The sequence below is a fragment of the Physella acuta genome, unplaced genomic scaffold (genome assembly GCF_028476545.2).
Source record: "Physella acuta isolate Inbredline_101_S28 unplaced genomic scaffold, ASM2847654v3 ptg000503l, whole genome shotgun sequence".
In the NCBI taxonomy this organism is placed as follows: domain Eukaryota; kingdom Metazoa; phylum Mollusca; class Gastropoda; family Physidae; genus Physella; species Physella acuta.
This window is the reverse complement of record NW_026732022.1, coordinates 266,772-338,860: the sequence shown is the minus strand read 5'-3', so window position 1 is coordinate 338,860 and position 72,089 is coordinate 266,772. Positions and strand designations below refer to the sequence as shown.

At 33.5% G+C, this 72,089-nt stretch overlaps 3 protein-coding genes and 1 long non-coding RNA gene across 7 annotated transcripts in view; 3 read left to right on the top strand and 1 right to left on the bottom strand.

The window, feature by feature from the left end:
* LOC131944687 (uncharacterized) overlaps window positions 1–5,337 on the bottom strand; it is a 7,751-nt gene extending 2,414 nt beyond the window's left edge. Inside the window, exons 1-6 of one of the 4 annotated variants that reach the window (XM_059305477.1) lie at window positions 5,272–5,330; window positions 4,115–4,213; window positions 3,800–3,926; window positions 3,410–3,517; window positions 1,159–1,638; window positions 122–226 (exon numbers count right to left, since the gene is read on the bottom strand). In XM_059305477.1, coding sequence (XP_059161460.1) covers window positions 122–226; window positions 1,159–1,305 — 252 coding nt within the window. In that variant the 5' untranslated portion in view covers window positions 1,306–1,638; window positions 3,410–3,517; window positions 3,800–3,926; window positions 4,115–4,213; window positions 5,272–5,330. Of the gene's footprint in view, window positions 1–121; window positions 227–1,158; window positions 1,639–2,434; window positions 2,858–3,409; window positions 3,518–3,799; window positions 3,927–4,114; window positions 4,214–5,271 lie in introns of those variants that run through there. The other 3 variants (XM_059305479.1, XM_059305480.1, XM_059305478.1) reach the window with 3 other exon arrangements.
* A 32,067-nt stretch (window positions 5,338–37,404) lies between these two features.
* On the top strand, window positions 37,405–59,107 carry LOC131944699 (uncharacterized). Its single transcript, XM_059305491.1, has 15 exons — window positions 37,405–37,467; window positions 39,167–39,265; window positions 39,573–39,699; window positions 44,239–44,364; window positions 44,524–45,017; window positions 45,245–45,349; window positions 45,603–45,657; window positions 46,567–46,946; window positions 54,785–54,883; window positions 55,046–55,172; window positions 55,747–55,872; window positions 56,321–56,499; window positions 56,686–56,790; window positions 57,035–57,089; window positions 58,716–59,107. The coding sequence occupies exons 1-15, from the start codon at window positions 37,411–37,413 to the stop codon at window positions 59,105–59,107; spliced, it is 2,526 nt and encodes an 841-aa protein (XP_059161474.1). The 5' UTR covers window positions 37,405–37,410.
* Window positions 59,108–65,351: 6,244 nt separating this feature from the next.
* LOC131944707 (uncharacterized) lies at window positions 65,352–65,695 on the top strand. Its single transcript, XR_009387067.1, has 2 exons — window positions 65,352–65,452; window positions 65,564–65,695. It is a non-coding gene; the product is annotated as an uncharacterized LOC131944707 (long non-coding RNA).
* Window positions 65,696–65,722: 27 nt separating this feature from the next.
* LOC131944698 (uncharacterized) lies at window positions 65,723–69,420 on the top strand. Its single transcript, XM_059305490.1, has 7 exons — window positions 65,723–65,756; window positions 65,993–66,130; window positions 66,274–66,564; window positions 66,619–66,800; window positions 67,008–67,112; window positions 67,357–67,411; window positions 69,029–69,420. Exons 1-7 carry the CDS (start codon window positions 65,723–65,725, stop codon window positions 69,418–69,420), a joined length of 1,197 nt encoding a protein of 398 aa, XP_059161473.1.
* The last annotated feature ends 2,669 nt before the right edge of the window (window positions 69,421–72,089 follow it).

Here is a 72,089-nt window from a genome sequence, read left to right as displayed (position 1 = left end):
GATTCAATTAAAAATCAATGAATAATACAATTACGTAAAATGTTTAATGTTTATAAAGCTGCATGTGCAAAACTAACTTCATTAAATTAATTCAAAATTTGAATGCCTAAAATATATTTACCTTCATGTTTTTGTGCCCACTAGTTGAGAATTGTCCAGTAAACTTTTGAAACACTCTATCCATTGACATTAATCTTTGTTGTAGTAGCTTACATATTACATTTTGCTAAAATAAACCGGGAGTGATCTCCCCTAAACTTTCTCGAATATTCTTATATAAAATAACAGGGGATGGGAACTCGGGCTATAGACATGATTTTTAATCCATTTTAAATACTTAAAGTTTTAAAAATAGAATAAAATCTCGTAGACAAATTAATTGCACACCAAGTGAACGCCAAATAAAAAAGCGCATAATGGTGCGCAATATTATTATTACTTTTAAAATTTACATTAGTTTTTTGAGAAATCGGAAGTAGCGTAAAGTACTACTTCCAGTCAACGGAAATGACTCAAAATTTGATAGAAGGTAGAGAATTAGATCTTTTACTTACATATGAAATTTCATTTATCTATCTGAAATAGTACTCAAGTTATAGGCTTTTGAAAAATTCAAAGTAGGAAAAGTACCACTTCCGGTTATCGGAAATCGCTCAAAAGTTGATACGGATCTACGATTTTGATAAAATACTTATATATGAAATTTCATCAACCTAGCTGTAACGGTTCTCAAGTTATCGTGTTTACACACGGACAGACAGACACACAGACACACAGACACACAGACAGACACACAGACATACGGACAAGATTGCAAAATTATGTTTTTCCGTATCAGTGAGGTGTGAAACGTCGAGATTTGTAAAAATCTCGATTTTTTTTTTTTTTTGCACGATTACAAGACTTTCTCTATACTTCGTATATACGAGAAAGTAAAAAAGTATTGCGGAAAAGTATTTTTTTTAAATTGTACATTAAATAATATAAATAGTACACTGATATCTGAACATCTTTAAACACCATAGTACATACTTAATAAATGATTTTTAAGTTTTAATAAGCTAAATTGTTTTTGTGGAAAGCGTTTTCATCACAATATTACCACATTTTTCAAAACAATATTATCCTCCCTTTAAGTAAAAGCAAAAGTTATTTTACCTTAGAAAACAAATTATCAAGCATTTGTCTTGTACTGATTAATTCTTTCTGTCCATCTTCTTGTAAAGCAGATATTAAATCAGATTGTTTGTTAACTCCTTGTGTGGCATAAACTATTTTATTTTTTTTGATCTTGAATTTCTTCATTTATTTTCTCTATGTCGTTTTCATATTTTTTCACTACTGGCGACAGTTTATCTATACTTGAGATTAAAGCAGATTGTTTTTGCTTTAACTTTTCAATTTCTTCATTCATATCACAACATTTATCATCTTGTTCATTTATTTTCATTCTTATGTTTTTAAACTTCTGCTTATGTTGCTTCGTTAGTTTTTCAATATTTTTCTCGATATCATTTTGTTCTGTTACAACGGCGTCCTTCCATTGTTTTATTTCTAATATATCTTCTTCAGTCCGTTGTTTTGTGTCTTGTAATAATGTTACAGTTTTCTCAATCAGATCTATTCTGTTAACTATGTCTAAACAAATAAAGATCAAATTTAAATGAGAAACAACTTCAATTTGGCCTTTACAACACATTTGTGAAAATAAATGATAAACGATACGTGTTTTTTAACTGTGTCATTAACTGCAATTTAAAAATAACTTATCGTCACACAAAAACAAGACCCCACATTAAAAAAGACGTCACACCTCAGACATTTTTTTTAAACACCTATTTCGGCTGAGCATGTAACTGACCACACTATCCCTTCATATGCTGAGGTCACAAAAACAGGTCAACTCTACTTTACCTGCCCAGTATTCCGCCAACTCTTATGTCTTTTAAAATAGCGATTTCGACTAAGCATGGGTCAGACCACACTATTTCTTCATATGCTGATGTCACAGGTGAACTCTACACATACCCAACTCTACTTCACCTGCCAAGTGTACCACTAAGTCTCAGGGAACATGTTTTTATCGTGTGAAAACACCCATTTCGGCTGAGAATGGGTCTGACCACATTATCTCTTCATATGTTGAGAACACAGAGACAGTGGAACTCTACTTGACCTGCCCCGTGTCCTACTAAGTCCCGATAGGCAACTTTATCATTCACATCTATAAAAAAAAAAGAAAAAAAAAGTAATTACATTTACATGATATGTCTCGAACCCGTACCACCCGCATGGGTAGCTATCTCAGCTATCTTGGAAGTTACAATCATACGCAAAATTAGTGGTACATGTAGATCTACATTAAGTAGATTAAACTTAAGTTACGCAATAGGCCCTAGATCTAGTATTATTTCAAAATAAATTTTATCCCAAATCAGCCAATTTCATAGCTAAACAAACAAGGTTTATAAAAAATAATTAAGGCCTGAAATAGTTTAGTCTAGAAACTCATTATTAACATAGATCTAGATAGAGCTAGATCTAGAACTAGATCTAGATCAGAAGTACATTACGGTTAGCTTGTAAAGGCTAATTTTTTCTAGATCTAGAATCTAGAATAGATCTAGAACCTAGAGATAGATAAATCACATGTATTCACGAATTAGATGATCCTTGAAGGTAAAAAGCAAAGATGTATATCAAATATTTAAAGACTAACATAGTTTTATAAAAAAAATTAACAGTTTAATTGTTTATAACAGATTGTATTTTTAACTAATTAATCTTTGTTTGAACTATATTCAAGATTTTAGATCTAGGATTGACTTCCACTTCGTCCGACCTCTGATCTGAAGATCTAGAGAAATTTAATGTATACTCAAATTAAAATAATTGTTGAAAATTGATAATAGTGTTGGATCCTAATAAAAATAACAAACGGACGCATCGTTAAGGCTGTAGCCCACAGAAAATTAGCTTTATAATGTTAAATTTCTGAATGGGCAAATAAATCGTCGATGGAAGCCGCCATCATTGTTATAAAAAGTAAATAAATCATGTGATATCACTATAAGTAAAGTCATGGTTCTGAACTTTTATAATTAATGTGGTTAATCTAGCGTCTTTAAATTAATTTGTGATTAACAGTTTGGTCAAAAATAACATTATTCTTTTCCTAAATACGTATTTCACAGCTCTACACATAGTGTAACCAAACGGACAAACAAAAAAGATGCAAACAGGTAAACAAACTTGAGTTTTAGTATTATATAGATAGATGTGCATGATGGTATTTGAAAACAAAATGTAAAACGTATCTAGTTATACGTATTTAATTAAGTTCGAGTCATACAAATAAATCTACATTATAAACCTTTGTAACTTTTTTTATCGCAACATTTTTTTTTACCTGTCGGAAGTTCTATTAGGGATTGTCTCGAAGCCAGATTTACAGGTGACGCCGTATATGTGACCGAGTGAACGCGTTCCGTATCATCTTGAACGTCGTTGCTTTGATCTGTTTTTAAAAGTGTTATAAAAAAGGGAAAAATATTAATATTTTTTTCAATAATATTAGCGGCATATATCACCCAATTTTGAAAGTTACATCGTTTTTATATGTCTGTGATGCAATTGCAAACCTATGGAGCACTCGTTTAAATTAAACTCTACTTAGCAACATTAACATTGGTATTGAAACTCTTAATACGTACGTCGATTGATTCAAATATATATTATTTATAAATAAAATGTATCGCAGTATACAATTTTAATTTAAATATATAATGTCTAAACAAACGTATTAATGCTGAAGATAAATCCAAGAAATCCTGGGTGGCTGTGTCCAACACTTGTTGTAACTCGAGATAGGTCAATGACCTGTCGTCTTGTGTATCTTCTAACCAGGTCTTGCTTTTTTTCATTGCCTGTTGATTTTAAATTGATACGTATTGTATTCAATTTACATGTATTTTCTAACAAAATGTAAGAACAATCTAAAGCGTTTTTACAAAAAAAGGCACCAATATAATTTCTAACCAGCCAGCTACATAATTCAAAAAACCTACATTGAATTACTGTATATTAAAAATGTACATTCGCGTATTTGTCTTACACTTTTCATAGCTTTCATGACAGGTTCCATAACTCCTATCTGTTCTTCCAAACATCGCATATGCTCTGTAACTAGCTTGGCCTGAATTCTTGGACGCATCTTGAAAAAGAAATGTATCTCGACTGTGTTAACCACTGGCATGATTTCTATGTCTCATATAATAACGGGATTAAATAATAACATATATTTACCGTTATTATTCATTGTGAGTAGGACCAACACCATTTACTGTCCTGAAAACGTAACCACCATATTCATATTTGTAACTTAAAGCATATATCTTAGATTTGTAGGTTTTTACCACTTACATTATTTCTTTGATGTCAGTAACGCAAACCCGTCGAACTCCGAAAATGTAAATTTTACAGGGGAGACAAAAAGCTAGTTATTTTATTGTTGATCGCTTCTATAAAAAAAAATAATAATGATACGTGCTAAAAAACTCTATACCAATTCCGAGTATGCTGTAGCGTTTTAAAATGAGTTGTGTTAATATTTACAGAATCATAGCAGGTTTTAAAAAATACTCGGTTTTGCTTTCTCGTATATACAGAGTATAGAAAAAGTATTGTAATCGTGCGAAAAAAAAGATGTTTACAAATCTGGACGTTTTACACCTCCCTGAGTCGGAAAAAAATAATTTTGCAATATTGTCCGTATTATGTCTTTGTGTATGTTTATATATGTGTGTGTATGTGTGTGTGTGTCTGTAAACACGATAATTTGAGTACCGTTACAGCTAGGTTTATGAAATTTCATAACATAAGTATTACATTAAAATGGTAGTTCCGTATCAACTTTTGAGCGATTTCCGATAACCGGAAGTCTATAACTTGAGTACTATTTCAGATCGATAAACTAAATTTCACATCTAATTCTCTGCCTTCTGTCAAATTTTGAGTAATTTCAGGCAGTAAAAGTACGTTTTTTTTTTTTTGAAATAATTTTGGAGAAACAACTCTATTACTCAACTATTGAAGTTGAACAACATCCATTCTGTATCAGCTGCACTGTCATGTCAAGATTGTGTTTTACACTTTATAATATAAAAATACAAGGAACTATAAACTAGCTAGCTTGCGAACCTCTTATCACGGATACTATTTTATTTTACTTTTTGTAAGAAAATCACATTCTTAAATACAATTAGGCCTTACCTTCACGTTTTTACTTAAGCCTAGAAAACGTACATAGCTACAATCTTACAACATGGCCGCGTTTTTAATTGCTAAATTCATTCCAAGAAGTGTTAGGTAATATCGGAATTTTCCGTAAATATTTTCAGTTTTCTTTTCAGAAGCAGTTAATGTTTAGTTGGAAATTGTTTTTTTTCATTTTAAACCAAATAAAAACAAACAAAAGCAACATAATTTTAAGAAATAATGGAAACGCACAGTAATTAAGGAAAAAAATCAACAAAACTATACACATTAAGCACTATTCAAAATAGCACTACAGTTGAGTCTAATATGACGATTACTATAGATACCAATAAGTATAAAGCATTCACGTTGCACAAATAGATCTATTCAATCAAAATATAACCCTTTTAACGTACAGCTCTAAAAAGTAAACTTATTGGCACACTTATCCTACATAACAATTACGTGAACAACCATATTGAGCCATTAATAATTCGACATGTATCCAAGCACTTGAAATTAAATATTTAATTATATCCTTTTAAATTTTATATCTCAAATAAAACAGTACTAACACTGTCATTTGCTTTATTAATAACTAATCTATGTTATGTGATTGCTTTGAGATGTGTATTGAGGGTTAAAGGCATATGGTGTCAAACATATAAACTGTGTCGACTTGAGATAAACATACAAAACATTACAGCGTTCTCTTTTTTAAACGGTGGTTACATTTTTTATTATTCTAAGTATTTATAGGTTTTTTGTTGTGCTTCTATACATTAATGATAGTAAAATTACTGACAATAAATAACTTTGCTTCTTCATCAGAGTAGTCTACGTAAAAGTAAATTTCTTGACAGTTCTTCATGTCAACAACCACTGACCGATCAGTGCTAGTCCAGGCTGAGTTAACTGCAATAAACGTCCGCCACTGTTTCTTTTCCCAATCATCTAGGGTGACACAGATGAGATATAAACCATCATGTGGTGACACAAAAGTTCATGTTCTCTGATTAAAATATTTACTGTTAAATTCTCAACAAATCTTTTAATTATTGAATTGATTGTGACCGTTGTCTTATCTACCAGTCGGATATAACAACAATATCTGTTACATGCACGTATCGAGTAGAAAAAATATTTTACGTTATTGGTTTCACTACATTGTTACACGAACATTAATTATTAGGTCCTCTTAAGTAATTTGACTTGAGTTTTTGGCCGGCTCTAAATCAAACCAATATACGCTTAATGGCTTTAATTACATAAACCTTTGCTAAGAGATAAAAACGAATTTTTAAAAAAATTTTAAATCCTTTCTTAATGATTTTTTTTTGTGAATTCATGTTTAATTACTTATCTATGATTCATTATGGTCTTGATATTTGGTTTTCAAGTTTAAAACCGGTTAACTCAAAGATAATTAAAATTAAACCAGAAATCATTGAATCAGCAGAATTATTGTATACTGTGGTAAGTGTATTCTGGAACTTACCAGCCTTTTCTCGCCACCACCGTTAGGTTATACACTTTTAGAACAGAACCCCTAATTGTCGTAATTATAATTGTATATCGTTTGACTAGTAAATAGATATAAACAACACAGAGTACAGCAAGACATATATCACTAAGATCAAAATGACACATATAGTCTCTATTGTCAGATTACTGGTTAACTTTTTTCTATGGTCAAAGTATATTTTAAATCAAGCCTTGATATACAAGAATCTTGATTATTTATAGGATATTTTAACACATTTCTCAACCATCCACTGAAACATATTATAATTTTAAAGGCAGCACCACAATAAAACGCCAATCTTGCAATAGATTTTATGTCTGACATTTTGTTGGACTTCATGCTGTCTGTACCTAGACCCTAATGCAATAAAAAATACACCAAATGTGTAACAAAAAAAACCACATGTGCACGATTATGTAAATATATTTAAACAGAATATACAGGTACAACAAAGATATTAAATTTAATACATAGTATGTTGTCTTTTTTAATTTTTATTGAAACTATCTTACTATTAGCAATTCATATTGTTTTAATCTATATATATAATTCTCTTCTTGGAGACGCTAGAAAACAAGCTGTAAGCGCGCTCCCCACCACCCCACTCTACATGGTCTGGTGAGCTTTGGTTAACGCTAAATGTTTACAATCGTAGAGCCGGGTTTAGTGAAGGTTACTAGGTGCAGATAATTTAGTTTGAAACGATCTTGAACTTAGGAGAGGTAACTAAGAGGAGGCTGCTTTCACGGGGGGGGGGGGGGGCGTATAGGGTAGGGGTTGGGGGAAAGGAGGGTGGGGGTAGTATCGTCCTTAACGACCTACTGATAGTGTTTGAATGCAAATATTTTCAGTCGCAGTATTGGTACTGTCGAATAAACAAATTATGAATTACTGAAAAGTTGAAAATAAAACAACTAATTAGCGGCGTATGATATGCCGCGGGTCGGCTCGTTAATTATAATTGGATAACATTTAGTTTAGGTTGTGTCCAATTTTTAAATCTTAGGTCATGACAGACTGGACAAGTTGACCTAACGACACTGACGCTCCCACGGCCTAAATTCACAGTCGTTGATTTGTTTACGGTCCACGTCAGCCCTGGCCGCCTCTACTGGAACATCTTTCTTTGATTCCTGCAACTCTCTGACCGCAGGCACGTCATCGACCTGGTCGGCCACAACAACAGCCAGGGTAAACAGCAGACAGGCAATCACGACAGCTTTCATTTTCTAGAAGAAAAACAGCTCATATTTTTAAAAAAATTCGCAAAAGTATTTTGAATCTAATAAAAAAAAATACAATGTAAAACGAAATAGCCTTCTTGTAGTACAAAAACAGCTATATTGAAATAGAAAATTAAAAACAGTTTTGAAATTAACGTTAATTTAGATCACCTAATTTGTCTATCAACAATGAAAAGACAGACCATTTTAAAGCGAATAATGGTTTGTTTATGAATATTTAGTTGCAATCAAAATCGTGTTTGTTAATATAGACATTTTTAGAATTGAATCATGGAGAATTTTTTTTATCTTGATCTCAAACATCAGCGATTTCAAAAAACTTAAACAAGCAAATTGTATTCCACATTGAAAGATTAACATTTAAATTTGCATATTTTAAAAATAATTTTCTAATTTCATTGTTATGGTACATTTGCATACAAATAAGTTTTTTTTTTTTTTAAATTAATTTGATCTAGAAAAAATATTTCAAAACGCTTTATAATCAAGTCATTCGATTAACCCACTGAATTCGTTTGAGAACAAAAAAACGATTAGATTATGTTACAGTTATCAAATACTCCAACCTGCGAACACCTCCCTCTACGAATACCAAATGTTTAAACCTGCGAACACCTCACTCTACCACGACTAATCAAACTAAACTTACCAAAAAAATAGACTCACAGAGAATCAGGTAGACGTACACTGGTGTTTATAGACCCCTATGTCAAACAAAATAACTTCTAAATAGACATTACCAGGTGTACAAACAAATTGTATGGAAAAAAGTATCAACAAAATTATATATTTATATATATATTATATATATATATATATATATATATATATATATATATATATATATATATATATATATATATATATATATTTATATATATATATATATATATATATATATATATATATATATATATATATATATATATATATATATATATATATATATATATATATATATATATATATATAGGCTGTATATATATATTGTATACAATAAGTGCTTGGAAAACAACGTTTTACTGTATTAGTTTCCTAAAATGAATTTAAAAACGTGTATGCATATGTTTTTATACTCCTTACCTTTGTAAAGCTGAACTGGTTTTGTTGCAACAAAGAAGAGACTACTTGCCCGTGTGTATGACTGTCCACCTTGCTTTAAAATGGGTTTAGCTAGGTAGCCGGAATTTATACAGTTTGATCACGTGATCGATATCAGCTGGAGCAGATTATAGTGTCTAGTAGCTTAATTGGGAACAAGAGAACAGGATTAAGTTATTAAGGTATAATATTTTAGGTGATCATTATTTAAGTTTCTTTCAGACATTTTTTATCCAGGTGTGGGGTGATAATGGGATAATGGACGTGATACTTTTCGTGAGGGAGGGTGGGGGCGGTCTAAAATTTCCGAGGGGGAGAACATTGGTAAAAGTATATTTTCTATATAAATTCCAATTCGATCTTTGGAGGGAAGGAGGCGGGGGGGGGGTCTGACCATAGATGTTTCTCGTCTCCCCCCCCCCCCCCCTCGAAGAGATGCCTGGAAGAAACTGAAAATTTATCAATTGGGAAACACATGGTTGTACGTAGAGTACACTCGCAATGGATAGCAGACCTGCTGTTAATGTATACAATATTGCAATGGGTTACTTAAATGTAACATGTAAAACAATTTGTTTCAAAGACATCCCAATACACAATCTAACACCACGTGTTTCAATTTTAGCCTTAAGGCTAAATTCCCGGATTTGGAACACATTACGTTCTTATTAAAGTGTATATTTACTAATCGCTGCGTGTATTTATTACGATGCTACAATCTGGATAGCGGGCGTTATTAGTTTGTGTTTGTTATATGATGAATACTCTAAGACCTGATTGTTAACTAATGATTCAACTAATAAAAGGGAATTAAAAGCAAGTGTATAGTAAAATATGTAGTAGTCTACAGTCAAGTGAACTAAGTCACGTGTAGGATGAGCTCTAAAAGTGGTACTCGCATTTGGTAGCTAGTAACAGTAAGCAGAATCAATGATGAAAGCCTGGTCTGATGAACACTGTTCTTTGCAAGAGTTTACAGCATGTAAACGTAATTATCAATCCAGCGAACACGGGTCAACTCAATGCCCGCAGTTTACTGCCTGTGTAAAATTATAAGCTACTTATTAAACACAACGTTAACTACAAGAGTATGCTATTTAAGAATGTATTAGACTTTGAAAATACTTAGAAACATTGATAAAAAATATGAGTTACAAAATATTTTTAGTATGTAAATGATACTTCTTTTTCTTCTTCGTTCTTAGTTTTAGTCTTAGAAGGGATCCCCCTCCAATACAATTAAAAATACGCGTCAACTGGTTATGCGCCATTCATTGACTCCGATTTCAGCCTGCTTTTTTTTTTTGCTTCCATAGCCTTTGTCCAACCAAGAACAAACTACAAGGCAGAAGTTGTTTGATTTTGGAGTGAGTTATCTCTCCTAGATAAATGGATGTCCCCCGCTAACGAGCCTCATCTACCCGAGAGTTCGAACTGGAAACTTTTAGCAACCATGAGCTTTACCGACTCGACCACGCCGGCCCTTGTAAATGATACAAAACCAAGCACGTGGGAGCAGTATTTCTTCCAGACTTTTTTTCCGGGGGTGCACTTGAAAGTTTCCGGGGGAGCGGACAGCAATTTCTGGGAGGGGGGGGGGGGGTGGCGTATACTCTCAAAAGTATATATTTTCTATATATTTTCATTACGTTCGATGAGATGCCTGGAAGAAACTCTTCGTGGGAGTGGGCTCGATGGCCCTAAACTCCATGTGCGAAACCCATTCAAATGTGGTTAAGTGTAAGAGTAAGAGAGACATTCAACCCCCTCCTACCTTAAATACAGCAAAACCCTATCAAATGTGGTTAAGTGTAAGAGTAAGAGAGACATTCAGCCCCCCCCCCCCCTCCCTTAAATACAGCGAAACCCTTTCAAATGTGGTTAAGTGTAAGAGTAAGAGAGACATTCAGCCCCCCCCCCCCCCCCCCCCCCCCCCCGTCCCTTAAATACACCCGTGTTTTGCGTATCATCTGACTAGCTTCTCTATCTAGAATGGAAAGTGTGTTAGGTGCACCCGTGTTGGTCAAGCCTATGACATGATTCACCGCTACGACAGATGACCAACGATCTGTGTGCTAAAATGACGTACATAAAGTGAGGTGGATCAGAATGCGGGGAACTGGTGGGTTGTAGGCAAGGCAAAATGGAGGTATAACCGTTTTACCGTAACACTGATGCTGGTTAACGGCAGTCATTGATCGATAATATTTCACCAGTCTAACTCCAAGTAAAGAAATTGAGTAACTTGTTAACAAGTAATACCATATTATTTGATATTTCTATTAAACGAAACAGGGGGTTAGGCGGATCTAGGTAATACAATAGGCTGATTACTTTGTTAAAATAAATACCATGACCGATTTCAACATAACAACTAAGTATTTTATTAATATTACCACGTCTTAACTACAACAAACTGTTATTGTTTAAATAATCCGGGAGTGATCTCCCCTAAACTTTCTCGAATATTCTTATATAACTTGGAATATAGACATGATTTTTAATTACTTAAACTTTTAAAAATAGAATAGAATCTCATAGAAAAAAGAATTGCGCACCAAGCGAACACACGCAAAAAATGTGCATAATAGTGCGGAATATTATTATTACTTTATAAATGTACATGCGTTTTTTGAGAAATCGGAAATAGCGTGAATTACTACTTCCGGTCAACGGGAATTACTCAAAATTTTATAGATGGTAGAGGATTAGACATTTTATTTACACGTGAAATTTCATTTATCTATCTGAAAAATTCAAAGTAGAAAAAGTATCACTTCCGGTTATCGGAATCACTCAAAAGTTCGTACGGATCTACGATTTTGATAAAATACTTATATGTGAAATTTCATCAACCTAGCTGTAACGGTACTCAAGTAATCGTGTTTAAACTCAGACAGACAGACACACACAGAGAGAGACACACAGACATACGGACAAGATTGAACCTTAAGCTTTCAGAGTTCTTTTGGGAACAATAGACGATTTTCCGATTAATCTCTGTACTCTTTCTTGGTCTGTTCTAAGTAGCTCAGTTCCGGGCAGCCCAGTCCATTCTATGATGCCATCCAACCAATGTTATCTCCTCCTCTTCTTTTTCCGACACCCTGCCAGAGGCGTAGCGACCCTACCCGGCGACCGGGGACAAACTTTTCGATTTGCACCCCCCTCAAACTTTCGATTTACACCCCCCCCCTCGATCTTTTCATTTATACCCCCCCCCTCAAACTTTCAATTTGCCCCCCCCCCCCAGAGGTCGGCGCCCGGGGACATATGTTCCCCCGCCCCCTCCCCTCTCTACGCCTCTGCACCCTGCCGTGCATTGTTGATTTTGGAATGGTCGTTGGCACTAGTGACATGACCCAGCAGTCTCAGTTTCTTTTGTTTTGATTATGCTTAGTATATTGAAATGAGTTTGAAGTTCGGGTCGACATTTGAATACAGTACGGATACCAATTGATACATTCAAAATGTGATTTTATCTTATTTCGTGTTGAGACACATCATAGGTACCGTTGGGCAGGCGGTGAGCGGATAAAGACAAATATTTCCTTAACCCACCTTTTATGGTTTAGATAATCTTAAGGCATATACTGTGACTTACATCCTAATAGCTGCTATGGTACAGAATTTTGTGTACTGTATACTACAGAAATGTGTGTACTATATGCTACAGAAATTTGTGTACTATATGCTACAGAAATGTGTGTACTATAAACTTACCAAATCGTAGCGGTCAATGGACGCAAAAAAATAGAAAGAACAGCTGTTTTGTTTAAATACCAACCTAACACTCGGTTTTTAACTCTATACAAAGTAATTGGGGTGGTACGAAGTGAATGATTTTCTTTTACTCTAGAGCAGGGCTCTCCAAACTACGGCCCGTGGGCCGAATGCGGCCCGCGAAGTCCTCTCATCCGGCCCGCAGAGATCTTTTTGTCCACTGAAAAAAATGTTTGTTGGAGGTGGCTGTGGAACTTTGCCCAGAAAATTGAAAACAATTAGAAAATACCAGTGCCCGCCGTGTTGCAGACATTGGTGAAAACATTGTGACTCAAAAAGCGAAAATTGCAAGCATGTTTAGCCATTTTTCAATGGACAGCTGTTCCAGCTCTCAATTGTTTGTGTTGATTAGAGGTGTGGATAAAAACATGGACATAACACAAGTGCTGGCCTGCCTAAATAGCATGTCTGGCTCCATTACCGACGATGATACATTCGATCAGTTGAAAAAAGAACTGCTGACTAGACTAACATGAATGGCATAAAGAAAGGCTTGGTTGAACAAGCGAATGAGATAAAACATTCTAAAACTAATGTTCCTGCACTGTATTTTTCAACCGCAAGCTGTGTGTGCTAAATAGTAGACATTAGCTGTGTACTGAATCATGTGGACCTCGAGTGTGTTGTCGACAGTGTTTCTATCAGACATTTTTCTCCGGGTAGGGGGGGGGGGGGTATTGAAATTTGTATATTTTTCTATATAAATTGTATTTCGTCGGGGGGGGGGGGGGGCTCTGCCATCTCGAAGAGGTGCCTGGAAGAAACTCGGGCCCCCAAACTGAAAAGTTTGGAGACCCCTGCTCTAGAATGATCAATCACGGGAAAATTGGAAAATTTAAGGTAGCTAGGTTAATTCTAATTAGAGACTTAAACGATACGAACCCTCACAGGGCTTAAACCTCTCGCAAATTACGAACCTATCTCGATCTTCCTTTCTTTCTAACTGGTGTGCAATAAACTGCTGAAATACAGATGTTAAGCCATTCAGTCGGCAAAAGGAATAAGTAGAAACGTTTGATGCCCAGCGTTTGGCCGTAACACACATGTTTCCACTATGTGGAAATGTCTGTTTTATCGCATGCAGCACCGTAGTGTGGTGAAGAGAATGGAGGAGTGAGGTGGGTAAAAAAAATACGGCATAAATTATGACCTTGAATAATTGACCTTCATGTCGATCATCGTGCTCTGTTGATTAAAAAAATGATCGCAACAAACTAACCGACACCCCTTCCAAATCTCCACAGAACATTGAATCACCAGTTCATTAAATATTTAAATTTTCAGGTTTAAAATAAAAATTGGAAGTTTGTATTACGAATAAATAAAACGGTTTTAATGAATGTATTTATCAGAAAGAAGTATTACTATTGTAAATCTGTATCAGTCCTTACAAGCCGATGATGAAAACTGTAATACTAAAACTGTAAACTATGTGTCTGAGGTAAAAATTGAGATTTGTTTTTTGCTTGTGGTGGCGTAGATATACAGTAATTACAGTTTTTACTATGAAATAAAGTACTTAAAATATGCATTTCTTTTTTTAAATCTGAATTTTATTTTGTTTGAAAATTAATTAAAGTACGATCGAAATTGCATTTTAAATGTTTATTTTAGTCAAAGTTTTGACATTGACTTATTAGATATTTGACAAAACTGTCATTTACATACGGGGACGACACTTGTACAGAGAGGGGGGATAGTTTGGGGGTAGAGTGTAGGTATCACATTCCAGAACCTGTCTTGTATCCAGGTCAGAGTGTTCTGATTCCCGTAGCAGATTTCTTTCTAACGGCTGGTCAACTTCCTGTGGCCTAGCGGCTCTCTGGTCAGCAAAGACAGCAGAGAGGAACAGGAACATGAAGACCACACATACAGATTTCATTTTCTGTGAATAGAAGTACAATTGTATGAATTAATCAATGTATGGTATGAGTATTTATACCTGAATACAATATACAGTTTATTATCTATATATATAAAGCAAAGTGGTCAGGTGCCCGATATGGCACTTCCCGGCGACGCAGGCGCGTCAAATTTAGCAATACGGTGCATTGGGGCAATAGAACACGAGGGCTTGTGACAGTTGGCCGAAAAGTCTACGGAAAAGGGGTCAAAACTGACCTCGACTGACCGGCACCTTATATGGGCTATATTACGAAAAAAAATTTCCTCCAACGACCCACCTTGAAATTTTGTGAGAGGGTAGGAGAACGCCTTGGGGTGTCACAAAAAACTCGCCATGTCCGGGAAAATTCGTTAAATGGGTCAAAACTGACCAGTCGTATTTCCCTATATAATTTTTGTATTTTATGGGAAAAACAGAGCGTGATTTCAAAACGGATTTGAGGGAACTTACCGTCTTTACATCTGGCTAATTTTTTGCATGCTCTTAGGTAAATGGCTTGACCTTTAGGGAAAACTGTCGGTTTCACTCAAAGCCCTCGACGAGGGCTAAAAAGTGACCGCGAGTGAAATTCTCTTTATATGAGCTCTATTACGAAAAAAATATTTCCTCCGACGACCCCCCTTGAAATTTTGTGAGGTGGTAGGAGAACGCCTTGGGGTGTCACAAAAAACTCGCCTTGTCCGGGAAAATTCGTTAAATGGGTCAAAACTGACCAGTCGTATTTCCCTATATAATCTTTGTATTTTATGGGAAAAACAGAGGGTGATTTCAAAGTGGATTTTAGGGCACTTACCGTCTTTACATCTGGCTAATTTTTTGTATACACCTGTATAGATGACTACGCCGTATGGAAAAACTGTTGGTCAGACTTAAAGCCCTCTAAGAGGGCTAAAAATGACCGCGAGTGAAATTCTCATAATACAAGATTTGGTCATTTGGTCCATGAACAGGGGAGGTAACTTTTTAATGTAATAAATGTTTAAATATTTTGTATACTCTTTTTAAGAAAAAACAAAAATCATAAAGTATAGCATTGTTTTAAATAAATATTTTGTTATAAATTATGTTTTGCATTGTACTGAAATTGTAAAAATTAAATGCGAAAGTAATTTATTATAATATTTGATTTTTACTATTAAGAAACCCCTTGCAGTTCTAATAACCGTGCGAGTAATAAGTTTGCGAATATTCCATCAATATTTGATTGACATGAAATTACTCCACTGTATAAATTTAGGCCCTAAGCATTTACCATAGCAGCCAATCACCTATTAATTAATCATTCAATTCCTCAATTTTTTTGAAAACCTAAGCGAAGCTAGGCAGTATGCCTAGTAATATATAAAGCAAAGTTGTCGGGAGCCCGATAGGGCACTACCCGGCGCCGCAGGCGCTTCAAATTTGGCAGGATCTTGCCTTGGGGAGACAGAACACGGGGGCCGGTTGGCCGAAAAGTCTACGATGATGGGGTCAAAACTGACCTCAACTGACCGGCGCCTTATATGAGCCTTATATGAGCTATAAATCGAAATAAATTGTCCACGGAGGAACCTCTTCATAACTCCTGTTTTCGAAAGCCTAAGCGAAGCTGGGCAGCATGCCTAGTAATAATATAAAACAGTAACATAAAATGAGATAAGACTAGGAGACGTGACCTGTAAGTTGTCTTCAAATAGACCAAATACACCTGGGGACAAGTGCAGAAAATAGCCTACAGAAAACCATGACAGCTCTCTGGAGAAAGGACATGCGAACCACCCAACTTGACTGTTCTTAAAGTAAATCAAAATTGATTTCATATAGTCCGTCAAGTCCATAAACATTAAACATCCGCTATATTTTTGTTCAACATTAATACATTGTGTTGTTTTTTTTTTAAACAACGTGACATTTTAGAAAAAAATGGAGATCATCGTTTTTTAGGTGACAAAAAATAAAACATTTTGAAATCCTAATAATACTAAAGTTCATGGTTGCTAAACCCAAAATTCTCGAGTCCGAAACCTCAGGTAGATAGTTTCGATAACTGGTGACATAAACTCTTCATAGAGAGAAAACTTGTAGTTTGTTCTTTGATGGACAAAGACTATGGAATGAATCCAAAAAGATAACCAAGCTGAGATCGGATTCAATTTGCATAGGTTGACACGTAATACTTTAGTTCAAAACTTGAATTTAAGAAGCTGTCCCTTAAGTAGATTATATTAAAATTCTTCATTTTAAAATATAACCCTAAGATGTTATCCTTTCAGTCACCCCACCCACAATTTTGCACATATAGCGATAAACATTCAAACTATCATCGCTCTTCATCCCACCTCCTTTGCACATATAGCGATAAACATCCAAACTATCATCGCTCTTCATCCCACCTCCTTTAATCATGCATGGATACGACATTATTTATAGACCCTTAAAACAAAATAACTTATGATGTATAAATAGGCATTACCATGTGTACAAACAAATTGTATGGAAAAAAGTATAAATAATATATATATATATATATATATATATATATATATATATATATATATATATATATATATATATATATATATATATAAATGTATATATGTAGGCTATATATATATATATATATATATATATATATATATATATATATATATATATATATATATATATATATATATTTATATTTATATTTATATATATATATATATACATATATATATATATATATATATATATATATATATATATATATATATATATATATATATATATATATAAATATTTATTTATTTATATATATATGTATATGTGTAGGCTATATATATATATATATATATATATATATATATATATATATATATATATATATATAGGCTTTTTATTGTATACAATTAATACAACGTTTTACTGTATTAGTTTTCTAGAATGAATTTAAAAACGTGTATGCATATGTTTTTATACTCCTTACCTTTGTAAAGCTGAACTGGTTTTGTTGCAACAAAGAAGAGCCTCTTGCCCCTGTGTATGACTGTACACCTTGCTTTAAAACGGATTCAGCTAAGTAGCCGGAATTTATACAATTTGATCACGTGATCGATATCAGCTGGAGCAGATTATAGTGTCTAGTAGCTTAATTGGGAACAACAGAACAGGATTAAGTTATTAAGGTATAATATTTTAGGAGATCATTATGTATGTTTCTTTCAGACGTTTTTTTTCCAGGGGGGGGGGGAATGGACTTGATACTTTTCGTGAGGGAGGGTGGGGGCGGTCTAAAATTTTCGAGGGGGAGAACAATGGTAACATTATATTTTCCATAAAAATTCCAATTCGATATTTGGAGTAAAGGAGGAGGGTTTTCGTCCCCCCCCCCCCGCAGGAGTACCCGCTATGTGGACACCCTGTTCCCAGATATGATGTTGTAATAATCCTATTAGTGTTTTGATATTTTAAAGAAAATAATTGGTTGATAATTCTCAAAAATATATTTTAAAAATTGCCCTCCAACATTTGGAGACCATCAGTTGGATGCTCAGAGTTCAGTCTATCAATTAATACATATTAGAAATGTGAACTTGCAACTGGCTTTGCCACTTATGTTTATAAATAAAATATAATTGTGTGTTCTATCATGTAGTGTTTCGTGTTTCCGACGAGCCTGGTATGTCGGACTCCCAAGTCCCCTACATATTAGCGTGGGGGAGGAGAGGTGCAAGACTGCCGGGAACCAAGAGGGGTTTGCTCTCGACCCTAACCAGATATCTTGACTTTAAGTTGCGGCCTTCACGTAGCTTCGGAAGAGTGCCACTAGTCGGACCAAGCTCATGACCCTTCCTAGTGGGTGCGGAATGGCTAGTGGTAGCCAACAGCAACTACAGGTTTTTGATCTGGCCGAGTAGAGCTGCTGTATGCGCTAGGCTCAAAGAACGACCGAACGCCCCCCTCGTTCAAGCCGGGTACCAGGCGGTAGGACGACTTCCCGCGTCTGGTGGGTGGGGAAGGAAAGCCCAGTGAGAGCCGACGAAAGTAGCGACCGATGTGTGGGAAACTGTAGTGGTCGGAGTTTGCTACACTGAGGCCTGCCTGGCTAATGGAAGTAAACCTTCTGAGCCGGTTTCCGTATAAGGAAGGAAGGAAGTGTTTCGTGTATTACACAATATAATTTGTTTCATATATCATCAAATCATTCCGCCAGGTGACGAAAACTTTTATAAACTTAATTATATTTTAAATTTAAATGATAACATGAAACAAAAAACAAAACATATACACTGACAATTAAATAATTTATTGCTTATGATATCATAGTTCTGCATTCAGTGTCAGGTCATCGTGAGTCCATCTAACAGAGCAGGTAGGAAACATAATCAGGACAACCATCAATCTGTTTACGTTCCTCACTAGCCGAGTCCACCTCGACGTCTTTCTTCACCTGGCTCAGGTCAAGGTCACGTTCACTTTCCAGACTCTGTTTAGCGCTTTGGTCAGCCACGGCGACGGCCAGGAAGATGTCATTGTCTACGTGAGAAAGATTATTTAAAATAAAATTAATAACCAGAAATATGTGTTGTAACAAAGTGGCGTCGAGAGTGCTGAGTTACTCAAGTTTTATTTCAATATATTGAACAATGTGCGTTACTTACTCTCAATTTCTTCCGTTTCAAACACACACACACACACACACACAAACATACACAAACACACAGATATAGAGAGAACACATACACAATCAAATATTTATAATCTCTCACTCTCTCTTTATACCTATGTATAGGCATATATAAATAAATAAATAAATAAATATATATATATATATATATATATATATATATATATATATATATATATATATATATATATATATATGCTAGTCGTTATCGACTAGGGAAGGGGATGACACCAAATACACCGTCCTCCGAAGTAGATTGGGGTAAAACCACATTGTAAATTTACAAATACATATATTTTTCGATCAAGCAAATTATTATGCTTCAGCCTACACGTGTGTGTGTGTGTGAATGTAAGTATGTGTGTGTGTGTTTGAGTGTGTGTGTGAATGTAAGTATGTGTGTGTGTGTACGTGTCTGGATGGAGGTGGCTGACACCAGTAGAACAATAGCTGTACATTTGTTTGTGTTTAAGTAGTTGATTTGTTGTAATGAGGTTGGTAAAATGAGCCCTAACGGGACGGAGTAATGTCACGTTCCCTTTAAAGCACCTCCCAACCCTGTAACGTAATGTAACATTGCCTTAGGCAACAGCACGACTATTTATTTTTTGTCTTTTGACACACACCCGTTTCCTTACACATACACACACAACCCAAACTACGATTAAATTTAATACATACAAAATGGGTTTTAAATTAATGTAAATGAAATCGCTATGTTAAAAAAATTAATTGACTATTACCCAGCAGGGTTATATATAACTTTTAGATTCAAAGTTTAAATTCTGAATATTAAATACTTGGCGCGACAATCAATGTTAGTTAATAAAATAGCAAAATAAACCTGTGACATCTAACTATACACCCATTACAAATATATATCACTTGCATCCTGTAGTTATTCAAATTCTTTCGCTGTCTGTATGTAAATATGTCTAAACTTTCTTTTGTTTTTCCTTTTTATTATCAGTATATACTATATACTAATTATGTTCCAAATATCGCGGAGGCGGGGTAAACATGACTATAATTCTAGTTGTTCCGTAGCTCTATTAGTGTTCTATCGTACTCAAAGATGTGATTCTCAAGCTAGGGGCCGGTAAAAAAAAGTGAGCATACAGTTATTTCTCTATACCCATATAAAGGTATATCCGTATATGCGTTTTCACTAAAAAAAATGTGGAAACATTTTGGTAACTAAGATAACGGCGGCCATCTTGAAAAAATTAACCTCTTCGTAGGATTTCCACCATTTATAAAATATTATATTTTAAGTCTGATAAAAATAAATTCATTCTGTTCAACCATATTTTTGGTTAATCAGCTAAAACTTTTAAGTACAGATCTTCAAACTAATTTCTTATGAACTTTCGAATTTTGGATCCGGTAAAAACACGAGATTTTAGGGAGTTTTGTAGTCTTAAATTTAGTGATTTTACCGGATCCAAAATTTGAATATTCATAAAAATATTTAAAATTGTAAAAATCGACTTGCAATCATTAACTAGAGCACAAAATAATTTAAGGTGATTTAAAAACTAGATATTTCCGAAGTTTACCATCCGATTTCTTTCCCCTTGCAATTCCTACTCTTGGTGATGTTAAGTATTCTGTAAATAGACACACGATTAATATAATAAATATAATACAAATTCGACTTGCAATCTCTAAGCACAACATAATTAAAATTGATTTTAAACTATATATTTGTTAAGGTTTACCATCAGATTTCTTTTTCCTGACAAGTCCTACCTTGGTGATGTTAGATATTTTATACAGAAAAATCGATTTATTATTCATTATTACATTTCGATACTTCTTTAGATTTGGCATTATTACAATTAAACATCCAATTTATCTGCAAATAATCATGTAGGCCTAATATCTAATTTGATCTATTAGTGTTTTTTTTAATAATACTATATACTATTTATCGCCATCCACTGAGCGTTTCAACAGATGCCAACTGTCGCTGTCTTCTGCTCATGTTAATAAGAATATTTAAATATATTCACTATAATCAAAACAAGCACTTTCTACGAAATTTTTTAAAAATAATAAAGTAGGTCTAATTAAATAAATGAAGAACAGTTGAATTTTTAAAAATTTCTTAAACTATATTTTTTTAAAAAAAGTACACTGGACGAAAGACGCAATATTCTAAATTAAGGAGACTCTAGCTTTAAAATTAAACCATTCATGTTAATCAAAATGTACCGACTGTTATAGGTAGGAGCAAATGTGAAGTATTGTGTAAAAAAAGGTTAATTAAAGTCCAAATATGGTCAGGAAAAGAATATACATTTAAAATCTTTATATGATAGCATACTTTGAATATAATGTTCCGGACTATATACAGTAAACTTGTTTTTTGTGTTCATTACCTATTGATGCAGTATCTCAATGCTGCTGACGGAATTATAACAAATTATCGTTTTTTTTTTAAATTTTATAATAATTAAATAGGACTACAGTTTTCTGTTTTCTTTTAAAAAGTTATTTAATAATAAAACAATACATTACGAAACATATTTGTTTTTATATTGTGTATTAATATTGTTATTTCATTAATTTCTTAAAAACAAAAATTGCAAAGATACTTTTAGCAGCAATAAACGCATATGAAAAAAAATGTCAAATAGAAACTGTTTTAATGAGCATTTGATAAATTGCATAAGACAATATGTATGTTTTTTAAATAGATATTGAAATATGTAAAACCAAATCCCATTACGATTCGATAAAAAACGTTAAAAAAACATTACCTGCGGTAACAACAACTGTAAAATAAAATACATTTTGATAGAAAAAAGAAAATAGCCTATATATATATAGGATATATATATATATATATATATATATATATATATATATATATATATATATATATATATATATATATATATATAAAAGTTATATGAATTGAATTTTAAAAAGTAATGCATCTATTGTAAGAAATGTTTAAAAATATTGTAAATATCCAGTCCATGAGTTTACACATGGAAATATCTAACATTGGGAGTTACAACTAAAATGCAATGACAAACATTTTTACTAGTTGTTTAACTTAAACTTACCAGAAGCCACAATAAGAAGAAAAAATGAAAAACAGTTGCACAGTCCCATTTTCAACTGCTGAAGAAAGTCATATTTTATATTACATTTCTAAACTGTTTTTTTTTTGAAAAAAAAATTTAATTTGTTGAATACGCATGGTTAAAATTATTTTACCGTAGTTAAAATATTTGGCTTAAGAAAATGGTCTACTAATAATTGATATACGGAAGAAATTTAAAATTAACAAGGCAAACAGTATTTACCAAAAACTGTTTCTCGACAATATAGTAGGCCTAAATGGAAGCGATATAAGGGCAGTCAATCTCGGCTGTCTTACACTGTTCGATGCTAGAACTTATACAAGAACATTGTACTTACGAACTCACATACTTGTATGGTAATAGACTCATGTATGGAGACAAATATTTTCTCTCAAATATATCATAGCTTTAGCTATGTTTTCAACCAGATGAAAAATTGCAAGCTGTAAAATAAGATGATGCTTACCTTTGTAAAGCTGAACTGGTTTTGTTGCAACAAAGAAGAGACTACTTGCCCGTGTGTATGACTGTACACCTTGCTTTAAAACGGATTCAGCTAAGTAGCCGGAATTTATACAATTTGATCACGTGATCGATATCAGCTGGAGCAGATTATAGTGTCTAGTAGATTAATTGGGAACAAAAGCACATGATTAAGTTATTAAGGAATAATATTCTAGGTGATCATTTTTTTTTTTCAGACATTTTTTTATCCAGGTGGGGGGGGTGATAATGGACTTGATACTTTTCGTTAGGGAGGGTGGGGGCGGACTAAATTTCCGAGGGGGAGAACAATGGTAAAAATATATTTTCTATATTAATTCCAATTCGATCTTTGAAAAAAAAAGGGTGGGGGGGGGGCGGACCGTAGACGTTTTTCGTCCACCCCTCTCCCCCTCCCCCGAAGAGACGCCTGGAAGAAACAGATCATTATTTTTTTTTTAAATTATTAAGTGGGAAACACATGGTTGCATGTAGAATACACTCAATAAACTCACAATGGATAGCACCCATGCAATAAAACCACTTTAGAAGCCCTGCTTTTAAATGTATACAATATTGCAAAGATTTAATAAAATAAATAAATAAAATATAACATGTTAAAAGATTTGTTTTAAAGACATCCCAATACACAATCTAACACCACGTGTTTCAATTTTAGCCTTTAGGCTAAATTCCCGGATTAGGAACACATTAAGTTCTTATTAAAGTGTATATTTACTAATCGCTGCGTGCATTTATTACGATGCTACAATCTGGATAGCCGGCGTTATTAGTTTGTGTTTGATATATGATGAATACTCTAAGACCTGATTGTTAATGGTAAAAAGAATAATTGTACCGTAATACTGAAAATAATATGATTCAACTAATAAAAGGATCTGGGCAACTTCTCTGCCTGGAATTAAGTAAGTGTTTAGTAAAATATGTAGTAGTCTACGGTCACGTGAACTAAGTCACGTGTAGGGTGAGCTCTAAAAGTGGTATTCACATTTAGTAGCTAGTAACAGTAAGCAGAATCAATGATGAAAGCCAGGTTTGATGAACACTTGTCTTTGCAAGGGTTTACAGCATGTAAACGTAATTATGAATCCAACGAACACGGGTCAACTCAATGATTCCTAAAATTTCATGGCACTCGTAAGAACAATGTCAAATCACGTCCGACTTTTATTTTTATGGAGAAAAATCGCATCGCTTCCTGCCAGAGACTCTAGGCACCGACCAAATGGGGGCGCCAAAAGGGGTAGAATTTGTTTTTTTTTAAATCCTCATTCTTCAGTCAAATTTAAGAAAATAGATTTATACATGACTGATTTCCTGAATTGTTGTATGTATGAGAGTGTATGTAGGGGTGGGCGCCTTTTTGCCAGCGTTTGAAAAGTCTTGGCACAACATTAATAGTTCGCCTCAGGCGCTGGAAAACGTTGCTACACCTCTGCTTCCTGCTAGGGCGCCGCCCTTGCGAAATTTTTAAAAAAAATGTCCGCAGAAATCTCCACAGGATTATACTCAAAATCTTCACAAAGAGTGTTTCTTGCAGACTTTTTTCTCCTAAGGGGCACTTGAAATTTTCGGGGGGAGGGGGGTGTGCGGACACTTTTTAAAGTATATTTTATTTTCTATATAAATTCCATTTCGTTCGGGGGGGAAGACTTTCTTTGTACTCCCCCCCCCCCCCCCCCCCCGCCGATGAGATGCCTGGAAAAAACTCTGTTCACAAAGTTTTATGGCGATCCGATGAAAGATGTAGTTATTTCATATAAGACAAACAAACTTTCAATTCTATAAATATAAATAGATATATACTTTAACTAGTGTCCGCATACCCGCACCCGGAAATTTAGTTACAATTTTTTTTTGTTTTACATTTTAACACTTTAGGTTAATCAATATTAACAAAACTGAACAAGATGCAACAAATATATTTAACCAAGAAATTGAACAAGTAAAATGAACGTTATCTTTTTATTGTTTTTAGATATAGAGACGTACAGACTACAAACAGGTCCCAACACATTTTTATTAAAACACAGATCTAAGACATTTTCCATCTGGGTGGGTTTTGCGGTACAGCGATTTCTTAAGTCGTGGACAAGTGATGGCACTTATGTCTGTTGAGTAGCTATGTATTCCGTCTTATATTAGACACTTTTGTAAATATCTGTCACAATATGGGCATATAGGTCAAATAACAATATCTTGTCTTTGTGGACGGCGCTAAAATTTGGCATCGGCACCAAGAACCTTCAAGTTGAAATTTGGTCCTTCAGAAATGCTTGAAGTCTCTAGATTAAAACTACTTTTCTCTTTTATGCGCCTACTGACCACATAACATGTATTTCTTCTGAATGTCTAAAAACAGAGGCACAAATATATCTTCTAGACTTGTGAGGTCTACAGATTAGGTATTTTGGCAGTAAGCTATCTAAGCCCTTGCTTGTTCTGACTCAAAGCTTTATTCTTTCTCTATTGACACCTTGCGTAACATGGGATTGGGTTTTTAATGCTGCATACAGTTTTCGGTTGTTCCTTTTTAAGTAAGATGTTTAACCACTAATTACTCAGAAAAATGGGTCAACATTTGAATTCTTGATTTTGGGACACATTAGTCGCCGGGGTTGAGCAAATGTCGATAGCATAATATACCTTGATGCGGGCGTTTTATTTGTTGCCCATCGTAGAAAATTGAACTATGCAACTGTTGGTTGAAGGGGCTTCTTCAAGGGCTTGATATTGCCGTAATGCTATTGATATTATGCCTGTAAGGCTTTTGTAAGAAGTAGATGAGTTAAAAACACTTTTTAGTTGTGTGTTTTTTTTAAATAGGCCTATATTTTACGACAACATTATCGTAATGAACAATAAAATGAATTTTAACAACTTTAGAATACACCTGTTTCGGCTAACATGAATGTTATTCTTTTTCACATTTTCGACTTATAAGCAATACAGTAAATTCCGATAACGTCGATATGCATACAAGCATTGGCGTAGGCAAGGAGGGGTTAAATAGTCCTTACCAACCACTCTTTCCTGACAAATGCTGGAGTATCTTAATATAAATGATATTTGGTACCTTGTCCCCTGGGTGGATTTGGATTATACCCATTGTTTACTGCATAGTAAACGGTTTCAGTTTTAATTATTGGAGTTGGTAGCAAATTGACACAGTTGAAGGTATTCAGGACAAGGTGGTCAGGAGGAATCGCATGCAGGTTATTGTCGTTGTGAGAGGTGTATGTTGATACTACAGGTTACAGGAATGCACAAGCAATAATTAACTTGCAAGTCGACACATGTGGTGATACATGTTCTTTTCTTTGACTTCCAGTTTAAAATTGCAATTAATTAATGAAATACAGGAGTAATAATGCTTGAGGGAAAACTAAGGAGTTTAGTTTATCCATGTGTGTATTAACGTAACAAAATACATCTCTCGAAAGTTAATTTATTTTATTGATTAGGATTACTCCATTTAAAATAACGTCAGCACTACACTTCAATTTCACACACACACACACACACACACACACACACACACACACACACACACATATATATATATATATATATATATATAAAATTATGTATATAAGAAAAAAAATGTATTATCAAATTCACCATTACAAACAATAGGCCCTATTTAATTGTTTAATGTTGTTGGATATTAAGCCTGGTAGGTATTTATGTTTGTAAAGAAAATAAACAGTATTCCCAAACAAAGTTTTATTTTTCAGAAATACAGAAAATGATACAAATCAATAAAGAACAGTTTTCAATAGAATATGTATTAAAGTAATTATACTAAAATAGGATTATAGTATTGCATAGAAAAATTTATAATACATGACAAAAACAATGAGAGGAATATTTTTTATCAGAGACGAGAAAAATATATAATGCGGTTTGAAAATAATAATGAACAGAATGTAGCTTTTGCAAATTAAAATGAAAATTCTTGGTTCATTTTTAAATATTACAATACTTCGTTTTAAGAAATTCTATTTTAGGAATTTTATACATATATAAATTTATATATTTAATAAGACAAATGGGTGAATCATAATAAATAGCAAAAATCATTCAAATAATGTTAGAGTTATTTGGCTTTTCTTTATAGTAATTTAAATAGTAGTGTATAATTTATTTTCTACATTTTAGTGCATTTTTACATACAAGCTTGTTATTAGAACGCTTTTTATGAATTTTTTATACAAGCTTTTATTTAACTCACTACCTCGTCAGTCTGTCGTCAGTCTGTCTCTCTGAAAATTCGGACACTTCTAACTGACAGATACGGGCAGTAATAGGTAAGTGGGTCAAGACATGAAGACAATGCAATCTGAAATTAAATTCGACTTAATTTTTTTATGAATTAATTAAAATTTTGACCAAATTAGTAAACATTTCTATCCAACCACACCACATGCGTCATCATGTTCAATTTCGCGTCATCACGTAATGGTTTTTAGTCATGAAACTCTATTGTAAGTAAAAACATGTACAGTTCTAAAAGAAAATTTCATAAAAACCTTTTTAATAACAAGCTTGTATGTACTAATGCACTTTTCTTTATAGTTATTCAAATAGTAGTGTATAATTTATTTTCTACTTTTTAGTGCATTAGTACATAAAAGCTTGTTATTAAAACGTTTTTTATAAAAAAAAAATTTTCTGGAATTTTCTTTAATTACTGCGCGCAGATACAAATATATCCCTGCATTAGAAAATATAAGCTAAATTAAAAGATGTATATCTTTTTAAAAGAACTTGGATAGTATTTAGTCACTGCCTCTATTTTCTAACTAATAAATTATATTTTTCAGACAAAACATCAAAGTTGCACATCATGATTGTGGGGTCATTCACTTCACATTAAGTCTACTGGCCCAGGTAACATAACACTCGTGCGTATTATACATCATTCTCAGACCTTATGATGATGTTTTAATGATTTAATTTAAAAAAAAAAACTTTCATTTAGAACCTAATTCCGTAAATAAAGGATTAAGAAACATCATTAAATTAGCACCATAAAAATGAATCATATTTAATTGTATTGTTGATTTTATGCAATTATATTACTAAGTAACGTTCAATATCTTGATTGAGCTCATTAGATGAACTGATACACCTAAAGAAATAACTTCGCTATTATAGCTACTCTTGTTGGGGAGATGTATACACTATTTTATGTATATTACAGGATTGTCTCCCTTCACTTAAAAGACTTGTAGAATTACTCTAGTTTAAAACACAACGCCTGATACAATCAAAACACTATTAAAGTTTATTTGCTGTATCAACTTTTTACTGGTAAAATGTGTGCTATGTTCATAAATTTACTCCAATCTAGAATGGTCAGCACAGGCATAGGATGTAAGTAACATATTCGAGAACAACCAGGAAGAGTAGGTCGACAATAGACATCTTTTTCTAACACCTGTTATTGATCTGAAACCATTGGTAAGTCCCAGCAAGGTTACCTTAGCATGAAAGAATCATTGAATAGCTGTTAAATCATTTCACGAGCAGGTCCGTGTGTATGAGCCAGGGTAAACGTTGTGTCCTGGCCCTCCATGTCGGTAGGTGTGCGAGAAGCTGACTACTCTTTAACATAAAACAAAGTACAGTTAACGAACCGACTTGCACAGATCTTGTTAGATCAAGTTTCCATTTAATAAAATTGCAGTTCTTTTAGCAAAAAAAAAAAAATAGTTTACTTGACCTTGGCATAAATTGTGATAGTGTGGCTTGTATTAAACTCAAACGCCATAGTTTCCTTAAATGTACCCATCATATGGGGGAGTACTAAGTGACGTTTTATAAAATTGAGCCTGGATTTAAACTCGAGACTTTTGTGTTAGCAGCCGTGGGCTCTAACATACGACCACGACATCGCTTGTTAAACGTAGTACCATAAATCCATGCTCATTAAGTAGCTGTATGTGATATGAGATAAACATCTTAAAGCTGATATTAAAATAACATTAGCAGCGATTTGAAATCGTACACGTCAATGAGTCGTCATATACACCTGGATAAAAGCCTTAAGGCTAACGTTATAAATATTGCAGATGAGCCTTTTACCTAATCTAGTTTGTTTCAAATAACAAATTATGCTAACTTTTAAGTAGTTCTTGTTAATATTTTAAACTATGTATCTGTTCTGTTGTCTGATCTTATTTTTAGCTCACCAGATGCGTACATTAGTTGGCTTAATTAGGCTTTTTTTTTGTTTTCTTACAGGCTTTGTAAGGTGATAGACAATCGGCTCCCTCTGAATTTCATTAGCGACATGACCATAATCGCAGTATATTTGAATACATTAATGCTGCCTCATGTAGTATATAAGTATACGTGGCTTGTAGCTCAACACTTCAAGGCTTTTCAGTAAAGGTCAATCTTAGCGCCTCTGCCACTTTAGTTCGGTAAATAGTTTGTTACTATTTGAAAATAACGGAATTGTTTTTTCGTTATGTTAGTATTGCTTAGTTTAAATCACACACATTTTCTAAAATAGCAATTTACAACGATTTTTTTTTGTATTTCAAAACTTATCAAACGACACACATACTCTCTCCCCTTCTCTCTCTCTCTCTCTCTCTCTCTCTCTCTCTCTCACACACACACACACACACATACACACTTTAATTATTTAATTCTTACTTTAAATTCAATATACCAAAATCAATCCTTTTTTCTCTCACATACTATATAATTTAAAAATATTTTAATTATCTTACTATTGCATAAGTAGTTGTTTATTTTTGACTTCTTTGACTAAGGCTACTATGACTTTTACGTATTATATCGTAATCTATGCTTACTATAACCTATTCAATTGATTTAATGTAATTATATAATAATTTTCAAACGTATTTTTAAAAGTTTGAAATAATCTAAATACATTCAAACTTTTAATATTCTAATTTATTTTTGTTCGTTTGTGACAATAAACACCCAAACAAACTTTATTATTAGCGTTAGGTTGTCTGTTTGTTTATAAATTCATTTAGTCTATGTTCAATAATTTGTTACTGGTGTAGTTTTTGTTCTACCGACAGAAAATGAAAGCTGTCGTGATTGCCTGTCTGCTGTTTACCCTGGCTGTTGTTGTGGCCGACCAAGTCGATGACGTGTCTGAGGTCAGAGAGTTGCAGGAATCAGAAAAAGATGTTCCAGTAGAGGCGGCCAGGGCTGACGTGGACCGTAGACAAATCAATATTGGTTGTGTCACTATGCCAACTTGTTTTTTAGGATGACCTGGAGAAAAATCTGGGACTAAAAACACATATTTGCCATAATAAAAAGCAAACTCTTTCCTCAATGTTATAACCAGGCATCAAACTATGAAAGAATAAAAAAGTGTAAAAACCAAATATCAGTAGTTTTTCAGTCTTGTATTGGCGTGTTTATCCAGTTACAGAAAAAAACAACTCTACCGCTATCCCACATCGTCATATTTCCCCAGCCTTCTTCCAACCACGCGACAACTGCACATACACCCTCACTAGAATACTGCACATACACCCTCACACGAATACTGCACATACCCCCTCACACGACAACTGCACATACACCCTCACACGAATACTGCACATACACCCTCACACGAATACTGCACATACACCCTCACACGACAACTGCCCATACACCCTCACACAACAACTGCACATACACCCTCACACGACAACTGCACATACACCCTCACACGACAACTGCACATACACCCTCACACGAATACTGCACATACACCCTCACACGACAACTGCCCATACACCCTCACACGAATATGCACATACACCCTCACACGACAACTGCACATAAACCCTCACACGACAACTGCACATACACCCTCACACGAATACTGCACATACACCCTCACACGACAACTGCACATACACCCTCACACGAATACTGCACATACACCCTCACACGACAACTGCACATACACCCTCACACGACAACTGCACATACACCCTCACACGAATACTGCACATACACCCTCACACGAATACTGCACATACACCCTCACACAACAACTGCACATACACCCTCACACGAATACTGCACATACATCCTCACACGACAACTGCCCATACACCCTCACACAACAACTGCACATACACCCTCACACGACAACTGCACATACACCCTCACACGACAACTGCACATACACCCTCACACGACAACTGCACATACACCCTCACACGACAACTGCACATACACCCTCACACGACAACTGCACATACACCCTCACTCGAATACTGCACATACACCCTTACACGAATACTGCACATACACACTCACGAGAATACTGCACATACACCCTCACACGACAACTGCCCATACACCCTCACACGACAACTGCCCATACACCCTCACACGACAACTGCACATACACCCTCACACGACAACTGCACATAAACCCTCACACGACAACTGCACATACACCCTCACACGAATACTGCACATACACCCTCACACGAATACTGCACATACACACTCACACGACAACTGCCCATACACCCTCACACGAATACTGCACATACACACTCACACAACTGCACATACACCCTCACACGACAACTGCACATACACACTCACACAACTGCACATATAACCTCACACGACAACTGCACATACACCCTCACACAACAACTGCACATACACATACAACCTCACACGAATACTGCACATACACCCTCACACGACAACTGCACATACACCCTCACACGACAACTGCACATACACCCTCACACGACAACTGCACATACACCCTCACACGAATACTGCACATATAACCTCACACGACAACTGCACATACACCCTCACACAACAACTGCACATACACATACAACCTCACACGAATACTGCACATACACCCTCACACGACAACTGCACATACACCCTCACACGACAACTGCACATACACCCTCACACGACAACTGCACATACACCCTCACACGAATACTGCACATATAACCTCACACGACCACTGCACATACACCCTCACACGACAACTGCACATACACCCTCACACGACAACTGCACATACACCCTCACACGACAACTGCACATACACCCTCACACGAATACTGCACATACACCCTCACACGACAACTGCACATACACCCTCACACGACAACTGCACATACACCCTCACACAACAACTGCACATACACCCTCACACGACAACTGCACATACACCCTCACACGACAACTGCACATACACCCTCACACAACAACTGCACATACACCCTCACACAACAACTGCACATACACATACAACCTCACACGAATACTGCACACACACCCACACACCTATCCTTTACCCACCAACTTAGAACTCGATACAACACGTCTCAGTACTGTATCCCTTAAACCAGATGACGACGACTTAAAGGATTGCTTCAACTATGTACTTTACATGGGCATTATAGATTAATAAACGAAACTCTATGCGTTATCTAGACGACCGATTTTCTTTTTAGCACATATGTCAACTGCATTAATTAATCTATCGGCTACTCTACTCTGTCGGCTACATTAATCTATCGGCTACTCTAATGTATCAGCTGCATTAATCTATCGGCTACTATAATGTGTCAGCTGCATTAATTAATCTATCGGCTACTCTACTCTGTCGGCAGCATTAATCTATCGGCTACTCTAATGTACCAGCTGCATTAATTAATCTATCGGCTACTCTACTCTATCGGCAGCATTCATTAATTTGTCGGCTACTCTACTCTATCGGCAGCATTAATCTATCGGCTACTCTAATGTGTCAGCTGCATTAATTAATCTATCGGCTACTCTACTCTATCGGCAGCATTATCTATCGGCTACTCTACTCTATCGGCAGCATTAATCTATCGGCTACTCTACTCTATCGGCAGCATTAATCTATCGGCTACTCTAATGTGTCGGTTGCTCTACTTTATCAGCACTGAAATATTCTAAAATGAACTCCTTAAAGCCATATTTCAGCCCAATATAAACATTATTCGGTTATTTACGAATACCTACAGTTTTATCTAAGCAGTGTTGTAAATTCTATAATTAGCCACCTTGCTTTCCCTAAAGTAGATCAGGTACCCATATGAGCTGGGTTAACTCAGCAACATCCTTTTGAGATGGTTGTTTTGTCCCATATTGACATACATAGCCCTGACCATATTGTGTCGTGTGAAAACAGCCTCAGTCTATGCGGTAGATCTAGGTGTGTTTACACCACCCCGGTGGTGCCTTATATTCATTTTTATAAAGAAGAGGTGGGGGAGGGGGCGGCTTGTGTGATGACGACTGATAGTGTTGGTCAACTCCCCTGGTTTAAAAAGCCGTGACAGAAAGACTAATGTTAGCCATAAGTTCACGTTTTCAAAAACTTGTTTCATGAATTTCACTTAAAATTGATCAATATATACAGCGTTTACCAGCCTCAGTAAATAGTTTAGCAAGAAAACCGCTTTAAATATAATAAAACCAGCCATTTTGAGGGAGGTGGTTGGCTGTGATGTGATGTCTTTGGGAAGGTAGTGGGGTTGTAATACTCACACTGATAATAAGTTGGTAAAATCGTTTTGAAAGCGGGACATCGTTTAAGGATGACCCTTGACATGACCCAGGAGCATTCAAATTTTGTGACCACTGTAAACGAACGACATAATGTATCGTTAGTGCGTTTGGTTAATATCAGAACGTCGACATAAACTAGGCGACATTTCAATAAGTCCTTTCACTCACCATGGTCAGTGATACACCACACGCATTGGTCCGTAAATAAACTGACGTCTACTTGCAGACCATATTTTCTCGGTCGTTCCCGAGACATGTAAAGCAGAAGAAGTAGAGCTCATCTGTTATAACGTCCTCGGCAAATATGAGATCTGCATTGTCCAGTCACCTTTAATTCTATAACGCGAGGCAGGTACCCATTAGAGCTGGGTAGACTCAGGGACTTCTTATGGGATCCGAACTCGAGACTTTCGGGTTAGCAGTCGTACGCTGTACCATCCGCCTACACTATACTGATGTTGAACATACCCCATGTTACACCACGTCCAGTGATCTGTTCATGAACTAATGCGCAGAAATAGACTGAATTGTAACTTAACATAGACACTGTAATCCTTCCATTGACTGTTTTTACTCAATATAGACTAGTGTAACCTAATATACACTGTTGTAACTTAACATCGACTGTTGTAACTTAATATTGACTGTGATAACAATGACTGTTTTAAGTTAACATCAACTGTTGTAACTAGAACTTTTACAAAAATCGCTGTTGTGTAGATTAACAGTGAAATTAATATTTGACAATTTTTTGAAAAGTTTAGTTAACTGGACAATGTGCTCATCAAAAGAATCTGAATACACTACAATATCATCTATGTTAGCATCACATTTGTTAATATCTGCAATAACAGAGTTAATGACACGTTTGTCCAGCGTTTTTCATACCAAACAGCATGCGTTTATACCTATAGAAACCATTTGGAGTTACAAATGCAGATATTTCATTGGCACGGTCTGACAAAACAATTTGACAGTCAATTTTGGAAATAACTTTAGATTGACCAATCTTGTCAATAACATCCTCTATTCTAGGTAATGGGTAGGAGTCAGATTTAGTAAGGGCATTGACTTCCCTAGTCAAATACAAATCTGAATGTGCTATCTCCCATTGGGACCAAAAGACAAGGGGAACTCCAATTACTAAAACTTGGTTCTATGATATCATTTTCTAACATGTATTCAATTTCATGTTTCATGATATCAGCTTTTTTCTGGGTTAACGCGGTAAGGATGCTGCTTCACAGTTTTGGCATCACCTACATCAACATCATGAGGGGGAACATTTGCTTCTTTAGGATATCACCAAAAATGGAAGGAAATGCATTAATCAATTGAGCCAGTTTTTGATGTACAAATTTCTCATCTAAATGAGACAAAAATGATGAATGTAACAATTTTGATGGCTTAAGTTTATCATGAATAACATCATCAAATTTATCAGAAACACATATTGGTAAAATGGTTTATGTCATTTGTTTGGTCATCTTTACACATTTCCATCTAATTCAATACCATCACCATCTTCTCTGTATGTTAGTGCTAAGTGTATGGTCAAAATATTGATGTTTTTAAACAGACAATAACACAAACATCTCCGACATTTTTTTTCTCGCATTCGCTGACAAAATTAACTAAAAGCGGTAATTGAGGTCTATTTTATAACTTCGATTTATAGTAGATATATTGAAAGATATTTCCATTTTTAATTAATAACATAGCATAAACATAATTTAGGTGAAAAGGGAACTGATTTAAAATTTATCTACTTAATACAATGTTTAATTTTAGCCTCAAGTAAAGTGTTATGATGTTTGTTTGATCAGGCGTGTAAATGTGAAAGAATATTGCTGCGAAATATATAATGAACGCATGAAGATGTGACGCTGTACACAAGACTGTGACTTTCCAGTGTAGGATCGTTGTTGCCGGGGAAGAAGTTTAGTTTGTCTTAATCTTGTTGTGTTGGGGTGAGGTCGTAGTGTTGTCAAGTCTCAGTATCGTTCGTTCAAGTCGTTCTATGTATTTTTATAGTATAAACAAATAGTGAAGTTAACTGCTTTCATCTTGTCGAATCATATATCTACGTTAAAGTCGTCCTATTCTATGTCGAAACTCTAGGAAAAACTACTAAATGGTTAGAGAGGAACATAATAGTATTGAATACCCGATTACTGCATAACTGCAGGTAACATAGACCCCAGTTATAACATAAAGATCCATTTGTAACATCGCGTGTGAAAGCACACATTAAAGTAACTCACACCAAGGCTGAAGTCGACCGTTACCCTTTTCATTCTTTAACTTTGGAACGATGTGGCCGTGTGGTATGTCATGTGATAACCGGAAAGTGTCGGGTTCGAATTTCCAGCTAGAGTCGACTACGTCATCTCTAATCGAGAGAGTTCTAGTGGGTACTTCAAACACTTTACAAGGTTAAAATTAACATAAACACATACATGTTAATGCTATATCAAATCACCTAAAAAATTATACAGGAATGGAAGTAGGGAGGGGTTTTCGAGTTCGAACCCCCGGGCAGATGAGGCTCGTTAGCTGGGGACAGCCACTCTTCTAGGAGAGACTACTCCAAAATTAAAACAACTGCTGCCTTGTAGATTGTTCTTGGTTGGACAAAGGCTATGAAATCGTAGTCAATGGCCTCAATGGCGCTTAACCAGTTGACACGTAACGCTTAATTGTGTTGGAGGCGTGGTCGAGTCGGCAAAAAGCTCATGGTTGATAAATTCGAACAAAGTCTCGAGTTCAAACGCGCTGGCAGATAAATCTCGATCACCTTCAACACTAATAATTAAGAACGAAGAAGAAGAAAAAGAAGACTTCAATTAAAATTATTATTCTCGAAGAAAGAAATAATATTACAAAATATTTTGTCTACTGAACCGTGCTAATAACAAACGTATTCAACCTGTAGTAACTTCAGCTTTTGGCCTATAGTAAAACCTGCTTCTTATTAAAAGAAATTAAAATAACAATTACCTATACAACATCATTGCACTGAAATTCGGGCATTTGTCACATTCAGGCAATTTCCGTTTGGGAAATCGGCCTTCTGGCGTCCACTGAGATTTAAAAGACAGTGATCCTAGGTTTATATTTCACCCATTTTATTTGCTTGTTATTTACTCTACGCTGACTTTGTGTAATGCAGAGAAATGTATCGCTGACATACAATAAGTTTAGTTTATAAACAGTCGATCAGCAGTTATGTACGGTTTGAGTTGATCATACCTGACCTAGAGCAGATTTAAGTGATAAAACAATTCAATGATTGCATGATAACACGATATGATGCTACATGTAGTATAAATGGTTTGAAATTAAGCCAAAGAACGGATCAGTACAAAGTACACATAAAACAGGCATCACTAAGTTGTAGCTGCAACTTGTGTTCATGACTTCACCATTGTTGATTAAGTGGAGTGAATAAATCAAGTGCTAAACAGCTTAGAACTTAGGATTATTCAGTCAAATGTAAGTTTACTTTAAGCAAACCTAAAGTTAGTGATAGATAAACTTTAGACAACTGACTTATCACAGACTAGATAGTTGAGCTAATGCACCGTAATGATACAATTATATTGATATACTGTATGTAATTATTTAAGAATAATTTAAAAACCCTTTTAACGCCTAATTGCACTGAAAGTGCCTTTCGACTTATATACGAATATACCGTTAATGTTGAAAATTAATTGCTGAAATTAATTTACCACACCTTGGTATTACAGCTTTGTATCACAATGTGGTATCACACCTTTGTATCACAGCTTGGTATCACACCTTTGTATCACACCATGGTACGACACATTTGTATCACAATGTTTTATCACACCTTTGTACCACACATTAGTATCACACCTTTGTATCACACTGTGGTATCACACCTTAGTATCACACCTTTGTACCACACCTTTGTATCACACCTTTGTATCACACCTTTGTATCACACCTTTGTACCACACCTTTGTACCACACCTTTGTATCACACCTTGGTATCACACCTTTGTACCACACCTTTGTATCACACCTTGGTATCACACCTTTGTTTCACGATCTGGTATCACACCTTGTTATCACGACTTGGTATCACACCTTTGTACCACACCTTTGTATCACACCTTTGTACCACACCTTTTTACCACACCTTTGTATCACAACTTTGTATCACACCTTTGTACCACACCTTTGTATCACACCTTTGTATCACACCTTTGTACTACACCTTTGTATCACACCTTTGTATCACACTTTTGTACCACACCTTAGTATCACACCTTTGTATCACAATGTGGTATCACACCTTTGTATCCCAGCTTGGTCACACACCTTGATATCACACCTTGGTACGACACCTTTGTATCACAATGTTGTATCACACCTTGGTATCACACCTTGGTATCACACCTTTGTTTTACGATCTGGTATCACACATTGGTATCACACCTTTGTGTCACACCTTTGTATCACACCTTGTTATCACACCTTTGTATCACACCTTGGTATCACACCTTTGTTTCACGATATGGTATCACACCTTGTTATCACACCTTGGTATCACACCTTTGTATCACACCTTGGTATCACACCTTTGTATCACACCTTTGTACCACACCTTTGTATCACACCTTTGTATCACACCTTGGTATCACACCTTTGTATCACACCTTTGTATCACAACTTTGTATCACACCTTTGTACCACACCTTTGTATCACACCTTTGTATCACAATGTTGTATCACACCTTTGTACCACACCTTTGTACCACACCTTTGTATCACACCTTGGTATCACACCTTTGTACCACACCTTTGTATCACACCTTTGTATCACAATGTTGTATCACACCTTTGTACCACACCTTTGTACCACACCTTTGTATCACACCTTTGTATCACACCTTTGTACCACACCTTTGTATCACAATGTTGTATCACACCTTTGTACCACACCTTTGTATCACTCCTTTGTATTACACCTTTGTACCACACCTTTGTATCACACCTTTGTATTACACCTTTGTACCACACCTTTGTATCACACCTTTGTATCACACCTTTGTACCACACCTTTGTATCACAATGTTGTATCACACCTTTGTACCACACCTTTGTATCACTCCTTTGTATTACACCTTTGTATCACACCTCCTTGACATTTTTTTGCTTTGTTGTAGCAGTCATGCGGTAAAGGGGGGGGGGCAATGTATATTTTCACAGATGCTAACACACACGGCTGCAAATGTTTACACTTATCTCTGCATCAACGATCGTAACAACCACGGATAAACGTCATTCTACTCCCTTTTTTTAAAAAAAATACAATTATGATTCATGAAACAAATTATTTCAACACATCTGTCATAAGCATAAGAGATTAAAAATATCCTCTTTAACCCTTGTTAGTAAACCAAATGTCTCTGTCATCTATGATGTATCACATTGACTAATACGACTAGCAAAAAAATGTGATAAGTGAAGATTCGATTTTTAAACCAGATGCCAACACGAATTCAGGTTAGGGCTGTTACAGAACAGATACTTTATTTAGAAGAACAGATACAAGTTCTGGGACCTGTGATTGAACGTATGAAAAATGTAAGATGAAAACATTTTAAGGCTACTACTAATTTTATAACATATTAATGGGTGCTATGTTGAGACAACATTTTTTTTTTAATTACACAAAACAGATTTTGAAAAGTAAAATTAATTTACCCTAGTATCTTCATTAAATAATATATATTGTTTTTAAATATACTATTTAGAGATTTAAACATTATATAGGCATAAGTAGTAATATACCATTTAGACGGTAGAAAGTGTTTTACGTTTGACATTTTCTCATAAAACAGCCATACAAAACGTGGCCAGTTGAAATAATGTTTACGTTTGTGATCACAAGGTTGTTACAAAAAGTAAGGCGTGGATAGAAGAAAAAACTGACCAATCATCTGTCAGCTACATCGAGCTATCACAAGAACTGGACACAGCAGCCACGGCCTTGTTGGATGTGACGTCACTTATTTTAAGTCAGTACTCTAATAGTTTTTATAATTTTAAATATCAAAGCCTGCTGTCATGTGTCATGTGTGTTCAGTAATGAAGTGTTTCTACTGAGAAGAATCCAACAAAATTGTTTTACAGTTTAGTTTACAGTTATTGCAAATACTATGTTAAAGGGTGTCACAGACTGTATAATTAGGTATGTTTATATTATTGTGTTTACATGAAGTTGCATGAATGTAGAGTACCTGGCTAGCGGAAGGACTGTCTGAGCGATCGTCATGTGTTTTTCCATGTTTTTGGGTGAGATCGCTCATTGACGTAAGGGGAGAGAAAGTTGTGAATAAAAGGGGAGCGCAAGGTGAACGAAAGGACTTGGACTTGTGCTTGCGCTTGAAGACTGTGGCTGTGAATGTAGGATGTCACTACGTCACTTTGATTCGTGACTGTGATTGTACTTATACCAGTTGTGACTATAGATTTACTATGGATCTATTAATTTTCTGTATAAAGTGTAAATAAAGTTTTATAGTTGAAGTTTCTACTATTGCTCGTGTGAGTTTATTAAACGTACCCACAATAACAACAATGAAATTGATGTTGTTACATATGGTGTCAGAAGTGGGGGCAACACCAGTTGCTACATATTGTCAGAAGTGAGCGTCTACTACTACTGTTACATTGTCAGAAGCAATTGAAGAAGTGTTGCTACATTACTATCAGACGTGTTGATACATTGGAGTCAGGTGATTGAAGAAGCTGATACATTATTGTCAGAAATGGTCAACATTTGTTACTTTGTTTGCTGACGTGGACGTATACTTAAGTTGTTACACTGATGTTGTTACATTGATGGATTAGATTGAAGTCAGAAATCTTCAACGAAGTTACAGTGTTACCACAAGTGATCAAAGAATTGTCACATTATTATTGAAAGCAGTTTTCAACGTTTCTGAAGTGGTCTTCCACTGTTTGCCAGTGAACAACGCTGGTATATCAAGCAAGTACGTCAAGTTATTGAAAGTTATCTAAAGTCAAGTCAAGTAATCAACGTGATAATTGTTATCACATTATTTTCGACATTGTCTAACCAATGTCGAATAAATATCGTCTGTAACAGGTTATTGTTACACCTAAATGTGTTTTTTTTCTATCAGGATTTAGCTGATCAAGTATTAGTGTTTCTTTTCTACTGTGGATTAGCAGATCAAGTTTATTATTTATAACTGTTCCTAAACTGTTACTAAAGCTGTCTTATTTAAAACTGGACAAATTTCTTCTATGAAAAGGTTACTGGAACTATTTTTGAAATTTTCTTCAACTATTTGGAATTTATTAACAAAGTGAACGTTACTATTTTGGACGTATATATGTACTATGAACTTTTCATGGATTACCAGATGTCCGATATCAACTGACAAGCCAGAAACCAAGAAAGGATATTGTTAAATAAATTAACACATACATATTGTTAACTAATATTATATGACTTTACATTTTATGTCATAAATAGAAAACAGATCAAAATGTCAAGTCGTACATATTTTAAAGAGATAATGAGGGAGCTCGACATTCCGATGGTCAAGATGTCAAGACTGGAAGAATATATGGAAATGGCGAGGGATCTAGGCATTAAGACTTGAACAAGACACAGAAGAAGCAAAAGAAGCATGGGGCAAAGAAACAGAACAACCCCGACTAGCTCATGGAAAAGCAATGAGAGAATTAGACGATGGGATAGAAATAATGCGTGATAGATTAAGAGATTTTACATACGTACATGAACCAAAATTAGAAAGTGAACAGACAGAATTTAAAGCAGAACTTGAAGAAGTAAATATTGGCAACCTTTGGAATGAAGAACAGAGTAACATAGTCCAGGAAGAATTGAAACCCAAGGATAAAACAGAGGTTGAACTTAATAATGATTTAAAGGTGACAGATACATTAGAATGTCTTAAGATTGACTCTTTATTGACTCAAACGCAGGTACACGAGAATATTATTGAAAGTTGTATTAAGTAAGTCCATCAGAGAATGGCAGTCAAAATGATTTAATAAGCCCATCAGTTAATGGCAGTGATGATTTAATAAGTCCATCGGAGAATGGCAGGAATCATGATAAACTAATGATGATTAATGAATCAGTGAACTTAATAAGCCACAATGAAGAGAACGTACCTATTGAAGATTTACTTAGGAAATTGGAGTCAAACTATAAAGAAGATATACTAGAACTCAAGAATAAATTTAACAAAGAAATGGAGAAATTAACCCAGAAATGTATGTGTGAACTAGAATCAATGAAGAAGCACAAGGAAGTTAAGGAAGATAAAACAATAACTAGAAACTACAATGTCAATAAATTACAAACTGACCGTAAAAGAAACGTATCAAACTATGAATACAGTCACCATGTTAATAAGAATATCATTAATGTCATTAATGCACAGAATGAAAGTAAAAGAAATTTAGCAAACTATGAATACAGTCACCATGTTTATAAGAAGCCAAAATCTAGATGTTTTTACTGCGGGAAAACAGGCCATTACCAAGATCAATGTTGGCATAGGTTGGCAAATCAGAGAAGAAAAAATTATGTACAAAGAAAGTCTTGTGAGAAATACAGTAATTTAAGAAAGAATGTATCAAGTTCTAATGAAAGATACCGAAGCAAGACGTATTATGAGAGGCCAAAGCAATGCCATAATATTTATATTGAGTTGCATGATGAACCAAACGAACTTACACAAAGTAAGAAAACAACTGACGTTGTTCAGAAACCAGAGGAGAATATTAAAACAAATAAAGTAACACAAGTTACACGAAATCTAAGAAATCATTATGGTAGCACAGCTAAAAGCTACACGTACAATTTGAGGGAGAGATGGCAAACAGGCCATCGTCAACTACACAAGAACGATTACTCATGCTATAGAGTTAAACAAGGGTGATAAGATTAAATTATCAATTGACAGTTTCTTAATATTGTACAGTCTGTAACTGTAAACTACGGATATCAAACTTTTTGTATCAGTAAATATAAATTGTGTACTATTTCAAAAGAATATAAACTGTATTATGTTAAACCTATTCTATACTATCAATTAACAGAGAATAATGTATAAAGTAAAAGTTAGAGACTATTTATTCCGCATAACAATAAGACGTAAGTCTCAATGATGAATTGTGTATTAGTCATTACCTGTGGAAGGCAGGAATGTGATTGTGTTGTGACCTAGATGTGTCTGAAATGGGTCAACTAGGGTAGACAACAAAGTATATTACTCATGCGTGGTAATAACATGCCTTGATGATAAGTTTTTTTTTACCACATAGGATATAGTTATTTTAATTATGAGTTGAATTAAGTCTTTGATAATTTCAACTATGTATTATGTTTTGGTAATTAAGTCATGTACCAGACTAGTTTGGTAATTTATTAAACTCATTTGTCTTGTTTATACTACAATTACTGGGTAATAGAAATGTTTTTCTTTCTCATATTTGAATATATTACATATAATGCTTGTGCATTAGTCTACAAAGAATGTATTTTTCCATGTTTTTTGAGATGTATAAAAATTTTTGTTGTCTGGCACATGGTCCTGCCCTACCAATATTGTATTTATAAATTTTGTTACACAAAATTTTATTTGAAGGGGGGACGTGTCACAGACTGTATAATTAGGTATGTTTATATTATTGTGTTTACATGAAGTTGCATGAATGTAGAGTACCTGGCTAGCTGAAGGACTGTCTGAGCGATCGTCATGTGTTTTTCCATGTTTTTGGGTGAGAACGCTCATTGACGTAAGGGGAGAGAAAGTTGTGAATAAAAGGGGAGCGCAAGGTGAACGAAAGGACTTGGACTTGTGCTTGCGCTTGAAGACTGTGGCTGTGAATGTAGGATGTCACTACGTCACTTTGATTCGTGACTGTGATTGTACTTATACCAGTTGTGACTATAGATTTACTATGGATCTATTAATTTTCTGTATAAAGTGTAAATAAAGTTATAGTTGAAGTTTCTACTATTGCTCGTGTGAGTTTATTAAACGTACCCACAATAACAACAATGAAATTGATGTTGTTACAAAGGGATATAATTTCACTGTCGGCCTAATATCATAACACTTTCTATGTTTATATTTTTATAAAATCGGCATCACATTAGTCAATCTTGTAAATCCTTACATTGAAAAAAATGAAGAATTTACAATCGTTTCGTGTAACATTATTCGCCCTAAAACAAGGCTGAAGAGCCTTAAGGGTTAATAGAACGTTAAACGTTTTTTTAAATACTAATGATTATATATTCGATAAACAGTCATGTAAAAGTTAAATTTAAAATAAATGGACACGATATATATCTATATGTTTCGGACATTTTGGAACTAATGGTGTTTGTTTAAATTTAGATCACATTCATAGTTGTTTTTTTTTCATCAGAGTATTACGTATTTTGCGTTAGAGCTAAACTAGTAGAACGTATTGCATGTACTATGAAATATTTGTTCACTTCAACTGTAATTACAATAAAATACTCAAACCGATTCCAACAGACGAGGACAACATGGACGTCAACAAACCAACGCCATCTTTACCACAGCCTGACACACAGACAACAGCTACATATCTAACAGTAGAATCACCAAGACAACTCAAGACACAAGTCCAACACACAGCTGGTATATCATATTATTCTTTGAATAACACGTCAAATAACAGAATCATATACTGTAAACCAATGTACGATTGATACATTTGTTTAATTTCATTTTTAACAGTCTATTTTTCAAGATTTGGAACATTTAAAATTACAAACTTATATTTGTGACTATCCTCAGTTGAAGAACATCCTGACCTAGAGCGTAGACTCGCCTATATTGAAACAACACTATCTTCACTACAGGACACACAACACAAGTCTACAGATGACATATCAGAAATTAAAAAATGGAGAGACAACTTTGTAACAGAGCAGAGTGACAATTGGGTAAACATTGAACAATCGACTAAAAAACAAAAGCAGAATTTTAAAAACATCAGGAAACAAATAAATGAACAAGATAACAAAGTAATGGAACTGAACAAAGAAATTGAAAGTTTAAAAGAAAAAGAAACCAAGTCAAACAAAACACTAGAGAAACTGTCCCTAGATATGAAAGAATATGAAAACAACACGCACAAAATAAATAAAGAGATGCAAGCTTATACAGATAAAACAGACAGTATGACACAAGAAATTAAAAGCCTCTCTGATTTGATTGTTTCTATACAAGATGAAAGTAATAAAATCGTGGTCAAAACTTCAACGCAATTTGAGAAGTTACAATTCAAGGTAAACATTAAGATTGCTAATTAATTGGGTATACATTTGCTGACAAATGTATATACTACTCATTTTATAAACAAGTTGTACATTAAATTAAGTCAGTTTATTAATTTTTTCAACAGTAAGACCATTGATTCTAAAGCTATACTTAAAGCAGTTTTTATTGCTGCAATTTAATCTCCAAAACAAATAGTCAAACTTGTAGTAATCCATTAAAATTATCTGCCATTTAGCACAACCTGATGTACCAACTCCTACAGCAAAAATTGATGCCCATTGACAGATTGTTTCAAATATTTAATCAGAACTTAGAAACTAGAGAAGAAAGATCAAAGAAGGTATGTTTGTAAACATATAATTACTGTATAGTCTGTAGCATTGCGCATTAATTATCTAGTTATTTTTAGACCATTGAATGAAAATTGATAATTAAGTGATATCTAATGTTAGTTTAAAAAAAAACAAGTTAGTGCTTAAAAAATTAGTTTATGTAATTACACTTTGCTATTGTAAAGTGAGTGGACCAATTGTATGATTTACGCAGCTATGTGATAATTTTATTCTTTTAATTTACAAGTTATTTTTATTTAGCTGGAAACTATGGAAAATGTTATATCAAAGTTGACGATGGATTTTAATGTAATCGGTAAGTTTCTTTTGGAAAATAATAATCTTACATCATGATATAAGTTAATTGGTCAATCTATATTATCTCTATCTAGATTTAAATATAAAACTTTATTGTAGAATATCGATGCAAACTCCATACTCTCCTATTTTAGTTTACTAGCCTCTTTGATATCAAACATAATACCTTGTATAAGTTTGAGCGATTTTCGTTAGCCAAACACAGCATAATATAAAAAAAAACGACTCCAGCATTTCACTCACCCATGGTATCAGCCACTAGACCCGTGTATTTCGCCATACATTTGTTTTCACCTGATGCATTATAAAACCAGGTAGATCTGTCGCAGTAAGAATTGTATGTAGCTGAAGATATTTTATGATGTAAACAAAAACTTTAGCCCTTTAGGTTTATGCTACTAAAACAGTGTGTTCTAGCTGCAATAATGAAATCTTCAATATAACATGAACATATTTTGTTCTAATTGTCTTCACGTCAAGATTATTATTTTATTGTTTCTGGTCTTTTTTGTGTTAATAGACTTGCCATATTTATTTTTACAATCTTCTAATGCATTACGGCTTTTAATACTTATCGTACGCATATATAATTAGAAAGTAACGCTTATCATATTTCTTGTGGATGGTACTAAACTAATAATTTCATTACGCAGGAAACGATAAACTAACAAAAAAAAAATGGGGAGTTACTAAACTAATCGTTTCAATCAGTGCTGTTATGGAGAATTGTGTAAAAATAATCCACAAGTCTATATTTGTAGAGAGATAGCTTGTCTTCTGTTTTTATTTTTAATTATATGATGTAATCACACACTTGCACATGTTACATATTCATAGCATGTATAATAGTATGTGGAATTAAACATGTATATTATTGTATATCATACATATGTTTTCCAATCAACAGAGTCACGTGTATGTAACAGATATGCTTGTCATGTAAGGCTTGCTGATAACACACCTGTCAGTACTGGATCAATTATTTCAACATTTAAAGAAGTACGTGAATATAACGGTCAACATTTTAATCGAACAACAGGAACATTTGTATCACCACATGATGGTTTATATCTTGTCTGTGTCACTGTACATGAATGGGAAGATAAACGGATTGGAGTTGGTGTGAAGGCTGGAGACGAGTGGTTTACGCCTATAGAAGTGAAATGTGCCGACACTAGCGTTGCTGGGTCAGTGGTTGTTGACATGAAGAAAGGGGAAGGACTTTACTTTTATGTGAATCACGCAGATCAAGGCGCAGCTTTATCCTGGCACAGCAGATTTATTATCGTTAGTTTATAGAAGTACAACACAAAATATGGTTGATGGTAAATTTTTAAAATTATGTAACCACCATGTTAAACACACGCGAACAACTTACTAAGTGTGTGGACTGCATGTCTACAAACACTTGAATGGTTTACATGATATTTGTTTAGTTATCATTTTGTTTCTATTGATTTAATATGATCACTTATTATGTTTTCTACTTGACCAACGTTATAGAATATAAGTATGTACCATTGACTTCACTGTATAGGAGCACAAACGTATTTGAATACGTTTGGTTTGTATAAAAAATAAAACGTTAAATATGTAACTGTCAGCATAAGCCTTAAGACAAACCAAATGAAATTTAAGAAATAAATTACAGCTTATCTGTATTAAAAACATGTTTTCCTTTATTTAGTAACACTGTATCTTTAAATTAACAAACATCAACACAAACGAAAATCGTTACATCTATTAAACTAAATAATTTTTTATATAATTATTTATATAAACATGTGTATGTGTAACAAAAAGTGTAACACATAATTGCTACAAGAAACATCGATCGCGAAATTAGAAGCACATGACATATTATCTTTATATAAATTTAGTTGAATAAATTCTAACCTTAGAACATCGTTGTTTTCATTTGACACATATTAGACTTACAAAATCATTTACTGTTGATAAACATAATATATGTAATGAATATTTGACGTCAATTATATATTATGATATATGAGAGATTTTAGTGTTGAGTGCTGTGCCAGTAGACTGCTTATATCGTCTGTAACAGATTAGTGTTGAGGAGCAGAATAAAACAGGTTAGTTTATTAAATCTACATGATAATATTAAACATTGGTTTATTTCTACATCATTTCAAGAAAAAGGTATTTAAGAAACATAACCAGAGTGTAAAATTCGTGATCTCTTCCTTTGGCACTTTCATAGGGTACTGTTGCATCGACTCGAGGAATACGTTTAAAACTCCATGAAATTTGCTTTAGTGTATGAATATAACCCTTTCAAAATGCCATGATGATAATTTGTTTTTATTAGTTAGACATTAAAATCATTTTTATTATACAAATATCAACTCATAAAGTATCTTTCTGATTATTAGCATAAAAAAACATTCGCCCACTCATTTCTTTATTTGATATGGCCTAAACCCAAAGTACAGATGGACTGACCCCACACGGCCCACCAAGATCAGATGTTTTACCGTAAATGTGACCAAATATCTGACAGACCCACAACGAGATAGGAGATCATAAAGACTGGCAATAAAATTTGGTATATTCGATACTGTGTACTTGGTGCTAGTGTTTGACATAACCTTTTTAATGTGTCTTTTACTAGTCTTTGAACGCTGCATCAAACCGCGGACCTTGAACAGACTATGTTATTAATAGATTTCATTATGCCTTTTAAGTATACAACTCTTTAGGCTTAGTTATTACAAGTATACCACCTAACATGCCCGAATTTTTTGTTTTACTTCTTATATATTTACCTCTAAAATTTATTAGCAGTTTTAGGCACAGGCATTAATCGATATAAACAATATGTTTTCTTATCTTTGCTTTCAGAAGTCGGACAACTATATAGGCAGAAGATCACTTAAAGCACTTTAGCTGACTTACCGGTTATGTTTTAAAATGTGTACATACGATACGCATCTATAAACTAACTATAGTGAACCCACTGCTAGTTTGTAGCTTAGCTCGTAGGCCTACATCTGCCAAAATTAATTCAAAGTAAAGTTTTTCTCCATTTTTCATGTCAACAATAGTTGAACAACAGACAGCTGAAGTTACTAATACACTTTTTTTAGAATTGCATTCAACACATAACCTTACACTAAACATGTTACCATCTCTCTCCTGTAACGTTACAATAACAAGATAGCTTCGATCATCTGGTGCTACAAGTTTTCCTGTTGTCTGATTAAAATGGCTGCCGTTACGTTACATGACAATCTATAATGTAGAAATAATTGACCCTGCAGCGAACACTTCGCCGGTATTCAAATAAATTTGACAGAAGTAAGGTGAACACACACGAGGCTCTGCTGATAAAAATCATTGTTTACATATTTAAAGAGACGGTTATCAGAATACGTTATTATCTGGCGGTTGTATGTGTTTTGTGGTGGGTGGTTGTGTTAACTTTTTTATTTTTATATCGGAGGCTTCAAATGATGTTTAGAAGCTAGTAGGCCTACGTAACAATTACAATAATAAAACGATACAACAATGTTTACTATCACTACATATTATTTGTGAAGATATTTTAAAAAGTAGCAATTATGATGACTTGTATTGTTTACTCGATTTGCTATACACTTTCTCTGATAATATGGACATATGTGAGTTTCGCTGTTCTGTTTTTTACATGACACTACAAAAGATGATGTGCATTGGAAGAAAACACAAATGTAGTCTGTTGGAGGCAAGTGTCTCACATTGTGTTTTTAATGATTGGCCATGTCTATTCGGTGTGCCCCACCCTAAATAAAATAAACGATTGATTTTAGAAAACGGAATGTTATGTTCAGTAATTAACTCACACATATTCATTGTATTACGGCTGAAGCATGAATAGTGAGTGTTTTTCTCTGACTATTTAATTTTTCCCTGAGGCATCGCATCACTTGGACACATGTCTCGTGACCGGGTCCAAACTTTCGGGTTAACAGTGTGTATTGTACCACTAGACAACGCCTCTTTTTTTTTTAAAGAAACAACTAATGAGTCAATGAAACATGAAGTTTTAAACTGAAAATTAAAGTTTGAAGCAAAATATAATGCACCAAAATCTTACCTAATGTTTTTAAATCTGTTGACAGCCGTAAAACTTCTTTCGCGCTGGTTTCAATCTTTATAGAAATTTCAAATTACATTTTCGTTAAATCATTTTCAATAATTGGCACATATTTACTTTAATATTCCTATATAAATCTTACTGTGTTATATATTAGCTACGTAAAGGTTCTGCGTTATAAAACAATGTATTTATTTTTAGACCGTGAAAAGAATTTTTTTTACCTTCAAATTTAAAGTTTCAATCGTGTTTGAAGTATTTGCCTCATTTTTGTTTCTATCTTCTTGTAAAGTTAAAATGCAATCAAAATGGCTTTTAACTTCTTGTTCTGCAGTAAAATAGTAGCAATTAAATCCACTACTGATACAGTTACAAATCTCTCTCTCTCTATATATATATATATATATATTTATATATATATATATATATAATAAATTTATATATATATATATATATATATATATATATATATATATATATATATAAATATATATATATATATATATATAATATATATATATATATATATATATATATATATATATATATATATATATATATATATATATATATATATATATATATATATATATATATATACATGCTTATATTTAACATTACAAAAAATAATAAATACGTCAACTTTGTGTAGCTAACGGTTTATAAAACATTTAAAGTAGAGTTAAACTCCACAAATTACAGAAAATCATTACAAAAATCTCATCAAAATGTACTTGTTAAAAAAAAATTAACAACAACTTTCGAAGTGCGTGGACACATTTCAACAATTTCTTAACATGAACTTCTACAGATCCTAGCTGAAATTACATTCCCATTATACAATAGCATACATTTTAATTAAAGTTTAATTTTTTATTTAATCTATTTGAACCTCCGTGTTTAAAAATCATTTTATATTTTGAGTTTTAAGACGGGAAATGAAAAAGAAATAATTAAAAAGAATTAAGTACTATATAAGTTTCGTGCTCGTCTAAAAAAAAACAATACCTATGTTTTTATTTTTACCTTTTTGATATTTGTCTCCCTGGTCTGCAGGTTTTGGTTAAAGATTTGAACCAGTTTGTCAATGGGCATCAACCTTTGTTGTAGGAGTTTGTATATAACACTGTGCTAGAAGGAGGGATTTTAAAATAACATTTAACACTTAGAATTACAGTCACGTAATCATGTTTGTCAGGGAGTTATATTCCCCAAGGACACCCCACCACTATTTAAAATTTTGTGGCAACAATTCATCGATAAACACAATGATGCTTCCTTAAGTTCATTATGGGTGTGATGGGAAAATTGAACTTCCCCTCCCACCATCATGATGGATCCCAGAATAAACAATTTCAAAATCAAGTTTAAAACTTTAACTACAGAGATGCTACAAATGTAATTTTAACATATTATAAAACATATTCAGTTTAAAAACGTGTGTGTGTGGTGGGGGGGGGGGTAGGGTAGGAGTATAATTGTTTCAAGAGACAGTACAATCCAATATGTAACATATAAATAAAATATTGTTGTGTTCAGTTGAATTAGCTGTTATGAAATATGTTATTAAAAGCTCAAAACTACCTTAGCATATAAATCTTCAAATTGGGTAGCTCTTTCAACAGCATTTTGTTTTCCGACGTCTTGTAAGTCGGAAATCGAATCAGATAATCTTCTAAATTCATCTCTATAAACTTGCATCTCTGTATTTATTTTGTGTAGGTTGTTTTCATATTCTTTCAAATCTAGAGACAGTTTCTCTAGTGTTTTGTTGGACTTGGTTTCTGTTTTTTCTAAACGTTCAATTTCTTTATTCAGATCATTTACTTTGTTTTCTTGTTCACTTATTTGTTTTCTAAGGTTTCTAAATTTAAGCTTTTGTTTCCTACTTAGTTGTTCAATTTTTGAATTCATATTGCATGTTTCTGTGACAAAGATATCCCTCCATTCTTTTATTTCTGTTATGGCAACTTTAGCTTTATGTGCCGTGTCTTGCAGAGAACTTACAGTTGTCTCTATAAGCTTAAGTCTACTAACTATCTCTGTAATGTATTTGAAAGTAATAATTTATGAAACAAATGTTAAAACTAGATTATAAAATCGTATCATTTGCCTTAAAATGTTTCAATATAAGTAACTGTTTTTTTTGGATTTAAAATATTCCTTCAGTTAAACTTACTTGTTTTTATACCAGTTGAAGGTTGAGTTACATTAAATTCACAACGGTCAACTTTTTCTGTTGCTGAAGTTTGTTGTATAGATTGAGATAAAGATGGCGTTTCTTCCTCGACATCTATCGGCTCTTTTTTTTCATCTGTTTAATATGAATAAAGAATGAAGATTTTTATAAACACAGTTTTTCATTGAATAATATTGTTATAAATCATGTTCCAATTGTGTCGATTTCTGTCGACAACCCTAAACCTAACCTTGACACGTAGGTATAAGCTAAACATGTTTGATTGCGTATGTAAGTTAATTACATTACCTTCAATAACTTTTCATGGAAAATATAATAATTTATTATAAAAATACTCAAGAAATACACAGGAAATAACCTTAATCTTTTAAATCTTTTGTATTTACGGCTGAAATGTAAACTCTTATTTTATTTTATGACAAAGACTAAATCATGATCATCATCATGATCATCATTATTATCATCATCGTCGTCGTCATCATCTTTTCCAGTTTTAAAAAAGGACACGTAAATGAAGTAGCGATTAAAAACGTCGGAATACAAGGGATAGTTTGGTAAGTTTTATGCTCAGCCACCTTTGTTTCCCTAATCTGTAATAGGTACCCGTCAGAGATTTATGGATTTATGAACGTCACAAACACTGGGGCCTAAGATCCGAACTCGATAATTTACCTGGTTAAAGTCCGACTCTCTAAAATACGACCATGATGATCCCTTAAAAAGAGAAGCCGTGTGTACAAGTGTACCGAGACCCGAACTCGTGACTCGTGAGCTCTAAAATGAATTAAAATGTTTACACATTATTTTGGAACAGACATTCAACATGGCCGTGGTCCACGTCTTATTTTTTTCTACGGCCTGGTAATGTTAAAAGTGCATAAGTGAAAAAACTGAGTAACTTACTGTAATATAGTGAGACTTGTGAGGTCAAGGGAACTCACTCTTCTTGTATTAGTATTATATTTATACTGTTATCTTGAGTGATGTCCCTTACATGTATATAAATAATTGTCTCTCGTCACTTCCGTTCTCTCTCTTCCGTTTACGAATAAAGACAGCTACATGCTGATGGCTTCTGTGTCCGTTGTGTATTCCTAATCTACCTCACTTACTATATGCATGTATAATAAAGAATTTGTTAAAAAACAATAAACAAACTAACAAATCACTGATGACCAGGCCTACTTTCCAATTTCATAATTTCAAATGCAGGTTTCATAACTCGTATTTGTTTCTCCAAATATTTTACGTGCTCTGTAACAAGCTTAACCTGAATTATAGGACGTATCTAAACAAATTAAATACGAGATAAGTGGGCACAAACAGTTTAAAGATTACCTACTTTTAAAAATTAGTCAGTATTACGGGTTTAAAATTAAGTTCACTCAAACACTATTCATACATTTTCATATTACAATAGCTACATTTCAAACACAGTTTATCGTCTGTATAAAATGGCCAATATGAAACTCATGATCCCCACTAGACATAAAACACATTTTCATTTCCCTTTTAAGGCTATAGTCCCCTAAATATTTTTTACATACATGCATATCATTCCTCAACCTTAACTCTAACTTTTTAATCCATAACCACATCATCATCTGTAAACCTACTTTACGAACAACCCAAATATTAATCTCATATTTACACTATCAGAAACACAAGTTCTACAACATATCTATCATTGTTAATATGGTTATAATGAACGACATAGTCCTCTACTACCGCAAGTAAAAGTAATGGTATAATATCTCGATTTATTTATCAACTAAACTCGAAATATATACATTTTACCATTATTTGATTATGATACAACTTATGTATTGTTTACCTACGTTAATTTGACCTCAGTACTTTTAGTTGTCATATTGAAGGCTGTAAATGTTTTCGGTTTGGTTCGTCTAGCGGCTAGACTCTAGCTTGTATGTGAAACTGAAACAGCTTAACGGGAAATCCCGAAATTAACTGCTGTTTAGGTAACAAAGTTGTCAAGACGACAAAGTTTCACACTTGTAGATTTGTTATTTAGACTTTTTTGTTGGCAATAATTTGATATTGATATAGAATTGAAGCTGTAAGTATCATTTAATGTGTTGTGTGTAAGAAACAGTATTACCTAATATCTTTTACTTTAAAAGTCAATATAGGTATGTTATTTTAAATAGGTCACTAGGCCAACCGCACACAGCATGTCGTACACACAACTACACACATGTAGTATCACTAACATATAACACAAACACTCAAACTTGGGGTGTCGCTAACACAGCAGGACGTTTTTATTTCGAACTTAAAATAAATGTTTTATCAGTTATTGTTGATTTATAAATAAATGAACGCACGATATTTAAATGTGTTCTTTTTTTAAAATGTAAATCAAAGTTCATATAAAGTCAACCACAGTACTAACAGGTCATTTGAACCCGAAATCAAAACACAAATGATAGCTCACATAATGTTTAAATGCTAGATCTTTCAAACAAGAGACAAACAAAACACAAGTTACACTCACGTTCGGATACACTCTCGACTAATAACAGAAATGAGAGATCACTAGCTTACAATCTACCCATTACCCAGTCAAACAGCTGAATATGTTACAGTCAAACAACATAATATATTACAGTCGAACAACAGAATATGTTTCAGCTAAACAACAGAATATGTTACAACATCACATCCCAATGTTACATAAATAATCTCCATCGTGTGTGTTACTGTAAGGTGCTGGAGATCGGTGGATATAAAACGGTCTGGTTTATTTGCACTTTAATTTATTATATATTAAAACATTTTTTTTAAAGTGACATTTATATTATTATTTAGATGCCTTCAACAATTCAGGTCAAGCTTGTTACAGAGCACACGAAATATTTGGAACAACAGATACAATTACTGGAACCTGTTATAGGAAATATGAAAAATGTAAGTTTCTACCAACTCACAATAATCTTTACATTTACTTGTTCAAGCAACGTTCATACATTTAGCAAGATTTTGTGTCAAAAGTTTAATGTCGTGTACTTATAACACAAAAAAAACTTAAAATCTGAACGGTAGAAACATAAATATTGTCTTTCATCACAGGTTGTAACAAAAAGTAAGGCGTGGCTAGAAGAAAAAACTGACCAATCATCTGTCAGCTACATCGAGCTATCACAAGAACTGGACACAGTAGCCACGGCCTTGTTGGAAGTGACGTCACATATTTTAAGTTAGTACTCTAATAGTTTTTATAATTTAAAATCTCAAAGCCTATAGTCATGTAGACTGTGTGTTCAGTAGTAAGCGCTTCTATTGAGAAAAATGCAATGGATTTTTTAAAAGTTTAGTTTAAAGACATTGCAAACACTATGTGAAATGGATATAATTTTATTCTGTCAACCAACTAACAAACCGCATTTATTTATATAAATTCGATATTTCACTAGTGACTCTTAAAACGTTGAACAAAATTGAAGAATGTACAATCGCTTTGTGCAAATTTACTCGCCCTAAGACACGTTTAAAAAGCCTTAAGGATGTATTGAAAGTTATACGTTTTTCAGATAATTTGGTATCTACTTTTAAATTCCTAAACAGCCGTGTAAAAGAAAAACCGCACGTCCGATTTGTATACTCTAGACATGTTGGAAGACTTTGTGTTTATATAAATGTGGATCTTATTCAAGTTTTTGTTTTCATCATATGCATTACGGTTTTAAATATATATATATATTGTATGCACCAAAATCATTGTTAACTTTAACGGCGATTTTAAAAAAAAAACTTTAATCCCAATCCACTAGACGAGGAAAACTTGAATGTCAACAAACCCACGCCATCTTTACCACAGCCTGACACAGAGACAACAGCAACATTTCTATCCGTAGAATCACCAAGAGAACTCATCACACAAGGCCAACACACAGCTGGTATATTATAGTATTCTTTGGCATAACATGTTAAATAGCATCATCATATACCTTGATGTAATTTCATTTTTAACACTCTATTTTTCAAGGTTCGAGACTTGTAAAATTTCAAACTTATATTTGTGACTATTCTCAGCTGAAGAATATCCTGACCTAGAGCGTAGACTCGCCTATATTGAAACAACACTATCTTCACTACAGGACACACAACACAAGTCTACAGATGACATATCAGAAATAAAACAATGGAGAGACAACTTTGTAACAGAACATCATGACATGGGGGTAAACATCGAACAACTGACTAAAAAACAAAAGCAGAATTTTAAAAACCTTAGAAAACAAATGAGTGAACAAGATAACAAAGTAAAGGAGCTGAACAAAGATATTGAAAGTTTAAAAGAAAAAGAAACCAAGTCAAACAAAACACTAGAGAAACTGTCTCTAGATATGAAAGAATATAAAAACAACGTAGACAAAGTAAATAAAGAAATTCAAGTTCACACAGACATAACAGACAGTATAACTCAAGAAATTATAAGACTTTCTGATCAGATTGTTTCTTTACAAGAAGATAATAAAACCATGGTCAATTTGTCAGCCGGATTTAAGAGGTTGCAATCAAAGGTAATCAATATTATGAGTGCTAAATAATTAAAGTAAACTTACAAAATCAAGTTGTAACCTTTTTTTTTCCAAAACGAAGACCATTGATTCTAAGACAAACTTTAAGACATGTTTTTATGTCTGCAATTTATTATTTAAAAGATCTAGTCAAACTCTAAATAATCTATTAAATTATCGGTCATTTAGCTCAGTCTGATATGCCAACTCCTGCAACAAAGATTGATGCCAATTGATAGATTGATTCAAATATGTAACCAGAACTTGGAAACTAGAGAGGAAAGAAAAAAGACGGTATGTTTGTAAGCAGATCATTGGTAGATTTGAAGCATTGAGCATTAATTGTCTATTTATTTTTAGATCATTTAATGACAGCTGCTTTTTGTGAATTAATTGATAATTATTTTTAGTTGTTTTTTTTTTTAAAGCCAGTTTGTCTAATTACACGTTGCTATTGTAAAGTGAATGGACCTATTATGTCATTTATTCTGTTATATGACTATTTAATTAATTTAATTTACACTGTATTTTAATCCAGCTGGAAACTATGGAAAATGCTATTTCAAAATTGTCAATGGATTTTAATATAATCGGTAAGTTTCAATTCGAAAATAATAATCTTTAATCATGATATGTACATAGTCATGCTATATTTTCTCTATCTGGATGTAAATGTAAAACTTTAATGAAGAATATCGATACAAACTGATAAGATACAAACTTAATACAAGCTCCATATTCCCCTATGTTAGTTGACTAGTCTCTTTAATATCAAACATAATACCATGTATCAGTTTGAGCGATGCTCGTTAGCCAAACACAGCATAATATGAAAAAAGTTAATTAAAAGTCGAGTGACATTTAAGCGCAATTTCCTTATGCTATCTAAAAATAGCTCTGTCTTAGCGTAAATCAAGAGCAGGGTTAGTAGAACCATTGGTTAGTTATTAAAACGTTTTTTATTAATTTGTTTTCAGTATTTTACATGTTATATTTACAATAGAGTTACATGACTAAAAACCATTGTGCGCGCCTAGCTACCGAACGTGATGGCGCAGCCATTGAACGTGATGGCGCAGCTATTGAACGTGCGTGTGGTGTGGTTGGATAAACATGCCTACTAATTCGGTCCAAATTTTAATTAATTCAAAAAAAATATTGTGTCCGAACGAAAGGATATTTTTGAAAACTTTCTTCAACAATATTGTTCTAAATTATAGCAGAAATTGATTGATACATGTTTCAAGTCGCTAAGTGGTCTGGTTGCCGAGATATGGGCCAAAAACTGCTTTTTTTCGAGGTTTTTTGGCTTTTCTGGGAAATCCAGGAAGGAATTCTGGGATTTTTTTTTAGCCCACAATCATCCTCGGAACTTGCTGAACAAATTTGCTTTTAGAACTAGTCCTCGATATTGCTTCGTTGAGAAGGAGATACGACTTAAAGCTGCGGACACACATCCATCCATCCATTCATACATCCAGAAATGACGGGTTAATAAACGCAATTCTCCAGAATGGAAATTTCGCTAAAAAGATTGGAACATTTCACTCTCCTCTAGTACCAGCCACTAGACACGTGGGTTTTTACCATACATTTGTTTCTTACTGATGCATTACAAAACGAGGTACATCAGTCGCAGTACGAATTGTATATAGTTGTAGTAATTTTATAATGTAAACAAAAACTTTAGCCCTTTAGGTTTATGCTACTAAAAAGTGTGTTCTAGAAGCAATAATTAAATCTTTAATATAACTTGAACATATTTTATTCTGATGGTCTTCACGTCAAGATTATCATTCTATTGGTTCTGGTCTTTGTTTTGTGTTAATAGAATTGCCATATTTATTTTTAACAATCTTCTGATGTATAACGGCTCTTAATACTTATCGTACGCATATATAATTAGAAAGTAACGCTAATTATATTTCTTGTGGACGTTACTAAACAAATAATTTCAATACGCAAGAAACGATAAACTAACAACAGGAAAATGGGGAGTTACTAAACTAATCGTTTCAATCAGTGCTGTTATAGAGAATTGTGTAAAAATAATCCACAATTATCTATTTGTAGAGAGATAGCTTGCCTTCTGTTTTTATGATTACTTATATGATGTAATCATACACTTGCACATGTTACATATTCATAGCATGTATAATAGTATGTGGAATTAAACATGTATATTATTGTATATCATACATAAGTTTTCTAATCAACAGAGTCACGTGTATGTAACAGATATGCTTGTCATGTACAGCTTGATGGTCCCACACCTGTCAGTGTTAGATCAATTATTTCAACATTTTATAAAGTACGTGAATATAACGGTCAACATTTTAATCAAACAACAGGAAAATTTGTATCACCACATGATGGTTTATATCTTGTCTGTGTCACTCTACATGAATGGGAAGATAAAAATATTCAAGTTGGTGTGTGGGCTGGAGACAGGTGGTGTACGTATATAGAAGTGACAAGTGCCGACACTAGCGCTGCTGGGTCAGTGGTTGTTGACATGAAGAAAGGGGAAGGACTTTACTTTGAAGTGGTGGAAGCACATAAAGACGCAGCTTTATCCTGGTACAGTAGTTTTACTATCGTTAGTTTATAGAAGTACAACACAAAACGTGGTGGATGGTAAATTCTCAAAACAATAAAACATGTAACCACCATGTTAAACACATGCTAACAACCTACTATGTGTGTGGACTACATGTCTACAAAAAACTAATGATTTCATGTTATTTGTTTAGCCGTCAATACACATTTCAAACTGATTTTATGCGATCGCCAATTAATATGTTCTACTTGACTGCAATATACATATACGATAGCTATAATTTTACATATCTTTTAACGCTTCTGTAAGAGAGCTTTGCGTGAACCATTTAACTTGTATGCGTTTCGTATGTTAAAAATAAAACATATTATTTTGTATTAAATATGAAATTGAAACCTTCATTTTTGGGACAAATCTAATGAACAATTTTATAGACGAATGTTTAAATAAGTTCACAAGACAACAATATGTGTCTGATAATTTAATATAATAATTCATTTTATGCATTTGGAAATATATTGGAATGTGATTAAATGTAAAAAAAATTATTAGATCTAATACGTTACCGCTTTTCTTGATTGTGATTTTAGTCTGTAGCATTGTATCTGTAAATGAATACCTACCCAAACACACACACACACACACCGATACACACCTCACTACACATACACATATAAAAATAAGCCATTCATTAATATAAATAAAAGATAGGCATAAATATTCAAATAACGATGTTCTCATGTATGAATATATTTTATATATATATATATATATATATATATATATATATATATATATATATATATATATATATATATATATATATATATATATATATATATATATGCATACATACACATTATGCAGGCTAGACATATTACCTTGATATGCAGAGACAAATAACTGAGTTACGTTCTTCGCAGTCCATTGCCAAATCTAAATTATATAAACCTCATCGCAAGTGTTACACAAGCTTAATAAACATAAGAAATAAATGGCTTGTAGAAAATAACATCGCATATCATCTTTACATTAGGTTATTGAAATAGTGCGGCTTGAAAATGTTTTACTAGTTTAAAATACAGACCTAGAGTAACGGGGGCTCTGGGTTTGATTAGTAATAAGTAGTGGTTAGGGTTGAGTTAGGGTTTAGTAGATGAGGTGGTGGCTATGCTTGATTAAACACAGCTACACTCAAGTATGTTTTTACACATTTCAAGTTTTTAAAGAAATTTTCTACACGAAAGCTAACGACGACAGTTTACATGAAGTGTCACAACACACATTACCTCTCGTGACGGTTAAGGAAACATTTACATCTTTACCTGACCATTAATGAGATAACCCAACTCCACAAGACAGAGAATGACATTTACCTCACTTTAACTGGATGAACATGTCCTACAACTATGAATTTAACTGAGCTTGTTATATATTTTTCTCTCCCTGATATGCACACTAGCCCCTTGTACTGCATTAGTCACATGAGAGCTAATTTTAAGTTTAAGCCTAATCAGTCGTTATATGTTCATTAAACAGGCAGAAATTAATGTAATTAATGAAGTGGTTTCATCAGGTCACACGTAAGAGATCAAAAGTTGTATGTGAGGCCCATCAACCCACGTATTTACTAAAGGCTATGTGTCTACAAAACTTTCTAATATGTGTGCAATTGTTTATTAGATTTCCAGGTTTGTAATCATAAAGTCAACATGAATGACGTCTGCCCAAACGTCTTTGTGAGCTAAACTAGGACTTGTGTGTAATGTTGTTGATTTCCTCACACGTGAATACAAGTACTCATACGTATGATCGCACGAATGTACAAACACACAAACACACACACACATGAACACATACGTACAAGCACACGTATTCGTGCACTCGAAAACATCAATTGCACGCTGCTAAAGGATTTCAGTTATAAACGTTCTTGAAAACAGTTCTGCTCGCTAGTAAATGTGCCAACATTTTGAGGCATATTACATTTTTATGCGTAAACATGGTACTGATATGTTTAGATTTTGGCTTGTGTGTTATGTGATGTAAGTTACAATAACTTGAATTTCATAACCAATAACATCAAACGTGTATATATTTACAAGCTTGTATTCAACAGGGCTTTTTTTCCAAACATACGCTATTTGTTGTAGGATATGGCACGCATAAACAAAAGACTGAAGAAAAATAAACGAAAATACTTATATAACGATACCAACCTATTTATTATAAATCCTTCATGTGCAGAAAAAAAATATTCTAACAACAGAAATCATATACTTTCAATAATTTTACACCACAAAATGAAATAATATCAAGACTTTGCTACAATAATCCTTCGATATGGTATGTTCAGTCTTATGAAATGAGGTTGGCTACATGTCATCTATTGTCTGGTGAAGTGAGGTACATGTCATATATTGCCTGGTGAAGTGAGGTATATGTCATCTACTGCCTGGTGAAGTGAGGTACATGTCATGAAATGTCTGCTATTGTATATTATATGTCATCTATTGTCAGGCGAAGTAAAGTACATGTCATTAAGTGACTGCTGAAGTTATGTACATGTCATCTAAGGTCTAGTGAATTGAAATATATGTCATTCATTCTGGAGTAAAGTGAGGTACATGTCAGCTATGGTCTCTTGAAATGAAGTACATGAGAGAAATGAAGTTTAACTACAAATAAAACAGTAGGTGTACGTTTTAAATTATATAATATGTTTAACAATATATGACCAACACATTTTGCGTTAAAAGCTGCAAGACTTGAATTGATAAATATAAATAGAAAAATGTTTTCAAAGGAACGTATCGAGTTATTTCAGACGCCTTAGATTATTGTATTTGCTACGTCCCTTATTCATGTGTTGTGTTGATGTTTTCTTTGAACCCACTAGCATTATTTAAAACAATTAGTTTTGTACCGCTCTCGTTAAAACTCTGAACGCAACTAAATAAAAAACCTCCGAAACCTCCGTATTGTTTTAAACGACTGTAAATGAAAGTATGAAAAACGCAGCAAAAAACTCTACGGAAGTGGTAGTCAGAAATACTAAACGGAATAAATGTTTAACTATTAAGTAGCGGTAAGTTCTAATATGTTTAGTGAATTTTAATAAAGTTTTATCATGATTAAAGATAAAGTGTAGCATTAAAAGTAAAAGTACTAAGTGAATTAAAGTGATCCAAATTTTTGCCTAAAAGTCAAAACTGTAAATGCATCCCTTAAGTAAGCTCAAGTCGGCTTGTATCCAATAAAAATACATTAGTAAAACCAGTTAATTGCTTTAAATTCGTATTAATGTTTTAATATTTTTTATACAACATGTTTTTGTTTTGCCATTAAAGTCCATAAATGGGGATGGATGAGATGTATCCTGAGAAGGGAGGACCCTAGTATTGCAAAGAAAGCTATGGATTTCAATCGACACGGCAAAAAAGTTGGCCGGCCGAGGAGATCACGGAGAAGACCCATAGAAGTTCTGCTTCTGCTGAGTTGTTCAATTCTTGATGTCCTGTTGCTATTTTCGGGTACAAAGTTGTCTCTCCGTTGTTTTTTTTCTTATATGTCATCTTTAGTCTTTTGTTTCATCATATAAAGAGAAACTATAGCTTTCTCTATACTTTTCAGTCAAATCTGAAACACGTTTATAACTCACACGAGTTCGATTTAGATTATTGTGTATTAAAACAAAAAAATTATATGTAAATGTGACGTACCTGTGTGACAAAATGACTTAAATGACTTTGTGGTGGGGATGTACTCTACATGTAAGTAATAGATAGTCTAAATAACTGTTCATTTTAAAGTAACATCTGCCTGTAAGTAACAAATAGGCTAAGTACATGTTCATTTTAAAGTAACATCTGCCTGTAAGTAACAAATAGGCTAAGTACATGTTCATTTTAAAGTAACATCTGCCTGTAAGTAACAAATAGGCTAAGTACATGTTCATTTTAAAGTAACATCTGCCTGTAAGTAACAAATAGGCTAAATAAATGTTCATTTTAAAGTAACATCTGCCTGTAAGTAACAAATAGGCTAAATACATGTTGATTTTAAAGTAACATCTGCATGTAGCTTATAAACTGGCACCTTAAAGTTATTCTAAACACATGTGACTCCAAATGGGATACCGATACTTAAATACATATGATTGCAAAAGTGATAACCTACACACATATTTAGACTACCAAATGGGATACCGATACTTAAATACATATGACTACAAAAGTGATGACCTACACACATATTTAGACTACCAAATGGGATACCGATACTTAAATACATATGACTACAAAAGTGATGACCTACACACATATTTAGACTACCAAATGGGATACCGATACTTAAATACATATGACTACAAAAGTGATGACCTAAACACATATTTAAACTGTAACAAGATACCATCTCGTGAAGGACGGTTTTTTGCACTCACCTCGCTCTTTTTTATCCACCCCAGCCCACCCCCAAGTTATTCTAGGTTTCAAACATTAAGAATAAGTGTATTGAACATATCAATGTACACTTTACTTTTAATTTTGTTTACATTAAACTATATGGATCTCGTAATTTGGCAAATTAAGTTATAGTTAAATCATTAAGGTTAGACACAAAATCTCATACTGACAGCGCATAAAACCAAACGACCAAACAATAAATTTAAAAACATATACTAATTTGAATTCTTATGTTGTCTACCAAGTTATAGTCTAAAGGTTGATATTGTTTAATTTCCCTAACCTTCGACATGTACTTAAGTCGTTTTGTGAAACAGTAAAGTATTTTTTGCTAAAATGGGTCATCAAACTGTTGTACATGAAATAAAACTGAATGCAGGAAAAACCTGTGTTATATTTTTAGTAAAAATGAAATAAGATTGACGTAGTAAAGGAAACCAGTCGCTGTAATATTATTTTAATGTATGTATGACCTAACTGGGACAGTAGTTCACTGCATAGCTTTCCATTATATCTGCACAAATGACATGTAGCGCTTACATATATATATGTATATGTTATTTACTACGTTGCAATTATGTTACACATTTATCCATTTATCTTACCTGTAACGTGTAATCATTCAAGTTAATCTGTAACCGACTAATCAATGCATCAAACTGTTCGAGCAAAAATCTGAAAAGTGTCTCGGGTGAGTGGTGCTGAGTCATCTGATTAAAAAATGTGTATAGCTATGACAAGTGTTTAAAATAATCTATATAATGCTTCTGGACTAACACAGCACACATTTTTATGCCTAAAATTATTAAATTATAAGCTGATTTATTAAAAAACGTACAATAGTAAAGATGTAAAAATATATTGACAATATTGGGGAAGCTAGAGAACAATAGAAGTGCTATCGTGTAAAGCAGCACAAAAAATTATGAAATTACCTGAAATTATTTCAGGTAATTTCATAATTAAAACTCAAGCAGTGCATTGGTTAATGCTGATAACAGTGCAATCACTTTTTTAAAAATCTATGTTCGCTTATCATTTCTTACGGCGAACAATGTGCGGCAATGTTTTTAATTAAAAAAAACATTTAGATAAAATTCTTGCTGAAAAATAGTTTTAATATTTATACAGATTGTAAGTGATACCAGTTACTGCAGTAAATTATGTATTTTGTGTGCAAGCCAACGTTAAGCTTACCAATAGTTCTTTTACGTGTTGTCCGTTTAATGGCTGTACATTTTGTATTTGTTTTTTCCAGATTTCTGTGGACTGCTGCTAGTGAAATTGAAACAGCCTAACGGGAAATCCCGATATTATCTGTGTTAACAGTATAAAATTCTGTCTAGAAATCAACAGAAAATTGTTTAATTTACTGCTTGAAAATTAACTTTTAACAAAATTTATATATATGTTTTTTAATTGTAAGTATTATTTCAAATATAATTTGTGTTATATGGATATTTGAGTCGTAGTTTATTTAATTCACACAAAAAAAACAATGCTGCTTTGAGTCTAAATGCAGATCTCTTACTTACCAAAAATAAGACACTACATACTTAATAACAGTATAAACAATATATATATATATATATATATATATATATATATATATATATATATATATATATATATATATATATATATATATATATATATATATATATATTTATATCTTAAATGACATAACGTGCTAATTACCTAGATATATGTGTTCTAATTATTTATCATTTTTATATATTTCACTTTCTGTCACTATGATACCTTGGCTAAATTTCGCACTAATGTTTCTGTATAGAATAAATGAAACAAATCTCGACAGTGTACTAGTAAAATGCGCTCCAGAATTCAGCTCAGACATGTTACAGAATTCAAGAAATATTTGGAAGATTTGATACAACTTATAGAACCTGTCATTGGGATTATGCAAAACGTAAGCGATGAATTTAAAAAAAAATATTCTGTAGGCCTACTTATAACAACATATAGAATGGAATAACATGTACTCCATTGCTAAAAATATGTATTTGCTCTATCTAATCAGGCAGTAGAAAAAAGCAAGATTTGGATAGAAGATAAAAATGACAACCCGTCTATCACCTACAGCGAGCTTTGCCAGGAACTTGATTCAGCGACCACGGCTATGTTGGGTGCAGCGTTACACATTATAAGTAAATGATTAGACAACAATAAAATAAGTAAAATGTTTACAACATTTATGTACTTGATCATCTACAGTGGGAACAAGTAGAGCTCATAATTTATTGTTTAACAATCTATCAGAGTCTACTACATTCTAAGTTATTTGCATGCGTTATAACTTATTATATAAAATCAAATGTCTGCTGCAATCATCCGCTTACACAAGTAAATATGTATTCAATACAATAACATGTTATTAATAAACGAGAAGTAAACCATTACTGAAAAGTGGAATACTAAAGTTTTAGATTATAATATTCTTTTATAACAGGTGAAAATAAAGATACTTTAGATGTCGATGCAGCAACGCCATCTTTCTGTCAGGCTACACCACAAACTACAGCAACAGAAAAATGTGACCGAGCTGTATCAACATATCAAGTCACTAAACAAGTGCAACAAACAGACGGTAGAATCTATTTTTAACGAATTTGAAAAAAAAACCTTGAACATATAATTGTATCTTTAAAAATATTCCTTCAAAGAACACGCATTTAAGAATGAATACAATATAATTAATGTTTCGATTAACTTTATATTATTATGCAACAGAAATATTGAGTCGACTTGAGCAGATAGAGACAGCCATATCTTCTCTACAAGACGTCAGTCGACTTGAGCAGATAGAGACAGCCATATCTTCTTTACAAGACGCCAATGACAAGTCTACAGATGACATATCAGAAATAAAACAATGGAGAGACAACTTTGTAACAGAACAGAGTGACATGGGGGTAAACATTGAACAACTGACTAAAAAACAAAAACAGAATTTTAAAAACCTCAGAAAACAAATGAGTGAACAAGATAACAAAGTAAAGGAACTGAATAAAGAATTTGAAAGTTTAAAAGAAAACGAAACCAAGTCAAACAAAACACTAGATAAACTTTCTCTAGATTTAAAAGAATATGAAAACAAATTAAACAAAATAAATAAAGAGATACAAGATCACACAGACAAAACAGGCAGTATTACACAAGAAATTAAAAGACTTTCTGATTTGATTGTTATTTTACAAGATGAAAATAATAAAATCTTGGACAAAACATCAACCCGATTTGAAAAATTGCATTCAAAGGTAATCTTTTAAATTGACACGTATTTTGGACACAATTATATTCTTACGCTGCTCCAGTTAATTTACTTCAAATACTTAATTAAAAGGCAGTTAATTAACTTTCACTATAATCATCCCATTCATTTTAATGGTTATTTTATGTGAATATTAATGTACAATAAAAATAGTTAAATGTATAAATCTTCAACTGTGATCGTCCGTCTTTAGCACAGTGTAATGTACAAACTCCTACAACAAAGATTGATGCCCATTGACAAACTGATTCAAATCTTTAACCAGAACTTGGAAACTAGGAAAGAAAGAATTAATAAGGTGTGTTTGTAATGATTGTAAAAAAAAATAATCTACAACATTAATAATTCCTACATTACTTAATAAATGTCTGTTATTAGACTATATAGTATTTACTAAGAAATAACTTTAATAATTAAATAACAATATACATTTAATCATTATCTTTTCTTATAAGTTGTCATAATCTATGGTAACCGTGGACCATTCATACGTAATAGCCTGTTTAGATATTTGATACTTTTTTTTATTTATTTTAATTTAGCTGGATCAACTTGAAAATACTATTTCAAAGTTGTCCAACGATTTTCCTCTCATAGGTAAGTTTGCTTTTAAAAACATTAATATAACTATTGTGATTGAATGCAAATCTACCTTTTGATTTTTCTCGTTTAAATGTAAAAAAAGTAAAATCTGTCATATAAATCTCAATAGTTACCAGTCAGTAATCGTTTTATACGTTTCATTACTTTGCTCAATATTCAACCCTAAATCTCTTACATTTTATCTAAATCTTTCACTCTCTGCCTTTCTATTACACGGACATAACCACTTGTTAAACAAAGTTAAGTAGCCAGACAGACCATAACGTGATGTTCGTTAGCCAGACAGACCATAACGTGATGTTCGTTAGCCAGACAGACCATAACGTGATGTTCGTTAGCCAGACAGACCATAACGTGATGTTCGTTAGCCAAACAGACCATAATGTGATGTTCGTTTGCCAGACAGACCATAATGTGATGTTCGTTAGCCAGACAGACCATAACGTGATGTTCGTTAGCCAGACAGACCATAACGTGATAAAGAATGGAACATTTCACTCACCCATAGTGCCAGTCTCTAGACCCGTGGGTTTCCGTCAGGTGTTTGTTTCCTCACCTGGTACATTACACCACCTGGTATGTCGGGGGTCGACCTACAGCGGTCTACCCTAGTACAGCAAAACATTACACAGCTGTAGTTTAAAATAAAATAAATTCAATTATCGTCACATCATCCTTTTATTTGTCTAATATAAAGACGGAGTCCCATACGAACCAGGAATTAAATCTAAAATAAAATAATAACTGAAAGACAAAGATAATTATTATATTTGTAACATCTTAGTATAAAATTAATTTATTGTAACATGAAATGAGCTATAGAATAGGTTTATGGTGCTAATTTTTTCAATCGTTTTATTTGAGTTTCAAAAGTACAACATAATAAATATAGTTCTAGAGATTCTTGTTACGATAAATTAGCCTTATATAATTAAACTATACGGACTGAATGATTATAATATAACGCATATAACCTTAATTGTACCATTTGGGAGGTATTAATTGAATTTCTACACTCGTAGTTTCAATACGTAGGACACGATAAACTAACACCACTAAAACTGAGGACCGTACTAAACTAGTGGTCTAGTGTTTCAATTTGTAGGTCTTAGACAAAATTATGTAAATTTTATGGATTATTATACAAAATTCATTTTTTTGAAAAAAAAATTGTTTGATTAGGGTTTGCCATTTTTACTTTCATTTTTAACAACACTCAAAAGACATGATGAGTTTTTGTTAAGTGTTAGTAACAGAAACTAATAATGCGCATATTATGGATCAAAATATGCATGCTTGATCAGGTGTGTAGGGCTCACTGTCAGCGCGACTAGGACTAAAGGGGGGGAGGGGGTTTGTTATGGAAACATGTGTATCGTTAAGTTGTGTTAGAGTAATATAATGACGTCACGTTGCTATGCTTAATTAACTCTAACCCAAATATTCGTTAATAACTAGACAGCCACAAATACCATTAAAATGTTCAGTTTACAGCATCTTCAATAAAAATAAAAAATTGTTAAAATTCCAAATTTTTGTGGACGTCATACATGGATGAAACCATTCGTGAAATTGAACATGTAAATCATACATATGTTTTCTAAACAACAGAGTCACGTGTATGTAACAGATATGCTTGTCATGTGGAGCTTGATGATCGCACACCTGTCAGTGCTGGATCAATTATTTCAACATTTAGTGAAGTACGTGAATATAACGGTCAACATTTTAATCAAACAACAGGAAAATTTGTATCACCACATGATGGTTTATATCTTGTCTGTGTAACTCTAAATAAAAGTAAAGATAATTATATTGTAGTTAACGTGATGGTTCGAGGCAGGTGGTGTATGTCTATAGAAGTGAAATATGCCTACACTAGCGCAGCTGGGTCAGTGATTGTTGACATGAAGAAAGGTCAAGAACTTTACCTTGAAGTGTCTCACGCCGATCAAGGCGCCACGTTATCCTACCTCAGTAGTTTTTCTATCGTTAGTTTATAGAAGTACAACACAAAACATGGTGGATGGTGAATTCTCAAAAAAAAACATAAAACAACCATGTTAAACACTTGCTAAAATTTTGCTATGTTTAGAGTACATGTCTACGAAAGTATGTTTATATATTGTTTTTTATTTTCTCGTATATACGGTGTAGGCCTATAGAGAAAGTCTTGTAATCGTGCAAAAATCGATGTTTTATACCTCACTGATACGCAAAAAACATAATTTTGCAATTGTGTCTGTATGTCTGTGTGTCTCGGTGTGTGTGTGTGTGTCTGTGTGTATGTGTAAACACGATAACTTGAGTACCGTCACAGCTAGGTTGATAAAATAATTTCATATATACGTATTTTGTCAAAATCGTAGATCCGTATCAACTTTTGAGCGATTTCCGATAACCGGAAGTGGTAATTTTTCTACGTTGAATTTTCAAAAGCTTACAACTTGAGTACTTTTTTAGATGGATAAACGAAATTTCACATGTCAGTAAAAGATCTACTTCTATACCTTCTGTCAAATTTGAGTGATTTCGATTGAACGGAAGTAGTAGTTAGCGCTATTTCTGATTTCTCAAAAACGCATGTTCATTTATAAAGTACTAATGATATTGTGCACTATTATGCACATCTTTATTTGGCGTTCACTTGGCGCGCAATTCTTTTTTCTACGAGATTCTATTCTATTTTTAAAAGTTTAAGTAACTAAAAATCATGTCTATATTCCGAGTTGCCATCCGACGTAGTGTTATATAAGGATATTCGAGAAAGTTTAGGGGAGATTACTCCTGGTTTTTTTAGACAACATTACACAGTTCCAACTAATTCAATAACCACGAGAATATATCAGATAAATCTATTTTTAAATATCTTTTGTTTTGATGCATAACAACTGTAGCCTATGTGTACTATATTATTTGTTAAACATAAAACCTAGTTTCTTGTGTGTAAAACAGGAAATTGTAATCCACATTTTCGAGGCAAACTAAATGAACTATTTAAACAATCAGAAGCTGGAATAAGTTCACTTAAATATGTGTCAGATATATTTAAAAAAATTATCCACGTTATGCATATGTAAATATTTTGAAAGACACTGCCAGTAACTGGTATTTTGTTTCGAGGTAAAAAAAATAAATAAATTACAGTTATTCTCTATACAAAAACAACTCTTGTGATTTTATTCAGTTACATTGTATGTAAATTAACACCTACCTAAACAAACACACACACAATAATAGACCATACAAATATATATATATATATATATATATATATATATATATATATATATATATATATATATATATATATATATACTAGCGTACCCGACCCCCGCGCGTTGCCGCGGGGATAGAAGAAAGTTTGACGAAATATATTAGGATTTAATCACCGCGTTATCAATTATAATTATATGTTCTTAGACGCGTGACCTTCTTTTCTAAAAATGAGTCATTTAAATGTAAACAATGCCTGTTCTTGGATCATAAATATCAGGACACGGGTTTACCTACACTACCGCATGAAAACCTTGAGTGTCATTAATCACTCACCGAAATAATATGGTGGAACACACTTCGGTGACCTCCTCTGTGTCAGAGACGTATAGGGGCGCTCTCAGGGCCCCCACCCCCCCCGATTACACTACCGCATAGGCGCGGCGTACGACCCCTGGCTCCTTAAAGCTAACAGGCGCCATCGGCCAAATAGCATCCTGTTAATAATGATGCAGATTTCGTCATTCGCTAAAGTGACACAAATGAACAGGATTTTTTTTCTTTAACACGTAAAAAAATTATTTGACGTGTTTTAAATATCAGTGTGACTGATGCAATATGCTAGCGTTACTTATGGTCTATTATTAAATGCACGATCTCAATTTCTGACTCAATTGTCTAATAATAGATGCTTATTGCATCATTCGCAAAGTGACGAAACTCTACAGTAGGCTCCTCATACTCAAAAAGTTATTTTTTCATCTTTCGCAAGGTGACGAAACTGTACAGGATTTCCTCGCGTTACAAGGTTATTTTTAAGAAGCCTGTTGTAGTTTTATCGCTGAATATAGTAGTACCCCTTACTCGCTATGCAGGACGCTCGATTAACGGATGCCAAGTGCCAACTTAGTCGCTTTAAAACTCTGGGCGCCAAACCGTGTATTGACGAAAATTGTACCCTACATGGCGCCGCCCATAAGAAACTTTAGTTTTCTTTTTCGCAGAAATATTCTGCCTGTTGTAGTTTTGCCGCTGAATATAGTAGTATATATGCAGGACGCTCGATTAACAGATGCCAAGTGCCAACATAGTCGCTCTAAAACTCTGGGCGCCAAACCGTGTATTGACGAAAATTGTACCCTATATGGCGCCGCCCAAAAGAAACTTTAGTTTTGTTTTTCGCAGAAATATTCTCGGGAGTATTCTCATCTACTCCCTAAAGTTTTATGGCACTTGGATGAACCGCAACCGAGTTTTATTTTTTATATACCGTGTATAGAGAAAAAAGAAATTGCTCCCCCCCCCCCCAGGGGTGCCGCCCTTGCAATATTAAACAATATATTTTTGCAGAACCCTACCATTGAGTGATCTAATCATCTCCCCAAAGTTTCATGGTACACGGATGAACGGTGTGAAACCGAAATTTTTTAAAACCGTATGTAGAAAAAAATCGTAC

Bases quoted from the DNA above. Each gene is read 5' to 3' on its own strand.
- LOC131944699 (XM_059305491.1), top strand. From the start codon at position 37,411: ATGTGGTATCACACCTTTGTATCACAGCTTGGTATCACACCTTTGTAT. The intron at 54,884-55,045 runs GTAAGTTTCTAC...CTTTCATCACAG, and splicing joins TTATAGGAAATATGAAAAAT to GTTGTAACAAAAAGTAAGGC. The intron at 55,173-55,746 runs GTTAGTACTCTA...CCAATCCACTAG, and splicing joins AGTGACGTCACATATTTTAA to ACGAGGAAAACTTGAATGTC.
- LOC131944698 (XM_059305490.1), top strand. From the start codon at position 65,723: ATGTTTACAACATTTATGTACTTGATCATCTACA. The intron at 65,757-65,992 runs GTGGGAACAAGT...CTTTTATAACAG, and splicing joins TATGTACTTGATCATCTACA to GTGAAAATAAAGATACTTTA. The intron at 67,412-69,028 runs GTAAGTTTGCTT...TCTAAACAACAG, and splicing joins CAACGATTTTCCTCTCATAG to AGTCACGTGTATGTAACAGA.